This window comes from Podarcis filfolensis, assembly GCF_964270895.1.
Source record: "Podarcis filfolensis genome assembly, chromosome: 18".
In the NCBI taxonomy this organism is placed as follows: domain Eukaryota; kingdom Metazoa; phylum Chordata; class Lepidosauria; order Squamata; family Lacertidae; genus Podarcis; species Podarcis filfolensis.
Window position 1 is genome coordinate 9,927,652 of NC_139622.1, and position 69,258 is coordinate 9,996,909.

General features: G+C 48.9%; 4 protein-coding genes across 19 annotated transcripts in view; 3 read left to right on the top strand and 1 right to left on the bottom strand.

Moving 5' to 3' along the window:
- The first annotated feature begins 9,231 nt into the window (after positions 1–9,231).
- PWWP3A (PWWP domain containing 3A, DNA repair factor) lies at positions 9,232–33,007 on the top strand. Of its 2 annotated transcripts, none has more exons than XM_083594529.1 (14): positions 9,232–9,390; positions 11,836–11,966; positions 13,335–13,426; positions 13,880–13,974; positions 17,471–18,274; positions 20,947–21,057; positions 23,446–23,516; positions 23,630–23,706; positions 24,751–24,811; positions 24,970–25,045; positions 27,218–27,268; positions 28,325–28,755; positions 30,758–30,846; positions 32,055–33,007. In XM_083594529.1, exons 2-14 carry the CDS (start codon positions 11,910–11,912, stop codon positions 32,143–32,145), a joined length of 2,106 nt encoding a protein of 701 aa, XP_083450655.1. In that variant the 5' UTR covers positions 9,232–9,390; positions 11,836–11,909; the 3' UTR covers positions 32,146–33,007. The 2 variants fall into 2 exon arrangements, with proteins under 2 accessions (XP_083450655.1, XP_083450654.1); XM_083594528.1 differs by lacking the exon at positions 9,232–9,390 and adding an exon at positions 9,511–9,668.
- Positions 33,008–37,744: 4,737 nt separating this feature from the next.
- On the top strand, positions 37,745–48,638 carry NDUFS7 (NADH:ubiquinone oxidoreductase core subunit S7). 2 transcript variants are annotated; one of them, XM_083594931.1, is made up of 8 exons: positions 37,745–37,860; positions 40,528–40,564; positions 41,055–41,123; positions 42,711–42,831; positions 43,982–44,161; positions 45,200–45,246; positions 46,208–46,296; positions 48,421–48,638. In XM_083594931.1, the coding sequence occupies exons 1-8, from the start codon at positions 37,845–37,847 to the stop codon at positions 48,516–48,518; spliced, it is 657 nt and encodes a 218-aa protein (XP_083451057.1). In that variant the 5' UTR covers positions 37,745–37,844; the 3' UTR covers positions 48,519–48,638. The 2 variants fall into 2 exon arrangements, with proteins under 2 accessions (XP_083451057.1, XP_083451058.1); XM_083594932.1 differs by lacking the exon at positions 41,055–41,123.
- A 3,073-nt stretch (positions 48,639–51,711) lies between these two features.
- Positions 51,712–69,258, bottom strand: part of GAMT (guanidinoacetate N-methyltransferase) — a 215,843-nt gene continuing 198,296 nt past the window's right edge. For 3 of the 4 annotated variants that reach the window (XM_083594898.1, XM_083594899.1, XM_083594897.1), the window contains exons 2-7: positions 60,232–60,429; positions 56,324–56,469; positions 55,721–55,784; positions 54,230–54,297; positions 52,374–52,484; positions 51,712–52,061 (exon numbers count right to left, since the gene is read on the bottom strand). In XM_083594898.1, coding sequence (XP_083451024.1) covers positions 51,924–52,061; positions 52,374–52,484; positions 54,230–54,297; positions 55,721–55,784; positions 56,324–56,469; positions 60,232–60,429 — 725 coding nt within the window. In that variant the 3' untranslated portion in view covers positions 51,712–51,923. Of the gene's footprint in view, positions 52,062–52,373; positions 52,485–54,229; positions 54,298–55,720; positions 55,785–56,323; positions 56,470–60,231; positions 60,430–61,692; positions 61,898–69,258 lie in introns of those variants that run through there. The other variant, XM_083594896.1, reaches the window with a different exon arrangement.
- Positions 62,277–69,258, top strand: part of DAZAP1 (DAZ associated protein 1) — a 51,265-nt gene continuing 44,283 nt past the window's right edge. For 6 of the 11 annotated variants that reach the window (XR_014543350.1, XR_014543351.1, XM_083594756.1 and 3 more), the window contains exon 1: positions 62,316–62,747. Coding sequence is in view for 6 of the 11 variants with exons in the window: in XM_083594756.1 (XP_083450882.1) it covers positions 62,716–62,747 (32 nt within the window). In the remaining 5 variants the exon portion in view is untranslated. Of the gene's footprint in view, positions 62,748–69,258 lie in introns of all 11 variants that reach the window. The other 5 variants (XR_014543352.1, XM_083594757.1, XR_014543349.1 and 2 more) reach the window with 4 other exon arrangements.

Sequence of the window (69,258 nt, forward strand, 5' to 3'; positions counted from 1 at the left end):
AAACATCGCCTGGAATCCAAGGGCTAACACTCATGTCCATTGCTTATAATGACCTTGGTTTAACGTGGAGAACAGCCATCCCTAACCTGTACAAAAATATTGGTAAAAGTGGCTGCTGTGTTGGGTGAGAATGATGTTTTCCCTACATTTGTCTTTTAGGTGCTCTGGGACACTGAAAAAAAGCCATTTAAATTTGAGGGGCGGGGGCGGTGAGCGTGTTTGCTTACACTGTTAAGGCAATTTGGATTTCTGGCAGCTTTTACAGTACTTAGATTGTTAACAAGTTTGTGAATAAGAAATCGGCAAGGAGCTAGCAGTGGAGGGAAGGAACCCGACAAGGGTGTTGAATGCAAATGAATTGGAGGGACCTATGGGACCTAACACTACAACTAAACTACCCCACAAGGGTACTGTGAAGATAAAATCGAGAGGACAGAACCATGCATGTCGACTTGAGCTCGTTGGGAGAAAGGTGGTGGTGGGGAATACAAGAAAATGTTTAAACCTGCAAAAAACAGCAACATCTTTAACTTTAGCTACATGTACAAAAAGATGTAAGGAAAAGCCTTCTTCTGGTTAATATATGCACCCATCAGGACATACTTATCAAAGGGCTTGTGAAGACAAACGATGTTTTCCACTTTAACCGTGTGCGTTTTGGAGGCGCAGATTTTACGAAAACTAATTGCGCACAAAGTTTTTAAAAGTTGCGCAACCGATGTAAGGGAGGCAAGGGTTGGAAATTGCTGTGTGTGTGTGTGACAGAGGCAGTCCGCTGATGTCCTCCAGGTGTTGTCAGACTGCAGCCCCCAACTTACCTGACCATTGACCATGCTGGCTGCCCAACATCTGGCTGCTCCTGGCGCAGGCTTACCTTTACCTCTTGTTTTCCTGGTTTTTTAGAAACAGGCACCTTAAAAGCTGTGATTCTATGCATAGTTACTCAGTTGTTAAGCCCCACTGTGATCGGAGGTGCTTTCTCCTGGGAAAGTATGTATCTGATCGCAGGCTATACATTGCTCAGAAGCAAGTTCCATTTAATTCAATGAGGCTTGTTCAGCCCATGGTAAGTTTCTAAAGCCTGGGAACTGCAATTCATAGCTGTCAACTTACAGATTTGAAAATAAGGGACCAGCAGCCTCGAAAATAAGGGATCAGCAGCCAAAATAAGGGATTTTAGTCGGCCAGCAGCCAAACAAAGCCTCAAGCGGTGGTTCCCACAGCGCAGCAACCCAGCAAAGGGGACGCAGCAAGGGAAACCACCGTCACCTCTCCGCTGGGAAGCGCTGAGCAAAGGCGAGTCCCCAGGCAACGCGGCCGATTTGATCGGCACAAGGCATGCAAGCTCCACCCCCCAGTCATTCTTAGACTCCTTATTGGGTGAGCAATGCAGCCAAGCAACCCAGTTGGAGCCTCCCTCCTCCCTGGCCGGCAGGGAGGGAGGGAGAGGAGCTGCTTCCTTTGAAACCTAGGAAATTTAAGGGCCATCATCAGTAAGGGACAGCAGCGGGACATGGCCCTGGGATAAGGGACTGTCCCGCCAAATAAGGGATGGTTGACAGCTATGCTGCAATTTCCCATTCAGGAAGCTAGAGTTCTCAGCACTCTTAAACCATGATTCTGGGGTTCTTTGGGGGAAAGCTGTGTGCTTTATATTTATGGCGTGGCTCTGCTGACAGGCTGTGAGACTTGCTTCTGAGCAAACATAAACAGGACTGCACTGTAAATATATTTCCTTATGACCACTTGCTTGCTCTTTGATCCTCACATGAAGACATTTGGGAAAAATTTATTCCGGTTGGAAATTCAGGTGACTGTGTTCACATACCACCACCGATGGGAATAGGGTAGTATCAAACATCAGTAATACTCAAGATATGAGTCACTGAAATTAACTCTCATGACTCACAGAGGTTGGTCAGTTTGAATGGGTCTACTCAACCCATAGACGTTAAGACCTCCCCCCAAAACAATACAAATGTGCATTCCCCCCTTTGCAAATTTTAGATATAAACCTTCCAAGAAAAGTTTTATTAATGCAAAAATGGGGGGGAGGCGGAACTGACATTCTAGATCTTTGAGTTCAGTCTTTTCTTTTGGCTGAAATTTAGGATTCCAGAAGAAAAGGGCTAAAGGAAAATTTACAAAAACCGAAGAAGAAAAGACATTTACAAAGTCTTGGAGATCTTCATCTCTTGAAAGGGCTGACAGTGGGGCCATCTGTCACTAAAGACTTCATATGTTTTAAAATGTATAGAGAGAAAATAAGACTTTTTTTTATTTGGAAGTCAGAGAGCAGCTGCTGTCATCGCGCTTGTATTGTTCAACTCTCTGGTGGTTTGTTTCATTAGTGCGACACGGTTTACAATTTCGGAGCCCTCCAGACTGGTGTGCGTTATTTATTTATTGCAGGTGTACTTCCGTAACATGCAATTGACATAATGGCACACTATTAGTGCATTGATACCGGACCATCCACACATCATTCCACCGCTGTTCCGTGATGTTTCCCCAGTGTTACTGCATCAATGCCATCTGGAGGGGCAGGTTTTGTGGTACGAAAAGTTACAGGGTTACGGGACATGCCCCAATTGGAAGTGAATCCATTCCAAAAACTTTTTGTGGTATTGGAAGACGGATGGTGTAGAAACCGTCACAATACTATCACAAGCACAAATCATCATGAATATAAAAAAGGCCTAAAAAAACCACAGGACCCCGTTTTTAATCTGTCTGGCTGGGGTCAACCTGGCATGCAAATGCTATTCAGCATGCGCTAAACTAGAAGCGGAGAAAATGAATCCCATTTTCCCGGTTGATAAATTGTACATCCGTGTACAAGACTAGGAAAGAAAGATGTCAAGTTTGCTTGCAACCTGCCCCGGAAACCGCGGCACGAATGACAGCAAGCTGTTTCCTGAGAGCAAACCTGCAATCGAATGTAGAATCCTCCTGCTTACTTTCTCAGCCAGCCATGACCTCCTTCCGGACACTCCATTCCAATTCCTCTCCTACCTGATTTTATTTGTTTTTCATTTCCCCCTAGCAGTGAGCATTCTTTGGACACTGAGGAATGATCAGCGTTCACTCATCCTCATTAGAATGCTTTTGAGTTTTTCCCCACCCCAAGGTTTTCGGGGCTTTTTACCATATTTTTGTACTTCTGTAATGTAAACCCCTGGGGCTCAGTGAACCTGTCATTACCTCCCTCTTGCACACTGGCTGTGTCGTTTTGGTTACATAAGCATCAGCACTGACACACCAGAGCATCAGAAATAGAAGGAATGAGTGACTCTGTATTCATGGGGACTGGGAATGATAACATGTACATAAAAATATATAGAGTGTCGTAGATGTTCCTGATTTACCTTCAGAACTTCTTGACTCATGGAGACATGTAGTTCTGCATTATGCTGTTGAAATCACAGTGGTTCGGTGGGAGACAAAACAGCTCTGGAAAAAACAGTTGTGAGTTTTAGAAATGTGTGTGTTTCAGACTAGCCTCTTATAATAATAATTTAGCAATTCAACACATTTGTGACCCTTCTGGTGTTATAGGTACATACGGAAGCGTACAGCTGTCAATAAAATATATCTGTAATTATTGGGTATGAATCTTTGAGACTGGTTCTTTTCGAAAAGGCACCGCGTTGCTGATATTCTTGCACGTAAACATTGCATTAGAGCATTAAAAAACAGTATATAGGTCAGTCTAGAACTTTAGGGCCTTTCAGGTCTTTTGGACAGCAGCTTGCATTAGCTCCAGCCAGCGTGACTATAAATCAAGCTCCAGTTTCAGAACTCATTCTATAACTGTCTCCAGTGAAACCAGGAGCCAAAGGTTTGAGGCACAGAACAGAAATAATTCAGGAAAGGACAAAGGGAAACCCTCTCAGTCCCTACCTCGGATGCCCCCTCTTCCCAAGAGCTCAATAAATGGGAAAACCATATTGGGTTGACTTGAGGCCAGGCTCGAGCGCCAGACCTTCTGTCCTAAAACAAATAGCTGTAAGCTTGAACAGGCAGGATTTTTTATCTCTCCAAAGCTGCCTATCTGCTTTTGAATGTATTATGGAACACACACAACCCAATGCCTCCGCATCCTATGTGTCGGTTTTGTGATTGTGTTGCTTGTTGTTTGAAAGTAGCAGGTTTCCAAATGATTGTCTGCACTCAGGATTATCTGGGATGGGAGTGGTGTGTACATAATCGATATATGCCAACTTTCTCTAGATGTTTTGGACTGCAATTCCTGCCAGCCCCAGCTGGCATGTTAGGGATGTTAGAGAGAAATTCAGTACAGTCCTCATTTAAAAGTGAATCTGTTGGTTCAAGGGAAAAGAAAGTATAGAAAGGAGAATTCCCAGGATGCCAAGATCCAAATTTGGGGTAAGTACTCTTTGGTGACAGAGGGACGCGGGTAGCGCTGTGGGTTAAACCACAGAGCCTAGGACTTGCCGATCAGAAGGTCGGCGGTTCGAATCCCCGCGATGACGGGGTGAGCTCCCGTTGCTCGGTCCCTGCTCCTGCCCACCTAGCAGTTCGAAAGCACGTCAAAGTGCAAGTAGATAAATAGGTACCGTTCCAGCGGGAAGGTAAACAGCGTTTCCGTGCGCTGCTCTGGTTCGCCAGAAGCGGCTTAGTCCTGCTGGCCACATGACCTGGAAGCTGTACGCTGGCTCTCTTGGCCAGTAAAGCGAGATGAGCGCCGCAACCCCAGGGTCGGTCACGACTGGACCTAATGGTCAGGGGTCCCTTTACCTTTAAAGCCTGGAAATATAGGCTGTTAAGACCTTTAAAGCATGTCCTTCTGAGTTCCCAAACTTCTCCCTTCTTCTTCCAGCATAGGAAAGGACTGCATGTTTGGTTAAAACTTACAAACAGTTGATAAGAAGTAAATAAGGAAGCCATGTACAGGATAAAGGAAGTCTTTCATTTCTCTTTATGTTTTTTCTTTGTTGTAAGTGCACTGTTGTTAAGTTTGTTTCGTTTTAAATGTTATGGCGGTGGATTTGTTTGTTTTAGTTGTTGTTGTAGTAGATTTGTGTTGTAAGTAACTTCAATAAAAATTTAACAAGCAAAACAAAAAAATTGCAAACCCTTCACGGGTCAGGTTTGTGTGCTTTTGCATACATCAGTCAGAAAAGTTGCACTGGCAGGAAAAAACATGGCTGAGTTACAAAGTGGCAAAAGCTGCTCAGTTATTGGTACAGTGTAGGATCTCAAGCTGGCTGAGAGCCGTGCGGCTCGAACCAGCTCAACTCTTCATACGCTGAGCTCAGATAGACTGCGAGTAGGAACAAATGGGCTTGATAACTTATTTCTGGATTTTGCAATGCGGTTCTCCAGCCAAGGAATGTGTACTTAAAAAATGCATACCCTGGGAAAAAGTGTGGCTATAAATACATATATTAATGGGAATGACGTGCAAAAAAACCCCACATTCTATGAAAGCAAAATTGCTCTGCAAAAATGTGTACATTGGGCAACACATCATACAGAAGGGTGTCTCTTAGGAGAAACCCGCACCAAAATGATGATTAATCTTCAAGAGGACTTTGTGTTTGGGGGGAGAACGCAAACTGATAGAACGTAAGATTGGAAAAAATAAGAAACTGAAGAAAAACTTAAAACTGACAGGTTTGCCCATCCTATGCTGGCACTGATGGGAATTGTAGTCAAAAACATCTGGAGGGCACTAGGTTGGCCCAGGCTGCTCTACACTGTTTTGGTACCTTCCCCCTTTTGTTTTATTTCATGTTTCCTACTGGATTGCTATTTTAACTTCATTAGGTAAGATGCAGGGGTCAGCAAACTTTTTCAGCAGGGAGCCGGTCCACTGTCCCTCAGACCTTGTGGGGGGCCGGACTATATTTTGCGGGGGGGGGGGATGAACGAATTCCTATGCCCCACAAATAACCCAGAGGTGCATTTTAAATAAAAGCACACATTCTACTCATGTAAAAACACCAGGCAGGCTCCACAAATAACCCAGAGATGCGTTTTAAATAAAAGGACACATTCTATTCATGTAAAAACACGCCGATTCCCAGACCATCCGTGGGCCGGATTTAGAAGGCGATTGGGCCGGATCCAGCCCCCGGGCCTTAGTTTGCCTACCCATGGGTAAGAGTCTTCATTTAAATTTTAAAAACCCTGCAGTGATGCACACAGATGCCCGTTTTTAAGGCTTGGTGGCAGTTCTCATTTAGGTAGGGTTTCGTTAGGAAAGTGATTCCTCCTGGTGTTCCTTCCTCGGGTCAATTCATAAGACATCACACAGAGGAGAATTCTGTCCCACTATTGCACACCTTGGAAAGCGTGCCTATTTTCTCCGGGGGAAACGCCAGAGAATTTCAGAAGCCTGGTTTTCTTTCTTTCTTTTTTTAACTTGCGAGGGTGCATGGCCAGAGGGGGGAACATTTCCAGCTGAGCCGGCCATTCATGCATGAGTTGCTTGCCTGCCTGCACACCAGAATGCCCACATTTAGGAGGTGGGGGCAGGTGCATTGGGAGCTCAACGCCTGTGGCCAAGCCCTCTGTAAGATATGGACGGGATAAAATCTTTTCTATTTTGCAAGGGTATTCCGTGCGACTGCGTGCCCAGGATGGGGTAGCAAATAGTGAACACACACACACGCCATTCCAATCCTATATAATTCAAAGTTCTGGAAAGCCCTACACAGGCTATATGAAAAGCTGAATTCCCTCATACGAACCTGCCCAGGTTCTGAGATCTTCAGAAAAGGCCCTTTTCTCAGTCCCATCACCTTAACAATGTACGCTTCTTGGAGAAACTGGGGAGGGCCTTCTTGATGGTGACTGCTCCCCCCGGGCAGCTTTGGAACTCCCTGCCTGGAGAAGACAGACTACCTCCCTCCTTCTGCCGGCAGCTGAAGACCTTCTTTTTGCAACAGGCTTTGGGGACCTGAATGCTTTTACTGAAAGGGCTGATGCCACACTGTTTTAAATTGTAATTCTTTGTATCCATATACAGTATGTGTGTGTGTGTATACATATACATATACATATATATATATATATATATATATATATATATACACACACACACACCGTATTTTTCGCTCTATAAGACGCATCAGATCACAAGACGCACCTAGTTTTTGGAGGAGGAAAACAAGAAAAAAAATATTCTGAATCCCAGAAGCCAGAACAGCAAGAGGGATCGCTGCAAAGCAGCAATCCCCTCTTGCTGTTCTGGCTTCTGGGATAGCTGCGCAGCCTGCATTCTCTCCATAAGACGCACACACATTTCCCCTTACTTTTTAGGAGGGAAAAAGGGAGTCATAGAGCAAAAAATACGGTATATATTGGTTGTTGGTTGTTGTTGTTAAGTCGTTTAGTCATATCCGACTCTTCGTGACCCCCTGTACCAGAGCACGCCAGGCATTCCTGTCTTCCACTGCCTCCCCCAGTTTGGTCAAACTCATGCTTGTAGCTTCGAGAACACTGTCCCACCATCTCGTCCTCCGTCGTCCCCTTCTCCTTGCACCCTCCATCTTTCCCAACATCAGGGTCTTTTCCAGGGAGTCTTCTCTTCTCCTGAGGTGGCCAAAGTCTTGGAGCCTCAGCTTCAGGATCTGTCCTTCCGGTGAGCACTCAGGGCTGATTTCCTTCAGAATGGAGAGGTTTGATCTTCTTGCAGTCCATGGGACTCTCAAGAGTCTCCTCCAGCACCAGAACTCAAAAGCATCCGTTCTTCAGCCATCAGCCTTCTTGAGGGTCCAGCTCTCACTTCCGCAGGGCCTGTAAGACACAGTTGTTCCGCCTGGCCTTTGACTTGGGAGGCAATATGATTCCCTCCCCCTCTTTCTTTTTCCTTTCTCCTCCTGTGATGAGGTTGCATTTTAATCTTTTAATTGTTGTATTTTAATCTTGTTTTTAAGTTGCATTCATTCAATTTGTTTTTATTATTGCTTGTTAGCCATCCTGAGCCCAGCCTTGGCTGGGGAGGGCGGGGTATAAATAAAAATTATTATTATTATTATTACATCACTACTGGGAAAACCAGAGCTTGAACTATACGGACCTTTGTCGGCAAGGGGATGTCTCTGCTTTTTAAGATGCTGTCATTGCTTTTCTCCCAAGGAGCAGGCATCTTTTACTGTGTTTTCCACTTTGGGGCTATCAGTTTCTGGGTCACCTTCAAAGGCAGCATGGCAGTACAGTGGTACCTCGGGTTACATACGCTTCAGGTTACATAGCCTTCAGGTTACAGACTCCGCTAACCCAGAAATAGTGCTTCAGGTTAAGAACTTTGCTTCAGGATGAGAACAGAAATTGTGCTCTGGCGGCACGGCGGCAGCAGGAGGCCCCATTAGCTAAAGTGGTGCTTCAGGTTAATAAATAATAATAATAATAATAATAATAATAATAATAATAAAGAAATTAAGTGGTTTCTAGCTGTAATGGTACAAAAGAATATGAAAAAATGGTTCTTTTTTTCCCTTTGTATATAAGTAAAAGTTTAAGCTACAATAATTTAAGAAGTTGGATAGAAAATAAGGTGTTTTTTCACTGTAATGCTATGAGATAAGGATTTGCTGGATAAATAATTTGAACTGGAATACAAGAAGGGGAGGCATGAGGAGGTCAGGGAAATATGTCGTTGAAAATTAAGTTGTGAACTTTATGTGTCTTTATTATTTTTTCTTTTTACTCTTTTTCTTTGTTTGTATAAAATGGAAAATTCTAATAAATATCTTATGGGGGGAAAAAAAAGAACAGTTTCAGGTTAAGAACGGACCTCCGAACGAATTAAGTGCTTAACCCGAGGTACCACTGTAGTCCAAGCGAGAGATAACCAGAGCATGTATCACTGGTGAGACAGTCTGTGGGCAGGGAGGGTCTCATCCTGCGTACCCTATGGAGCTGAGAGACAGCTTCAAGCCGCCATGACAGCGTTAAAAAAAGGTAAAAGCTTTTCCCTCAGTTTCCCTCAGAGGGCGAAAAAGGCGGGAAAGTATAAGGATGACGGGGCGTAGCGGAGCGGCTGTGGCCAATCAGAAGCGGCGGCGCAGCCGAACGGCGCTCCGATTGGCTGGTGTTTCTCCACCCAATTTCAAAGCGCGCACGGACGACCGTTGGTCCAAAATAGCCTCCTCGCGCGAGGAAGGGGAAAGCGCAAGCGCAAAAGCCACAGACTTCGAGAGGCGGAGCTGGAAACGGGCACGCCAGCGAGTGACGTCACATTCTCCGTCCTGATTGGCCAGAGGGCTAAAAGAAACCCTCCCCGCCTTGCACGCAGCTCTTCTGGAGGCGGGTACGCAAACAAGCCGCCGCCATGGCGACCCCTAAACCCCTCCCCCTCTCTCCCGCGTTCTGATTGGTGGCTGGCGCATCTCGCGGGAGTCGAGGCGGTTTGGTGAGGTAAATTGGAAGTCCGTGGGAAGTGGGAGGGGGCGGATGAATCCCTCGCGCGGATTGGCTGGTTGGAGGTAGGGGAGGCGGGGCGAGGCAACGAAGTCTCCAATCAGCGGCGAGGAATGGAGTAAGTGGGAGGGGCGAGGGGCGTGGCCTGTCAACCTCGCGTCAACGACCAAAAGGGAAGAGGGAAGACGAAACCCCCCAAAATCTAGACGGTCCCGAGGCGTGGCAGGTTCGAATCCCGCCTCCCCACTTCCCCGCCTCGTTGTGAGGGGACTGAGGTAATTAATAACAGTAGTTTAAAAAGAATTTGCCAGGAGGGAGCCGTTGGCGAGGAAAACCTGTGACTGTATTATCATTATCGTTCCAGGAAATGAGAGTTCCCTATCCCATAATACGCCCCTCGACCCTCACGCAGCCCGCCAATCTCACCCCCATAATGTCATGGCTGAGATACCTGTGTCAAGAAAACGGGGTGAGGGGGGGCTCAAAGAAAATGGGGTGAGGGGGACTCAAATCCCCTCCCTGATTATTATTATTATTATTATTATTAATTAGATTTAGTATTGTTATTGTTTAGTCATTTCGTCGTGTCCGCTTTCTTTATGGTCCAGCTCTCACTTCCATCACTACTGGGAAAACCATGAACTACAGTGGTACCTCGGGTTACATACGCTTCGGGTTACAGACTCCGCTAACCCAGAAATAGTGCTTCAGGATAAGAACTTTGCTTCAGGATGAGAACAGAAATCGGGCTCCGGCGGCGCAGCAGCAGCAGGAGGCCCCATTAGCTAAAGTGGTGCTTCAGGTTAAGAACAGTTTCAGGTTAAGAACAGAACTCCAGAACAAATTAAGTTCTTAACCCAAGGTACCACTGTTTACGGACCTTTGTCGGCAAGGATTGTCCTAATACATATACTTTTGTTGTTTGTTGTTGAGTCGTTTAGTGGTGTCCGCCTCTTGGTGACCCCCTGGACCAGCGCACGCCAGGCCCTCCTGTCTTCCACTGCCTCCCGCAGTTTGGTCAAGCTCATGCTGGTCGCTTTGAGAACACTGTCCCACCATCTCGTCCTCCGTCGTCCCCTTCTCCTTCTTTCCATCTTTCCTAACATCAGGGTCTTTTCCAGGGAGTCTTCTCTTCTCAGGAGGTGGCCAAAGTCTTGGAGCTTCAGCTTCAGGATCTGTCCTTCCAGTGAGCACTCAGGGCTGATTTCCTTCAGAATGGAGAGGTTTGATCTTCTTGCAGTCCATGGGACTCTCAAGAGTCTCCTCCAGCGTCATAATTCAGAAGCATCAATTTTTCGGCGATCAGCCTTCTTGATGGTTCAGCTCTCACTTCCATACACCACTACTGGGAAAACAATAGCTTGAACTATACAGACCTTTGTCGGCAAGGATTGTCCTAATACGTATACTTTTGTTGTTGTTTAGTCATTTAGTCGTGCCCGCCTCTTCGTGACCCCCTGGACCAGAGCACGCCAGGCCCTCCTGTCTTCCACTGCCTCCCGCAGTTTGGTCAAACTCATGCTGGTAGCTTCGAGAACACTGTCCCACCATCTCGTCCTCCATCGTCCCCTTCTCCTTGTGCCCTCCATCTTTCCCAGCATCAGGGTCTTTTCCAGGGAGTCTTCTCTTCTGATGAGATGGCCAAAGTAATTTCGTGGCTGCTGTCACCATCTGCGATGATCATGGAGCCCAAGAAAGTAAAATCTCTCACTGCCGCCATTTTTTCCACTTCTATTTGCCAGAACGTGATGGGACCAGTGGCCATGATCTTTGTTTTTTTTTTTATGTTGAGCTTCAGACCATATTAAACTCCATGGACAATAACAACACAAAAATTTTTAAGGGGCGCAGGAGGTGCTGTGGTCTAAAGGACAGATCATGAAGCTGAGGCTCCAAGACTTTGGCCACCTCATGAGAAGAGAAGCCTCCCTGGAAAAGACCCTGATGTTGGGAAAGATGGAAGGCACAAGGAGAAGGGGATGACAGAGGACGAGATGGTGGGACAGTGTTCTCGAAGCTACAAACATGAGTCTGACCAAACTGCGGGAGGCAGTGGAAGACAGGAGGGCCTGGCATGCTCTGGTCCAGGGGGTCACAAAGAGGCAGACATGACTAAATGACTAAACAACAACAACAACATACCGCCCTTAATCGGTTCATAGGATAAAAAACCAGTCAAAGGAGCTTTCTTGCGCTGGTGGGAGATATCTAGGTTCATTTATTACTGATATTATTATGAGGTTTGATGAGAGTCTTGATGTGAGTACAGGACATTGGGCTGGCCTGATCCAGCTACAGTCTTCTTAGCTTTTCCATTGGACAACGCTGCTTTTCACAGAATCGGAGAGTCGGAAGGCACTCCAAGCGTCGCCTAGCCCCTGCAATGCAGGAATCGCCGTTTTACGAGCGAAGGTGCAGTAATGGGATATTTTGTCTTTTCAGATCCTTGAACCCTGGCGGTCACCAGCCCTCACCTCAAATCCTCGCTTGCCCGCTATCCTCCATGAACGGCAACCATGAAGAAGGCAAAGTACATCCTTTGCACGTGGAAGAAGCGGTGGTGGCCTGCAAAGGTGATACTCATTTGAACATCTCGGGACCTTTTTATCTCCTTTCTGTTTGCTTTGCTCCCCATCTCTACCAGTGGCTGCTATGGGAAGGCGAACAGTATATCAGTATATCTGAAGGAGCGTCTCCACCCCAATCGTTCAGCCCGGACGCTGAGGTCCAGCACTGAGGGCCTTCTGGCGGTTCCCTCACTGCGAGAAGCCAAGTTACAGGGAACCAGGCAGAGGGCCTTCTCGGTGGTGGCGCCCGCCCTGTGGAAAGCCCTCCCACCAGATGTCAAAGAGAACAACTACCAGACTTTTAGAAGACACCTGAAGGCAGCCCTGCTTAGGGAAGCTTTTAATGTTTGATGTATTATAGTATTTTAATATTTTTTTGGAAGCCGCCCAGAGTGGTTGGGGAAGCCCAGGCAGATGGGCGGGGTATAAATAATAAATTATTATTATTATTATTATTATTATTATTATTATTATTATTACTACTATTACTATTACTATGCCATACCAGCATGTTGGAGGAAGTTTAGGATACTCGTGGTATTTCCCCCCGAGGTATAGCAGGGGGTCTCTGGCAGCACTGATGGGTTGTCCCACCAGCAGGCCTCCCTCCCCACTTGGATCGGGACCCGAGCAGCTTCCTGCGGCCCCCCAGCCAATTTAGTTATTTGAAGGTGTTTCTTTCTTTATTTAAAGGTGAACCTGCTTTTGCCAACTGGGGCTCCTTAAGGAGAAAGGGCAGGTTATAATTCAATAAATAAAAAAAAATTGGATATGTCTCTTCTTCTTATCTATTATCTATTATTTATTGAATTTATATACCGCCCTATACCCAGAGGTCTCAGGGCGCTTCAAAGAAAAGGAAAGGAGTAAGAGAAAAATATCAAGACTGAAATCCTAAGCACGTTTATTTGGAAGTAAGTTCCACGCAAATAAATGTGGAATATCAGCATTAAATGCACTGTATCCTACAGGTCACTGCAGTGGAGTTGAAATTAGCTTGGGCGCAAATGGTAACAGCGATGACAGTAGCGCAAAGAAAAAGAACACAACTTATGTTTTCGCTTGCATGTTAGGCCGGGATCACTTTTTTAAAAAATCCACAATTTTCAAACAGACGCGTAGGCACCATTCTGTGACCCCCATCGCTATTCCAGAATTAAATGTCCACTTTACTATTTCAAGTGATAAGATTACTTAAAGTGAAGGAAATTATTTACCTTTATTATTATTATTATTATTATTATTATTATTATTATTAGTGCGACCTACATCTTTTTCTTGTCTTTACACCGTTCTGTTTTGTTGAGACCCGCCCTGTGGGATCTTAACGTTAAGAAATCTCACAAGTGTACGTTGCGTTCCTGCATCCTTCAGGTTTTGTCCGCCGGCCGGACTTCCAGAAGGCGACAAGATCCGAAGAGCACGCCGAGAACCCTTCTGGTTGAAATTCTCTGCCTGAATAAACAGTTAAGTTGCACGTCCAGCATCTCAAGCTCCCTTGTTGAAGTTGACGCTGCTGGACGGGACCACGGTATGGTGGGGGTAGGGACACTGAGCCTCTTGGGCTTGCCGATCGGAAGGTCGGCGATTCGAATCCCTGCGCTGGGGTGAGCTCCTGTTGCTCTGTCCCAGCTCCTGCCAACCTAGCAGTTTGAAAGCACACCAGCGGAAGTAGATAAATAGGTACTGCTATGGCATTTCCATGCGCTCTGGTTTCTGTCACGGTGTCCCATTGGTTTAGTCCTGCTGTCCACATGACGTGAAAAGCTGTCTGCAGACAAACACTGGCTCCCTCGGCCTGAAAGCGAGATGAGCGCCACAATCCCACAGTCGCCTTTGACTGGACTTAACCATCCAGGGGTACTTTACCTTTACCTTATGGTGGGGGTGTTTAACTGCTTTCTCTCACTTTTTAAAAGGATTGTTGTACGCCACGCAGACGTCAAACCTTTGCAGGAGGAGGACATCAACAGCATCGCCTCTCGGTTAGGTGGCCAACCTGACGCCTCAGAAGGTAATTCCCGGGGCACAATCTGAGCACAAGAGCCTTCTCTCCTCCCTTGTCTTCCAGCGACTGGGATCCAGAATTATTTGATAACGATGATGATGATTTATTAGATTTATATACAGTGGAACCATGGTTCTCGAACATGCTACATTCTGGAAGTTCCAAAACCAAAGTGTGGCTTCCGATTTGCGCAGGTGCCCCAGGAACAATAGCCGACAGCCGCATCGAGTGTTCGGCTTCCAAAAAAAGTTCACAAACCAAAGCATTTACTTCCGAGTTTGTGGCGTTCAGGTTCCAATTTGATCGTCAGCTAAGCCGTTTGAGAACCAAGGTTCCACTGTACCACCCTTCATAAAAAGATCTCGGGGCAGTTAACACAAGTGAGCAACACAAATAAATAGTTAAAGCAGAAAAAACAATAACCCTTCCTTCCCAAAAACACATTTAAAAGCCTGTATAATAGTAATCAGGGACGCGGGTGGTGCTGTGGGTTAAACCACAGAGCCTAGGACTTGCCAATCAGAAGGTCAGAGGTTCGAATCCCCGTGACGGGGTGAGCTCCTGTTGCTCAGTCCCTGCTCCTGCCAACCTAGCAGTTCGAAAGCACATCAAAGTGCAAGTGGATAAATAGGTACCGCTCCGGCGGGAAGGTAAACGGCGTTTCCGTGCGCTGCTCTGGTTCGCCAGAAGCGGCTTAGTCATGCTGGCCACTTGACCCGGAAGCTGTACGCCGGCTCCCTCGGCCAGTAAAGCGAGATGAGCGCCGCAACCCCAGTGTCGGCCACGACTGGACCTAATGGTCAGGGGTCCCTTTACCTTTTACCTTTATAATAGTAATCAGCCCAAGGCCTGGTTGAAGAGAAACTTTTCCGCCTGCTGTCTAAAAATATACGAGGGGATGGGCTTCAGAAGCCTGTATACAGTGGTACCTCAGTTGTCGAATGTAATCTGTTCCGGAAGACCGCTCGACTTCCAAAACGTCTTGACAACTGAGGCCCAAAGGGGGGTCGGCAAAGTCAGTGGAGAAAACTGAAAAAAACTGCAGCGGCAGCCGTTCGACTTCCGAGGCACGTTTGAAAACAGAAGCATTTACTTCCGGGTTTTCGGCGTTTAGAGAGTGAAACGTCCCGTTGTGCCAGAAGCGGTTTAGTCCTGCTGGCCACATGACCCGGAAAGCTGTCTGCGGACAAATGCCGGCTCCCTCGGCCTAAAAGCGAAATGAGCGCCACAATCCCAGAGTCGCCTTTGACTGGACTTAACCATCCAGGGGTCCTTTACCTTCTACCTTTAAAGCCCTATACGGCCTAGGACCCTCGTACCTACGGGACCGCCTCTCCTGGTATGCCCCACAGAGAAACCTACGGTCTGCAAATAAAAACATCCTGAAGGTCCCAGGCCTCAGAGAGGTTAGGCTGGCCTCAACTAGAGCCAGGGCCTTCTCGGCTGCGGCTCCAATCTGGTGGAACGCTCTGTCACAAGAGACTAGGGCCCTGCGGGACCTGACATCTTTCCGCAGGGCCTGCAAGACAGAGTTGTTCCACCAGGGCTTTGGTCAGGGCGCAGCCTGACTCCCTCCTCTGGCAACCTGCACAGAATTTTGCTTAATGGTTGCCATCAACTTGATTTTAATTAATTTTTATAATGAAATATTTTTAGAATGTTTGATTATTTGATTGTTTGATTATTTGATTGTTGTTAGCCGCCCTGAGCCCGGCTTCGGCTGGGGAGGGCTGGATATAAATAAAATTTATTATTATTATTACTGTCAGAGCTACCCTAGGTCCCAGCTCACAAAGGACCAACGCTTCTTCGTTGTTAAGTATAAAAGTCTTTATTGAAGTTCAGTTTCACTTCCAGAGCCGCAGCGCGCAGCTCTACGTCTCAACTGTCAGACCGCTGATGCTCCGTCTGAGTCTCCTCCCCCTTGACACCAATTTAAGATTCTAGCCTTTCTCCACCTTCTCCGCTGCTCCTTCCTCCTCTGGGTCCACCTGCCCGCCGGGGTTCCGCCCTTTCTAGCCTCTTCTCCCGCTGATTCCACTGAGCCTTCTCCCTCCCTCCGGCGGGCTTTAGGAGCTGGTTCCCCATCCGGGTCTCCTGCTGTCCCGCGTGCCTGCACATTTGAACTTGGCGCGCGCGCCCAGCCAGCAACTTTCCTCCTGACCGTTTCACTGCTGCTGTCACTGCTTCCCCCTTCGGGGGGGCTAGCTGCAACTGACCTCCCTTCCGTTCCCCCACTCTCCGATGGAGGCGTGGTCACCCCTGACTCCTTCTCTGGAGGAGACGCTGGCCCTGACACATGTGACTCTTCCCCCCCACTACGCTCTGGTGGGGAAACTGGTCCCGATCCTCCACTGCTGCTTTGTGGTTCCCCTCTGGCTCCTTGTTTCTGGTGCGTCCCCCTTGGGACCCCCCTTGCCCTAACCATCGGCGCCCCCTTCTGGGAATCTTCTGATTCGCTGGAGAAGCTCATGGAATCTCTCGGGCCACTGTCATACTCCCCTACGCTGCCCTCGGATTCTTCCCCTTCGCTCTCCAATTCCTCTCTCCCCAGTGCTCCTGCTCCTGATTCCCTGACAATTATTATTATTACCAAGGGTGGGGGCTATTGGCCTTTGGGCATAGCCAAGCTGGAGGTCTAATCCTCGTATTTATGCAGCAAGGAGGGGAGCCAAATAGCTGCAAATCTCTCCCCTAGTGTTTCCATCTGGTTACAATGGTCTCGTTTGTATGCCGCCCTTTCCCTCTGCAAGCAGATCAGAGAGGAATGACACAGGGCCGGCCGGGGTGGGGGTAGCGGAGGGCAAACTCAGCTCCTGAGTCATTTCGACGCATCTTTCGACTGGATTATTGTAACTCGCTCTACGTGGTGCTGCCCTTGAGACTGACCCAGAAACCCAAGCGGGTGCAGAATGCCGCGGCGAGACTCCTTACAGGGTCCTCACTGCGGGATCACATTCACCCAGTGCTATACCAGCTGCACCGGCTCCCGGTGGAGTACAGGATCAGGTTTAAGGTGCTGGTTTTAACCTTTAAAGCCCTATACGGCCTAGGACCCTCGTACCTACGGGACCGCCTCTCCTGGTATGTCCCACGGAGGACCTTACAGTCTTCAAACAAAAATATCTTGGAGGTCCCGGGCCACAGAGAGGTTAGGCTGGCCTCAACCAGAGCCAGGGCTTTTTCGGCTGTGGCTCTGATCTGGTGGAATGCTCTGTCACAAGAGACCAAGGCCCTGCGGGACTTGACATCTTTCCGCAGGGCCTGCAAGACGGAGCTGTTCCACCAGGACTTTAGCCAAGGCACAGCCTGACCCCCTCCTTTGGCAATCCTCACAGAACTCCAGCCCAATGGTTGCCATGAATCTGATTTGAACTGATTTTAGAATGAAATGATTTTAGAATGTCGTATCATTTTACTGTTGTTAGCCGCTCTGAGCCCGGCTTCGGCTGGGGAGAGCGGGATAGAAATAAAATTTTATTATTTATTATTATCTCAACAGGTCAGAGCAAGAAAAACCGCAAAGCCATAGATGAGCTGATCTACCGGCATGCTCTGCGGAAGGCCCTGGATATCTTGAGCGAAAACTCCGTCTCACCCAAGGGGCGGAAAGGAAAAGTGTCACCCCGGAATAACACCTCCGCCGGAGCATCGCTGGAGTGTTCAGCTAAATGTCGCCAGCTCCATTCTCCAAGGGACCCGTACGAGGGAGGAAGCAGGGAGAGTACCGTCGCGTGTTGCCTCGGCTCCAAGGCATCTCCCATCTCTAAACCACAACACTTTGGGGAGGCAGCTGGCCAGAACTGCTCCTTTTCTGAAGCAGCAATGACCATAACTCCCCAGAAACAGCAGGAACCGTCGCCCACATCTGATGCAGGCCGGAGGCAGCTGCGGTCCTTTAAGGAGAGGGGCGAGGGGCAATGCCCATCTCGGGGCAGGTCTGGCAAGGGCAGCGGCTTCCCCTCCCCAAACAGAACGAGCACCCCAGCGGCCGCCTCTCGAAAGCCCCGGGCCAGGTTCGCAAAGTCGGGTGCGGGGCCCGGGGTGCGGAACAAACTGCTGGGCTCCCCCGCCAGGTGCGCTTCAGCTGAACCAGCCAGGGGAGAGGAAGGAGGGAGATACAGCCGAGGCCCCAACGGCAGCAGGCGCCCGAAGGGAACGCGGCAGAAACGGAATCAAGGAAGGAGTCGTCCGGGGGACTTGAACTCCTCTGCAGAGTCTCTTTCGGGAGGCAAGGCGGGGCAAAGGCAGGATGCGTCCTTCAGCGTGAAACAGTTCCAGCTTCTGGATTCTGAAGAAGAAGAAGGTAGCTTGCATGCTTTGGCAGGGCGGAGGAAGGTGTTTGTGTCTTTGTAGTAATGCTCCGGCCACGCGCCCCTCCCTCACCTGTCCTTACCATCCAGCTGGATCAGGTTTAGAGAAACGGCGGCCGGCAGCATATACTTTTTTACAGGACAAAACGCATCAAAAAAGGTACCGCATTTTTTGCTCTATAAAACTCACTTTTTCCCTCCTAAAAAGTATGGGGAAATGTGTGTTCGTTTTATGGAGCGAATGCAGGCTGCGCAGCTATCCCAGAAGCCAGAACAGCAAGAGGGATTGCTGCTTTCACTGCACAGCGATCCCTCTTGCTGTTCTGGCTTCTGAGATTCAGAATATTTTTTTTCTTGTTTTCCTCCTCCAAAAACTAGGTGCGTCTTGTGGTCTGGTGCGTCTTATAGAGCGAAAAATACGGTGGTTGCTGCCACCACTCGCCTGTACCAGGGCACCAGAAGACATAACCCAAGGGAGAAGGTTATACTTCCTAGTTACCGGCTGCCCCACTCTGCAAATTGTTTCCACAAAATGCAGGCAGAAATTCAACAGAAGTAACGGAACTCAGACCCAATCACAATTCTTGATTATGTTTAAATTCACCAGTGGTCAGCTAGTTGGCTAATAATTATAACTTGTGACAGCTGAGCTCGTTAGTTCCCAGGACTTTGGATCAAAGAGTTCCTCCCTTCCTCAGACATTTACCAGCTACACATTCCCAGAGTGATTAGGGTGGATAACAACACTATCTGGGTGTGAATGAGTTACCGTATTTTTCGCTGCATAAGACGCACTAGACCACAATACGCACCTAGTTTTTGGAGGATGAAAACAAGAAAAAAAATATTCTGAATCTCAGAAGCCAGAACAGCAAGAGGGATCGCTGCGCAGTGAAAGCAGCAATCCCTCTTGCTGTTCTGGCTTCTGGGATAGCTGCGCAGCCTGCATTCGCTCCATAAGATGCACGCACATTTCCCCTTACTTTTTAGGAGGGAAAAAGTGAGTCTTATAGAGCAAAAAATACAGTAGGTACCAGGTGTCAGAAGACCACTAATCAACCTGGAGAAGTTCCTTCCTGAGATAAGCAACTTCACACATTTGGAGACTGTTAGTCTGCAGTGTTAAAGCAACAAGAACCCATTCCCCATAAATCTTATGGCTTTTGAACTTCCCATAATACTTTGCTGCTTGGTCTATTGAAATTTCCTAACTTCGCTACAGTGCTGGAATGGCGTTGATCCTAGAATCAAAGAATTGTAGAGTTGGGAAGGGACCACAGTCATCCTCTAGTCCAACCCTCTGCAATGCAGTAATCTTTCGCCCAGGGTGGGACTCGAACCCACGACCCTGTTGATTTAATAATAATAATAATTTTTATTTATACCCCGCCCTCCCCAGCCAAGGCCGGGCTCAGGGCGGCTAACAAGCAATAATAAAAACAAGTTGAGTGAATACAACTTAAAAACAAGACTAAATACAACAATTAAAATATTGAAATATTAAAATGCAGCCTCATCACAGGAGGAGAAAGGAAAAAGAAAGAGGGGGAGGGAATCAAATTGGCTCCAAGCCAAAGGCCAGGCAGAACAACTCTGTCTTACAGGCCCTGCGGAAAGAGGTCAGATCCTGCAGGGCCCTGGTCTCATGAGGCAGAGCGTTCTACCAGGCCGGAGCCACTGTTGAAAAGGCCCGGAGCTCTGGTTGAAGCTAATCTAACTTCCTTAGGGCCCGGGACCACTAGGGTGTTGCTATTTATGGACCTTGAGGCTCTCCGTGGGGCATACCGGGAGAGGAGGTCCCATAGAGTCTCATGCTCCACTAACTGAGCTATCTCTCAGGCCAGGAGAGAATTCACCAGAATTCAAAAGCATCCATTCTTCGGCGGCCAGCCTTCTTTATGGTCCAGCTCTCACTTCTATACATCACTACTGGGAAAACCATAGCTTGAACTATACGAACCTTTGTTGGCAAGGTGGTGAAGATCTCAGTACTCTGTACTCTGTACAGAGCTCTGTACTGCTCTGGTTATCTCCCGCTTGGACTACTGCCATGCGCTCTACGTGGGGCTACCTTTGAAGGTGACTCGGAAACTACAACTAATCCAGAATGCGGCAGCTAGACTGGTGACTGGGGGCGGCCGCCGAGACCACATAACACCGGTCTTGAAAGACCTACATTGGCTCCCAGTACGTTTCCGAGCACAATTCAAAGTGCTGGTGTTGACCTTGAAAGCCCTAAATGGCCCAGTATACCTGAAGGAGCGTCTCCACCCCCATCGTTCTGCCCGGATGCTAAGGTCCAGTGCCGAGGGCCTTCTGGCGGTTCCCTCATTGCGAGAAGCAAAGCTACAGGGAACCAGGCAGAGGGCCTTCTCGATGGTGGCGCCTGCCCTGTGGAACGCCCTCCCACCAGATGTCAAAGCGATAAATAACTACCTGACATTCAGAAGACATCTTAAGGCAGCCCTGTTCAGGGAAGTTTTTAACATGTGATATTTTAGTGTATTTTTGGTTTCTATGGAAGCCGCCCAGAGTGGCTGGGGAAACCCAGCCAGATGGGCGGGGTACAAATAATAAATTATTATTATTATTATTATTATTATTATTATTATTATTATTATCTGTAGTAAAAGCTGAAATGGATTAACGCCTTTTCCTTTGACAGGATTCGCACCTGCCTCTTCCCTGCGGCTTAGCCCCATCAGGAGGTACAGCCACAGCCCAGCTTCCAGGGATGATGAAGACGAGGAACTCCCCAGCATCCTCTTGCACCCAGGTGAGGCCCGTTCTCCGTCTTTCGGCACGGCCCAGCCGCACCGGCGTTTTCCCGAGCCCAATCTTAACCTTTTAAAGCAGGCGTGGGGAGCGTTTGGCCTTTGGCCGCCAACCCTGTGAGGTAGGCCAGGCTGCAAGATGGCGATTGGCCAGGGAGCTTAATGCAGCCGAGTGGAGATTTGAACCGTGGTCTTTCTCAGGTCCTAGCCCAGCAATCAATGAATGAATCTTTATTTGTGTCGGCCATAGCAATAAAACAACAATACGATATACAAAGAGTAGAAATAAAAAGTCAATTATATAAAATACATTTGGGGGTTTTGAATCAATAGTCAAATGGTGGGTCTGATTCTGATTGCCCCAGCTGAAAACCTCGAGTCTTTATAAAGAGGGCAAGGCAAAAGGGCATGCGCCACCAATTCGGGACTTCCATCTCCACGGGGACATAAGCGTTTTCTGTGTGGAATCTGTTGAAGGTCCTGGTCCAGCAATCTGTAGCCACTACCACACACATCCTGAGAACCAGTCGGAACCCTCTGTAAAATCTCCCCTGGCAGGATCACAGAATCTCTCTTTTTAACAAAACTTTTATTTATGCAATTTTAACCGCTTCTATACATACATTGTATAGGACGCGGGTGGCGCTGTGGGTTAAACCACAGAGCCTAGGACTTGCCGATCAGAAGGTCGGTGGTTCGAATCCCCGCAATGACGGGGTGAGCTCCCGTTGCTCGGTCCCTGCTCCTGCCAGCCTAGCAATTTGAAAGCACGCTAGTGCAAGTAGATAAATAGGTACCGCTCCAGCGGGAAGGTAAACGGCGTTTCCGTGCGCTGCTCTGGTTCGCCAGAAGCGGCTCAGTCCTGCTGGCCACATGACCCGGAAGCTGTAGGCCGGCTCCCTCGGCCAGTAAAGAGAGATGAGCGCCGCAACCCCAGAGTTGGCCACGACTGGACCTCATGGTCAGGGGTCCCTTTACCCTTTACCTTTATACATACATTGTACAGTATCCATCACTTATCTCTTTTGTTAAGACTTCCCCATCCACCTCTCTGTGGCATTGAGGGGAAATCTTCATCTGATATTTCAACCCATTGTCGTTTCAAGTCTTCCCTTTTTTGATAAAAGAGGCACACATGTAAAGGGGTGAGTGTGTTTCTTATCAGGGCACCCCAATCTGATTTAGGGCCCGTTTCAAATCCAACCTTGGTTTGGTCCAGATCGCAAAAACTAAAATGGAGCGGCTTGTCCCGTGGTGACGCAGCCCGCTAGCGGTCAGCCTTCTCCCTTTGATAGTTGTCTCCGCCTCGGCCCAGTATACCTGAAGGAGCGTCTCCACCCCGGACACCGGGGTCCAGCTCCAAGGGCCTTCTGGCGGTTCCCTCACTGTGAGAAGTGAAGCTACTGGGAACCAGGCAGAGGGCCTTCTCGGTGGTGGCACCCCCCCTGTGGAATGCCCTCCCATCAGATGTCAAGGAAATAAGCAACCACCTGACTTTTAGAAGACATCTGAAGGCAGCCCTGTTTAGGGAAGTTTTTAATATTTGATGTTTTATTTTTCATATCCTCTTGTGAGCTGCCCAGAGTGACTGGGGAAACCCAGCCAGATGAGTGGGGTATAAATAATAAATTACTATTACTATTACACCTTTCTCTCCACTGAGCACAAGGTGGTACACCTTGTTTAATCCTCACAACAACCCTGTGAGGTAGGCCAGCCTGAGAGGCATAGCTGTCAAGCGTCCCTTATTTGGAGGGACAGCCCCTTATCCCAGCGCCATGTCCCGCTGCTATCCCTTATTGATGATGTCCCTTCAATTTCCCGGGTTTCAAAGGAAGCAGCTCCAACTGTGTTGCTTGGCTGCATTGCTCACCCAATAAGGAGTCTGAAAACGACTGGGGGCTGGAGCTTGCATGCCTTGTGCCGATCAAATTGGCCGCGTTGCCTGGGGACTCGCCTTTGCTCAGCGCTTCCCAGCGGAGAGGTGACGGTGGTTTTCCTTGCTGCGTCCCTTTTGCCGGATTGCTGCACTGTGGGATCCACTGCTTGAGGCTTCGTTTGGCTGCTGGCTGGGCTTTCTGCCTTTGGCTTGGAGGGGCTCAGAAGTCGAACATACCTGTGCTCCGAAAATCCCTTATTTTGGCTGCTGATCCCTTATTTTCGAGGCTGCTGGTCCCTTATTTTCAAATCTGTAAGTTGACAGCTATGCTGAGAGGCTGTGGCTGATCCCCACGGTCACTCCCAGCAAGCTCCATGGCCCAGTGGAGTTCCGAACCCGTCTCCCAGGTCCTAGTCCGATACTCTAACCACTACACCACACTGCCTTAACCCGGAAGGGAAGGGAAATTCCCCGTTCCGGCCTCCAACCTCTGCTTCCGTTCTGCCTTTAGAGCCCTGTACCATCAAAGCCGGGATGCTGGTTTGGTGCAGAATGCCAAGACAACCTTTTTGGCCGGCAGTGGTAAGAATAAAAACGTTCTGTCTTGTTGCATCTTTGTGGAAGGGGGCTGTTCTCCCAGCCTTCCTGCAAGGGGATGGGGTAGGCATGAAACAGGGGTTTTCTCTTCCCGGCAGGTGAAAAGAGTGCAGCAGAAAGCCAGGAAGGCCAACGTCATCCTCATCCAGGACACTTTGAGCATGAAATCCAAAGGGTAAGTACAGCTTAAATGCAGTCCCGGTCTGGCTTCCGATCACCCATTGGCTGAGCTGCTCTGATGCCCGGCATGTTCACAGAGCTTTCTCTAAACTGCTCCTGCAGGCAACGGCAGAAAAAAACACAACTTATTTCTGCTCTGCTTTCTCAGCAAGGAGTGTTGGGTGCATGTTGGGTGTAGGTCTGAATTCGAAACCCTTCTCACCCATTGCTGAATAAATAATAATAATAATAATAATAATAATAATAATAATAATAATTTATTTATATCCCGCCCTCCCCAGCCGAAGCCGGGCTCAGAGTGGCTAACAACAGTAAAATGATACAACATTCTAAAATCATTTCATTATAAAATCAGTTCCAATCAGATTAATGGCAACCATTGGGCTAGAGTTCTGTGAGGATTGCCAAAGGAGGGGGTCAGACTGTGCCCTGGCCAAAGGCCTGGTGGAACAGCTCTGTCTTGCAGGCCCTGCAGAAAGATGTCAAGTCCCGCAGGGCCCTGGTCTCTTGTGACGGAGCGTTCCACCAGATCGGAGCCACAGCCGAAAAAGCCCTGGCTCTGGTTGAGGCCAGCCTAACCTCCAAGATGTTTTTGTTTGAAGACCGTAAGGTCCTCCATGGGACATACTAGGAGAGGCAGTCCCGTAGGTACGAGGGTCCTAGGCTGTATAGGGCTTTAAAGGTTAAAACCAGCACCTGAAACCTGATCCTGTACTCCACCAGAAGCCAATAATTTTTGGACTTGTTTAGTTGTGTCCGACTCTTCGTGACCCCATGGACCAGAGCACGCCAGGCTTCGGAAACACTGTCGAACCATCCTGTCCTCTGTCGTCCCCTTCTCCTTGTTCCCCTCCAAGGACTGGTGGGGGTGATTTTTAGAGAACCAAAGGGGGAGAGCCCCCCAAAAAGTTGGGGAACCACTGACTAAAACGCTTTGCTTCTCTCTGGTATCTAGCCATCTGTGTTCTTGCGGCCGTCAGTAAGATTTTTCCACTTGCTAATCCGTCGTATCCCTTTTCCCTCCACCTTCCCCCTGCAGCTTCTGCACCTCGTTCAGAAACCTGAAACACTACGAATGCAAGGAGAAGGGAAAACTGATAGTAAGTTTTAAACAGCAAAGGTGTGAGCTTCTTGGGGGGGGGGACTGATCCTTGGTTTCCGCTCTGCATTTGTGTCTTCCACAAAAAGCACGGCTTGTGTTCCCCAGGGGAGATAATATTCTGTTTCTTTTTCCGTTTTGCTATGATTTTGCCCCCAGGCCAGAGCCAAAGAGAGTCACCCCCACGATATCGACTGGTGCATCACGTTGATAACAGACTACCTAGTTCGAGTAGGTAAGCTTAGCCAGCGGAGTGGGGATGGGGGGGTGAGGAGTGTCCTCTCTTTCCAGCAGCAAAAGAACTTGTGATGGCCTGGCAATCCGATTCAGAGGCTGAACCGGAGGAATTCCAGCCTGCACTGGAGTCCCCGCCTCCAGGGCCGGCTGAACTGGGGCAGGGCCTTGATTCTGAAGCGCCTGCACCTGTGCCGGATCCTCAGGAGCAGGCACCAGGTGAATCCACTCTGGCTCCGGAGGTGGTTGAGGACACAGTGCCTACAGGTGAGTCTCCCCCTGGGTCCAGTAACCCTCCGGCCTCTCCTGAGCTGCAGAGGCTCAGGGCAGAGAGGCGGAGGGAACTGGTTTCTCCCAGGAGGAGTGCTCGCCTTAAGGCCAGGAGAGGCGGGTTACCTGGGGGCCGGAACCGCCCCTGGCCTCAGAGAAGATAAAGGCCAGTCAGCCCGGTCCCAGGTTGCGGGAGCAATGTTGTTGAAGATCTGTTTCGGCCAGCACCCAGTCCCGTTCCTCCAGAGTTCCTGTCCTTGCCCGGCTCCTCGCTTTGGACCCCGCTTCGCCCGTGGAGGACAGTCTACCGACCCTCGACCCAGTTCCTGGACCTTGCCCCATGGTAACCTCCCCCCGGGACCAGCACAGTATTCTGTTTCTTCCTGTGCCGGTCCCGTGGGTTACCCAAGAGGCGAGGTCCAAGTCCGGACCATGGTCAAAGGTGCAACTTGGAGGCAGTCCGTAGTAGCTGAAGCTGGGTGCAGGGCAGGGAGTCGGGTGAAGTCAGGAACAGGCTTGCAAGCAGGGAGCCAGGGCGGGTCAGGAGCTCAGGCAGAAGAGCAGGACAGGGTTCAGGCAGGAACTAGTAACCAACAATGTTGCTCCCGCAACTTGGGACTGGGGCTGGCTGGCTTTTACCTGCCCTGAGGCATAAGGTGGCCCCGATCCTCTGGTGACTCGCCTCTCCTGGCCTGGAGGCGAGCACTCCTCTTGCGGGAACTTAGTTCCCTCCGCCTCTCTGCCCTGAGCCTCTGCAGCTCAGGAGAGGCTGGAGCGTTAGCGGACCCAGAGGCAACCTCAGCTTCCTCTGATGGGGCTGAGAGTGGAGCACCTGCAGGCAATGGGTCCTCCATCACCTCAGGAGCCGGAGCAGACTCACCTGAGGACCCAGCACAGGTGAGGACCCTTCAGGCTCAAGCCCCAGCCCCGGCTCAGCTGGTTCTGGAGGCGGGGAATCCTGTGCAGGCTGGGATCCCTCAGGTTCAGCATCCGAGTCCGAACCCCAGGCCATCCCACTTTCTCTCTGCATTCCCATGTTTTTCTTTTTATTTCTTTTTATTTGTTTCATAAAGCCCCCTATACCTCTTGATTGTGTAAAATCAGCCGCAGAGGCGCCACACAAAAGGAAAGGGACGCTGGGAGGGAGGAGGAAGAAAGCAAGCTCTCGCACACTGCTTCTTGTAACGGCCAGGTTGGGGGAGTTCAAGGGGAGGAGGAGATGGAAGCGGATACTCTCTCAGCAGAGCCAGTGAAGCCACATGACAGACCCATCTCCCATCTCTCTTCCCTCCCCCCTCCCCCCACTGAATAGCCTCGTGGCTGTCAGTAAGTTAATAAGAGTTTATTGTACAGTGGTACCTCGGTTTTTAAGTGTCTCGGAAGCCAAACGTTTTGGTTTTCTAACGCCAAAAATCCCGAAGTAATTGCTTGCGTTTTCCAACGCACCTCGGAAGCCAAACAACTTCCGCTGCGCGTTTTTCAATTTTTCCAGTTGAACTTGCAGCCAGCCCTTTGCGCCTCGGTTTTCGAACGTTTCGGAAGTCGAACGGTCTTCCGGAACGGATTACGTTTGAGAACCGAGGTACCACTGTACTAGCCCAAAGGCCATGACGAAACCGTACAAACGCCATCAGAAGAAAATATACACTGTATGAATAAGCCATCAGAACCATATGTTACAAGGGAGACTTTAAAGGGAAACCTGGTGGCCTTTGGTAACTCTAGAGTGTGACAAAGAGACAGTGCAGAAGCTCATTTAATGTATGACCCCCTCAAGCCTTGCTTTTAAATCCATGGTTGGCTTCCACGGTGGGAACAAAGTTCTGCAACGGCATGACGTAACTTGAAATCTCCAAAAATGGGATTTAGTCGAGAAACCTTCCTCTTCTCTCCCCGTTCCCAGGCTGCGAATCTTTCACGGGGTCCTTCCTGGAGTATTACGCCCACGAGATGAGTGAGTAGTTCATTGCCTATTAAAACGCGCTGCTTTGATTAAGTTTCCTAAAGAAGGAACAAAATCAAAGAAGGTTCCCATCAACGGCACCTTTGCATGTACACACACACACACAGCCAAGACGTCACTATCTCCCAATTTTTGTTTTTTTTAAAGTTGCTTTGGGGGATTGAGGGTCTGTGGCTTCTTGGGACGTGATATACAGTAGGCGTTTCCCTTCTGTGGCAGTGAGACAAGTCCTAGCCATTGTCAGTTTCCTCTCCTGCAAAATGGGTATTGTGCACGTGTTTCTTCTCCATAGCGTGTCCTTTCCTGTCCAGATTCGATGTTTCACCGGAGGGATGGGGAGCAAGGAACATAATATTTGGCCCTCCTTCGTGTGCCTCCTCCTTGAGAGGTCCGGAGGGTCGCAACACGAGAACGGGGCCTTCTCTGCAGTGGCTCCCTGTCTTTGGCATGCTCTCCCCAGGGAAGTTCGCCTGGCACCTTCACTATACACCTTTAGGCACCAGGCTAAAACCTTCCTTTTTAACCTGGCCTTTGGTTGACCTGATCAACAGCCCATACCCTTTAGAGGGGTGGCGTTATTGTATTTTTATTTTATATATTGTGATTTATTTATTTTTTGAACCACCCTGAGACCTCCAGGTATAAGGCAGTTTATAAATTCAATAAATGAATGATTTTTTGTCCATGATACCTGAGAGAAAGGCAGGCTCTTTTCTGCGCCTTCCCGCAGAAACCGTGACATTGCCTTATGGAATTAAACATATTAATTCCATAAGGTGAAGATTTAAGGATGTTAATGTTTAAGTTATATTTCATAAGAATTGGGATTTGGAAAACTGTTAAAGGGACATGCAATGAAATTCAACCGAGGGGAAGCGAGGAAGTCACTTAACAAAGTTAATAAGTGTAATTTTCAATAAGGCTATGATTTATGTTTGTTTGTCTTGTGTGTTTGTTTGTCTGTTTATAATATTGTGAAAACCAATAAAAAAAATTTTTTGGGGAAAAAGAAACCGTGACATTGCCGTCTGCTTTCCTCCCCCCGAGGCTACTCCGTCCGAACAGGCGTCCTCCACGAACCGCCGCAGGATAACTTTCCGGAGGCGGAGGAAGCAGACCCGGGCGAGTCGCCGTCCGAGCCGTCGCCTGCTAAGCCCCCCAGGAAAGTTCTCCCGGATCGGGCCCGGGCCGCCCGGGACAAGGCCAACGAGCGCATCGTCGAGTTCATAGTGAAGTCCAAGGGGGCGGACGACCACCTCCGCTCCATCCTAAGGAAGAAGAAGCCGTCGCGCTGGCTCAGCGACTTTGTCGTCGCCCGGCCGTACCTGACCTGCATGGAGGTTTACCTGGAGGACGACCACCAACAGGAACTCGTTCTCAACTACCTGCGACGGGTTTACCAAGAGGCAGACCCCAAGGTGCTACCCGAAGTGAGCAGGGACAGTATCAAGTTCATCTTGGACGTCTTGTTCCCCGAGGTAAATCGCGGCCTTTTTTTAAGGAGTTGGGACACAGGGAGCTGCCTGAGCTGGTGCTGCCAGCACTGGCTGGCAGCAGCTCTCCAGGATTTCACAGATTCCCTGGAAATGCTGCCACAGATCGGACATAAGATCCTTTGTTGTTGTTGTTTAGTCGTGTCCGACTCTTCATGACCCCCTGGACCAGAGCACGCCAGGCCCTCCTGCCTTCCACTGCCTCCCGCAGTTTGGTCAGACTCATTCTGGTAGCTTCGAGAACACTGTCCCACCATCTCGTCCTCTGTCGTCCCCTTCTCCTTGCACCCTCCATCTTTCCCAGCATCAGGGTCTTTCCCAGGGAGTCTTCTCATGAGGCAGCCAAAGTCTTGGAGCCTCAGCTTCAGGATCTGTCCTTCCAGTGAGCACTCAGGGCTGATTTCCTTCAGAATGGAGAGGTTTGATCTTCTTGCAGTCCATGGGACTCTCAAGAGTCTCCTCCAGCACCAGAATTCAAAAGCATCAATATGGGATCCTTAGCGTCACGCCACTAAGCTGCGGCTCTCCCCCTAAAGACGAACTAAGATTCTAGCCCTGACGATTTTGAATAAGGTGCCGATTTTACACACGGCCAGTTAGACCCTCGGTCAATATTGCCTACACTGGTTGGCAGCGGCTCTCCAGGGTCTCAGCCCTACCTGGAGATCAAACTTTCGCATGCAAAGGAGGTCTCTAACCACTGAGCCACGGCCCTTCCTTTGCATTCCAGAACCCTTCCTCCTTGAATGTGTCAAGGTAAAGGTAAAGGGACCCCTGACCATTAGGTCCAGTCATGGCCGACTCTGGGGTTGCGGCGCTCATCTCGCTTTATTGGCCGAGGGAGCCGGCGTACAGCTTCCGGGTCATGTGGCCAGCAGGACTAAGCCGCTTCTGGTGAACCAGAGCAGCGCACGGAAACGCCGTTTACCTTCCCGCCGGAGTGGTACCTATTGATCTACTTGCACTTGGACGTGCTTTCGAACTGCTAGGTTGGCAGGAGCAGGGACCGAGCATCTGGAGCTCACCCCGTCATTGCGGGGATTGGAACCGCCGACCTTCTGATCGGCAAGTCCTCGGCTCTGTGGTTTAACCCACAGCGCCACCCGCGTCCCCCTGTGTCAAATGTAGAATCATAGAATCATAGAGTTGGAAGAGACCACAAGGGCCATCGAGTCCAACCCCCTGCCAAGCAGGAAACACCATCAGAGCACTCCTGACATATGGTTGTCAAGCCTCTACTTAAAGACCGCCAAAGAAGGAGACTCCACCACACTCCTTGGCAGCAAATTCCACTGTCGAACAGCTCTTACTGTCAGGAAGTTCTTCCTAATGTTTAGGTGGAATCTTCTTTCTTGTAGTTTGGATCCATTGCTCCGTGTCCGCTTCTCTGGAGCAGCAGAAAACAACCTTTCTCCCTCCTCTATGTGACATCCTTTTATATATTTGAACATGGCTATCATATCACCCCTTAACCTCCTCTTCTCCAGGCTAAACATGCCCAGCTCCCTTAGCCGTTCCTCATGAGGCATCGTTTCCAGGCCTTTGACCATTTTGGTTGCCCTCCTCTGGACACGTTCCAGTTTGTCAGTGTCCTTCTTGAACTGTGGTGCCCAGAACTGGACACAGTACTCCAGGTGAGGTCTGACCAGAGCAGAATACAGTGGCACTATTACTTCCCTTGATCTAGATGCTATACTCCTATTGATGCAGCCCAGAATTGCATTGGCTTTTTTAGCTGCCGCGTCACACTGTTGGCTCATGTCAAGTTTGTGGTCAACCAAGACTCCTAGATCCTTTTCACATGTACCGCTCTCAAGCCAGGTGTCACCCATCTTGTATTTGTGCCTCCCTTTTTTTTTGCCCAAGTGCAATACTTTACATTTCTCCCTGTTAAAATTCATCTTGTTTGTTTTGGCCCAGTTCTCTAATCTGTCAAGGTCGTTTTGAAGTGTGATCCTGTCCAAATTTTCTTTCTCTTCGCCCCCAGGCCATCATCTACGCCATTTCAGCCGTGGACCATATTGACTACAAGAAAGCGGAAGAGATATACTTGAGAGGGCCTCTGGTGAGCCAAAGGTATCTCCTTCCATCGCTTCTTATCCATAATAGCTTTTGGGAAACTTGCAAAAAAGGAAGAGAATGCCCTAGTATTGCTGGGTCCCCCCTCTAGTTGTGGTTGGCTTAAAAAAAAGGTAAAGGACCCCTAGATGGGTTGCGGCGCTCATCTCGCTTTCAGGCCGAGGGAGCCGGCGTTTGTCCGCAGACAGCTTTCCGGGTCATGTGGCCGGCAGGACTAAACCGCTTCTGGCGCAACGGGACACCGTGACGGAAACCAGAGCGCATGGAAACGCCGTTTGCCTTCCCACCGCAGCGGTACCTATTTATCTACTTGCACTGGCGTGCTTTCGAACTGCTAGGTTGGCAGGAGCAGGGACTGAGCAATGGGAGCTCACCCCATCACGGGGATTCGAACCGCCGACCTTCTGATCGGCAAGCCCAAGAGGCTCCGTGGTTTAGACCACAGCGCCACCCTGTGTCCCCAGTTGGCTTAATCATACACTCCATGAGTTTTCCACAAATGCATCTGTGGTAAATGCATTCAGGTAAAGAAACAGCAGCATTTCTGGCACTTTCCTCCCTGCGAGAAGTGAGGTTGCAGGGAACCAGGCAGAGGGCCTTCTCGGTGGTGGTGCCCGCCCTGCGGAACGCCCTCCCACCAGATGTCAAGGAAATAAACAACTATCTGACTTTTAGAAGACATCAGAAGGCAGCCCTGTTTAGGGAAGTTTTTGACGTCTTATTGTGTTTTTAATATTCTGTTGGGAGCCGCCCAGAGTGGCTGGGTATGCCCTGCCAGATGGGCAGGGTATAAATAATAAATTATTTAAAAATTTAATGTCCAGTAGCACCTTAGAGACCAACTAAGTTTGTTCCGGGTATAAGCTTTCGTCTGCATGGACACTTCTTCAAACGTCTTCATGCATGCACATGAAAGCTAATACCCAGAACAAACCAAGTTGGTCTCTAAGGTGCTACTGGACAATTTCTTATTTTTTTTATTTAGTTCGACTGCGTCAGACCAACACGGCTACCCACCTGAATCTAATAAATTATTATATCATTCCAAATGTCCACGTCTTTAGCAAAATTTAGTCCGCTGTTGCTGTGGTATTGAAGACGAGCCTCCGTTAACTTCTCCACACATTACTGTATTATTTTTTGAATCCACGAGCTTAGATTTTGTTGTGTGTGTGTCCCCCGCTTTCTGTCTCTTTATCCTTCAGGGAAAGAGAAATATTCGAGGAAGAAATCTTAGAAAAGAAGAGGAAGAGAAACCTGCAGAGCAAGAAGCCTCCTCCAGAAGCCAGCCTGTGAATTCTTTTCCCCTCGTCCCCGTCCGGGAGGACACACAACAAGTTCTGCATCAGACTTGTGACATGAAATAGGAAGTGCGTATTCTGTATAGGACAAAAGAGCCTTTATTTTTAAATATATATATGTGTGTGTGTATCAAATATACTGTAAGAAGTACATGTGATACCAGAACCACGACAATCCCGTCAGAGCAAACGGGACTTTTGCGGCAGTGAAACCCTCTCTTTTCTCTCTGCCTTGAGAGCAGCCCAGAAATAAATAATATATCGGTGTTTGTGACGCCCTGGGTGATGGGTTGTGCAGGAACCGGTGGCGGTTTGAGAGAGGACTTACTCCCCTGGTGTCAACAAACCAAATGTCTTGAACTACAGCCCCAGGCTGATGGGAGCTAACGCCCAAACCATTTTGAACGGATGCCTGGAAGCAAAAAATAAATTAAAAATGTGTGTGTTCGTTGTTCATAGGAAACGCTTTTACCCCTATCCCCTTTTAAATGGCCTCCAGAGGTTTTCTGGATCCCGAAGAGGAAAAACTTTGCTGTACATTCCGCTGTCGGTCGTCTAAAATCCCATTCGCCCTGCTTTTGGCAAAGGTTTCTAAAAGCTGGAGGTGCGTCAAATTAGGAGCTTTTGCTTCCCGACGCAGCCAGGAATCACCTCAGTTAGTTTCACAGTCTTCCATCCCCAATCCCGTTATGAATTTTAAAACCCAGCCGGCGCAGGTATTATTAATTTGATGAGAGTTAAAACAGCCTTATACCTTCTTCCACCCGTACCGAATCGTTCCATCCTTTCTCCATCTTCTACGCTTTTTGTGCAAAATCCTCTTTTTTTAAATCAAACAATAAAACTTCTCAAAACCATGACAGACTGGTTTCTTGTGTCCTTTGGAAGAATTGCAAAGTTGGACTGGGCAAACATTTTCTCAATAGTTCCTTTTTTATTTTTAATAGAGGGGTTCTTTCTCTGTTTTTTGCAAAAACAGCAGCGAGGGACACGGATAGTGTTGCATCCCGGATGTTTGCATCTTGGAAATGATCATAAATCACTTCTCCGGGGTTCTGAGAGGGGAGCTGGCAGCGAAAGCCAGCAAGGGGTGTAGCGATAACACAGAAAAGCAATTTAATTTCTGGCATCTAACCCTTGTCTCTCCCATCTTTCAACACTGGTTCAGGCCAGGGGTCCGTCTAGACCAGTTTCCCAAACTTGGGTCTCTCGATACCATATTTTTTGCTCTATAAGACTCACTTTTTCCCTCCTAGAAAGTAAGGGGAAATGTGTGTGCGTCTTAGGGAGCGAATGCAGGCTGCAGAGCTATCCCAGAAGCCAGAACAGCAAGAGGGATTGCTGCTTTCACTGCGCAGCAATCCCTCTTGCTGTTCTGGCTTCTGAGATTCAGAATTTTTTTCTCTTGTTTTCCTTCTCCAAAAACTAGGTGCGTCTTGTGGTCTGGTGCGTCTTATAGAGTGAAAAACACAGTAATTTCTGGCATCTAACCTTTGTCTTTCCCATCTTTCAGCTCTGGGTCAGGCCAGGGGTCCGTCTAAACCAGTTTCCCAAACTTGGGTCTCTAGATATTTCTACATAGCAGGAGATGACGGAAGCTGTAGTTCAAAAAATAGCTGGTTGTTATCCAGGGTTGTTATGAAGGTCAAACATGAAGGGGGAGAACTGTGTCCTTGCTGGAAAAAGCCGGGGTACTAATGTGATAACGAAATAATTAACGCGCTGGCCTAAATAAATTAACTGTAAGCTTCTTGGGGCGAAGACCTGCCTGTTCGTGGGTGCTGCGTTGAGATTGCAATCGTCGATTTATAGAGCGGTTTATTTCAATAATATTTATTATAAACAGCTTTTTCAGGAGCGGGGCAAAGTGGTGAACAGGGTGGGAGGGAGGGAGCGGAACAAGATCAAATTTTTCCCAAAAATTTATTAGTTTTCACAGCATTATAAACAAACAAACAAACATAAATCACAGCCTTATTGAAAATTACAGTTAATATGTTTAATTCCATACGGTGAAGATCTAAGGATGTTTAAGTTAAATTTCATAAAAATTGGGATTTGGAAAACCGTTGAAAGGACGTGCAATGAAATTCAACCAAGGGGAAGCGAGGAAGTCACTTAACAAAGTTAATAACTGGAACAAGATCAAACTTTTTGATGTGGGCAAAACATCCCAAAACCCATAAAATAGCAAGTTTAAGAATTGCATAAATCAAAGCAGACCAACCAGCTATCATCACTGCCCACATTAGCTCTATAAATCAGGCTAATTGGGCGATTCATACTCAATAGTAAATAATGAATGGCTTGCTGTAGCCTATGGGAATAATAATAATAATAATAATAATATAGGCCAGTTAGGCTCCTCTGATTCATGGGGAATAATGATAAATGACAGGCTCTTGTTTATGGGAATAAGAAGACCACGGGCTGATCAACTTGTGTGATTCGTGGCAATAAAAATAAGATGTTAAAGATAACAATATCAACAAAACGGACAATGAAATTAAGAGGCAGAGACGACAATGAATTTATGGAAGAACGGAAGATGTTTTTTGCTTACATACAGAAGGATTGCACACAAGTTAATCCATTAGCAGGGTTTTAAGAGCGCTTGCAATTTTACAATGAATGGATGATAGGTGATTTAAATATGTTATCAATTTAACAATTTAACAATGCAGTATGTTGACAAATAATGGAACCAGGGAAGTCAATTTGTTTTGTTTTTGTATTTTTATTTTTGATTATTTTTAGAAAATCAATTTATTTATTTTTTTTAAATATGATGATAATATCAAGAATGCAGAATTAGATAGACTAACAGGAAGGATTCGAAACCGGCGGGACCAGAAATTCACGGATGACTGGAGTAAATTTACGGACTATTTGAAAAGTATTTGTGAAGATCAGACGACGTTTGTAGGTTTGCAAGAAGTTTTGTGAGGAGTATTATTGGAAGTATTGCAAAAATGGAGAAGGGGGAGGATGATTTGGTAAGAGACGTAAAGGCAATATAAAGTTAAGAAATGCATAAGAAGTGGTTAAAACGGTGGATCATCAGAGGTGCTGACGGAAGTCTAAAAGGATGGTATAAGTGATAGGTTTTGTGGTATATTTTATATGTTATATAAAATATTTTATATATTTTATATAAATATATTATATATTTTATATATATATATTTATATATATATATATATATATATATATATATATATATATATGTATATGTATATATATATATTTATATTTATATATATATATATATATTTATATTTTATTTATTTTATATGTTTATTTTATTTTATATATGTTTATTTTATTTTATTTTATATGTTTATTTTATTTTACTTTATATGTTTATTTTATTTTATATGTTTATTTTATATATTTTATATGTTTATATGTTAAAATCAATAAAAATTATATTAAAAAAAAATCAAGAATGATTTAGGCCAGCTGGCCTCCTCTGGTTCGTAGGAACAAGAAAAAACCTCCTTTGACCTTGCACACAGAAGAAAAACTGGCAATTTTTGCATTTTGGGCTGTGCAATGCAGTTCCTCCTTCCTAAGTTTGGCGGTGGCAGCCAGGGAGGCAGCTGGGTCTCTGTGGCGCAATCGGCTAGCGCGTTCGGCTGTTAACCGAAAGGTTGGTGGTTCGAGCCCACCCAGGGACGCGGTGGGATGCTTGCCTTTTTTAAAAAATATATATATTCCTTTTAATTTTCTTTTTGCAAAAATAAAATAGCAATGCATGCTTCCGTTGCAAGCTGGGGCGCGCGAGATTGCATCAAGGGAGGTTGCTGGGAATATGGATTGGTGGATGGAAAACTAGGGAGGCTATAAAAAATATCTATATATCTGCAAGAAAGGGCAAGGGAGCCTCTGCCAGGAACCAAGATGGCCGCGCCGGCATCGAACCCGGAAGCAGTTATTCCAAGCACATTTTTAATTTTTATTTTGTCTGTTTCGTTTTTTATTCTTTATCATTTTCCTTTTCTCTCTCTTTTTTCTTTTTTTGTATTTTTCCTTCTGGACATTTGGATGCCCTGCTTAATTTTTGCTTTCTCTGTCATTTTTAAAAATGGAATGGATAAAAATAAAAATAAAAAACAACTTCCCCAAGCCAGTTTGTTACTATAGCTTGATTTCAAAGAGATGCTGTATTTCAAGCACATTTTTATTTTTATTTTGTCTTTTTCGTTTTTTTAATTATTTATCATTTTTCTTTTCTTTTTTGTATTTTTCCTTCTGGACATTTGGATGCCATGCTTAATTCTTGCTTAATTCTTGGAAGCGGTTGGAGGATGGATGGCGGCTAACAGATTGAGGTTGAATCCTGACAAGACAGAAGGGCTGTTTTGGGGGGACAGGGGGTGGGCAGGTGTGGAGGACTCCCTGGTCCTGAATGGGCTAACCGTGCCCCCGAAGGACCAGGTGTGCAGCCTGGGAGTCATTCTGGACTCACAGCTGTCCATGGAGGCGCAGGTCAAATTCGTGTCCAGGGCAGCTCCATCTGGTACGCAGGATGAGACCCTTCCTGCCCGCGGACTGTCTGGCCAGAGTGGTGCATGCTCTGGTTATCTCCCGCTTGGACTACTGCAATGCGCTCTCTGTGGGGCTGCCTTTGAAGGTGACCCGGAAACTGCAATTAATCCAGAATGCGACAGCTAGACTGGGGACTGGGAGCGGCCGCCGAGACCATATAACACCGGTTCTGAAAGACCTACATTGGCTCCCAGGACGTTTCCAAGCACAATTGAAAGTGTTGGGGCTGACCTTGAAAGCCCTAAATGGCCCAGTTTCCCTGAAGGAGCATCTCCACCCCCATCGTTCTGCCCGGACACTGAGGTCCAGCTCCGAGGGTCTTCTGGCGGTTCCCTCATTGCGAGAAGCAAAGCTACAGGGAACCAGGCAGAGGGCCTTCTCGGTAGTGGCGCCCGCCCTGTGGAACACCCTCCCACCAGATGTGAAGGAAATAAGCAGCTATCCTATCTTTAAAAGACATCTGAAGGCAGCCCTGTTCAGGGAAGTTTTTAATCTGTGATATTTTAGTGTATTTTTGGTTTCTATGGAAGCCGCCCAGAGTGGCTGGGGAAGCCCAGCCAGATGGGCGGGGTATAAACAATAAATTATTATTATTATTATTATTATTATTATTATTATTATTATTATTGCTTTCTCTGTCATTTTTAAAAATGCAACAGAAAATAAAAATAAAATAAAATAAAATAAAATAAACTTCCCTAAGCCAGTTACAGATAGGTAGCCGTGTTGGTCTGCCATAGTCAAAACAATTTTTTTTTCCCCCTTCCAGTAGCACCTTAAAGACCAACTAAGTTAGTTCTTGGTGTATCTGAAGAAGTGTGCATGCACACGAAAGCTCATACCAAGAACTAACTTAGTTGGTCTTTAAGGTGCTACTGGAAGGGGAAAAAAATTTTTTTTGTTTTCCCTAAGCCAGTTACTATACTGTATTTTGATTCCCAATAATGTATTTTTTGACCTTGAAAAGCCTGGAGCTATCCCTCCCCTTCGCCACTAGGTGGCAGCATCAGGAGCCGGAAGCGGAACCTTTGCAGGGCGGAACTGTGGCGCCGGCGGCGTCGGCTCCCCACCCGGAGCCCTTAGGGAGCAGCACCCGCCTGGCTCCGCCCAGGGAGGGAGAAGGTGGCTTGAAGGGCTGCAGAAATGGCGACTCTGGCAGGTGAGGGGGGGCTGGGCTGGGCTGGGGGGGTGGGGGTATATTTTGGGGGGGTGGGCTTCCCCTGCTGGCTGACCCCCCCCCAGGCCAGCAGGGGGGGCTTAAGGGACCAGGAACTCCCCCCTTCGAAGCTTTAAAGGTCAGCAGCCTCAGATATGCAGATGACACAACCTTGATGGCAAAAAGTGAGGAGGAATTAAAGAACCTCTTAATGAGGGTGAAAAAGGAGAGCGCAAAATATGGTCTGAAGCTCAACATCAAAAAAACAAAGATCATGGCCACTGGTCCCATCACCTCCTGGCAAATAGAAGGGGAAGAAATAGAGGCAGTGAGAGATTTCACTTTCTTGGGCTCCATGATCACTGCAGATGGTGACAGCAGTCACGAAATTAAAAGACGCTTGCTCCTTGGGTGAAAGGCGATGGCAAACCTAGACAGCATCTTAAAAAGCAGAGACATCACCTTGCCGACAAAGGTCCGTATAGTTCAAGCTATGGTTTTCCCAGTAGTGATGTACGGAAGTGAGAGCTGGACCATAAAGAAGGCTGATCGCCGGAGAATGGATGCTTTTGAATTCTGGTGCTGGAGGAGACTCTTGAGAATCCCATGGACTGCAAGAAGATCAAACCTCTCCATTCGGAAGGAAATCAGCCCTGAGTGCTCACTGGAAGGACAGATCCTGAAGCTGAGGCTCCAAGACTTTGGCCACCTCATGAGAAGAGAAGACTCCCTGGAAAAGACCCTGATGTTGGGAAAGATGGAGGGCACAAGGAGAAGGGGACGACGGAGGACGAGATGGTGGGACAGTGTTCTCGAAGCGGCGAGCATGAGTTTGACCAAACTGCGGGAGGCAGTGGAAGACAGGAGTGCCTGGCGTGCTCTGGTCCAGGGGGTCACGAAGAGTCGGACACGACTAAACGACTCAACAACAATGCGTCCGCCGTGTGGGGAGAACATGAATTCATTTATTTGACAGGTGGTGCACAACCCAGCTCTCAAAAGTGGACTGCAATTGAAATCAAAATATCCATTTCAATGCAAGAAATAGTATAAATCGCCAGTAAAAACCCACAGCAATTGCAGTTGAAGAATTAGGACCGGAAGATGTTTCTTTTTCTTTTTCGTCTTCTTCTTCTTCTTGTTGTTACATTTATTTCTCGTCGCTTATATCCTCCAAAAAGCTTGAGGTGGCGTAAATAGTTCCCCCCACCCCCTCCCGTTTCGTTCCTCACAACAACCTCGTGAGGTAGGCTAGGCTGAGAAACAGTGACTGCACCCCAAGTCGCCCAGTGAGTGGGAGGATTTGAACCCAGTTCCCGCAGGTTGAAGCAGCCGCTTAAGCCATGTAAAAGGGTTTTCTTGGAGGGAGGGGCGGAGAGAGGAAAAACTCCGGGGGCCTCATTTAAAGAAAACATGTCTCCCAGATGCTTTGCGCTGATTTTAGAGGGTAGGGGTCTGCACCCAGAAAAGACATCTGGGCTGTGGCCCCCAGATCTCAGAAGAGCAGGGAGGGAGGTTAACAAAGAGCATACTCTGTTATGAGTCTTGGTAATATGAGCCTTATGCTAGGAAGCTGAAGATGGTCCCTCGGGTGACTGGAAAGTGGCGGGGATGTTGTCGGGCAAAGGCAAGTGGAACAGGTGCTCAGGCACAGCGCCCGGGGGCTGGATCTGTCCCTTAATTGCCGCAGTTGGCCTGTTTGCAGCATTCGGAGTTCCAGCAAGCATAGGACGATGCCTTATGCTCCCTCCGAACAAAAATGGTAGAATTGTATTTATTATTATTGAATGAATGAATGAACTTTATTACGGTCACAGACCAGGATAAAAAAACAAAACAAAAACATATAAATATAATAGCAGTTAGGATTTATTTTTATTTTATTTTTTAACCGATAATTGTTAGAGCAAATAAGGGCAAAGAAACAAGCATAGGATAAAACATCTGAATAAAATACAAGATTAAACACGGATAATGGATGGGTAAAAACTGATAATTAAAACAGATAAGAACTAAAAACAAATAAAAACACACAGTTAAAACAACTGTAAGAGGCTGGAGAGTAGAGGCCTCTGAAATAGAGGACCCTCACAGCGTTAGAAACTGATGTGCAAATATGGTTAAAACAGACAATTAAAACAATGTACAGCAATAAATTTAGAAACAATGTACAACAACAAACTATCCCAGGGAGTTGACTCGGAGTCACCCATGGAACCGAGTTTGGGGATTTATTATTATTATTATTATTAAACTTTATTTGCACATTAAGTGTTACACATTATGAACCACATTATTCTATTATATAAATCTACACAAAAAGAAAAGAAAAGACAAAAACAAAAAAATGCAAACGAAAAAGTCTTATCAAAAACATACAGTTATTTAAGAAATACAAACCATCATCCATGATATTCTAAACACATATTTCCAGTGAGAGATCCTTTTATCTTGACCTTACCTTTTTCTCCTCGCAACTCTCACTTTCTAATCTGTACCTAATCTCTGGTTTTATTCCCTGATTTATTTGATGACTTCCTTCTACCTCTGTGCGGTTCCTAATTTCTCATCTGTTAAAGTCTCTGTGTCCATTTTTAGCTCTGCGAAAAGCCATTTGTATTATCTCTGTGGAATTTAATCTATGCTCAACCGCTGTGGTTTTATTTCCAGCTTCCCGTGTCGCCCTGCGTGGCCTGTCCCTTTGGAGGTAAGCATGCCTGGGGCAATTCTCACTCTCTTAGAGAACACTGAGCCCAATTGTTTGATTATTTTGGCTCTTTAAAGCTAAAGGGACCCCTGACCTTTAGGGGGTTGCGGAGCTCATCTCGCTTTACTGGCCGAGGGAGCCGGCATCCGGCTTCCGGGTCATGTGGTGAACCAGAGCAGCGCACGGAAACGCCATTTACCTTCCCGCCGGAGCGGTACCTATTTATCTACTTGCACTTTGACGTGCTTTCGAACTGCTAGGTTGGCAGGAGCAGGGACCGAGCAACGGGAGCTCACCCCATCATGGGGATTCGAACCTCCAACCTTCTGATCGGCAAGCCCTAGGCTCTGTGGTTTAACCCACAGCGCCACCTGTGTCCCTCTGCCCCACTAAAGGAGGATGGTATTGAAACTTTGGGTGGGGTGCTGATTTTGAATGCTGTGCACGATCCCCGCTTTGACACCCGTGACTTCTCGCTTTCCCCGAACAGGCCACTCGCGGCGTCCGCGGCACGCGCTCGCTCACTCCATCAGACGCCCGTGACGGACAGCACAGACAGGTAGGCCGAACCCCAAATACCCCCCTCTTTGCTGGGCAGCCAGGGGGGATTCCGTGGGGCAGGCGGAAAGGAGCTTTGAGAGCCGCCGTGGGGTAGCCATAAACCGGGGAGACCTCGCTTCCGATCGCCTCTCCTTGAGCCGGTTGCCCACCTCTCAGCTTAGCCTGCCTCATAGAATTGGAGCATTGGAAGGGGGACCCAGGGTCATCCAGCCAAACCCCCGGCAATACAGGGGTTGCGGCGAAAGAATCCCTGACTGATGGCCTTCCAACCTCTGCTTAAAAAGCTCTGAGGACCTTCCCAAGGGAGACTGGTCTGTTATCAAACAGCTCTTACAGTTTGATAGGGCCCTAAGGAAGTTAGATTGGCTTCAACCAGAGCCAGGGCCTTTTCAACACTGGCTCCAGCCTGGTGGAACGCTCTGCCTCATGAAACCAGGGCCCTGCAGGATCTGATTTCTTTCCGCAGGGCCTGTAAGACAGGGTTTTTCTGCCTGGCCTTTGGCTTGGAGCCAATTTGATTCCCTCCCTCTTTTTCTTTTTTTCTTTTCCTTCTCCTCCTGCGATGAGGCTACATTTCAATATTTTAATGTTTCAATATTTTAATGTTGTATTTTAATTTTGTTTTTAAGTTATAATCATTCAACTTGTTTTTATTATTGCTTGTAAGCCGCCCTGAGCCCGGCCTTGGCTGGGGAGGGCGGGATATAAATAAAAATTATTATTATTATTATTATTATTATTATTATTATTATTATTATTACCACTAGAAAGTTTGAATCCGTTGGTTCGGGTCCTTGCTGGCTCCATCTCCCATGCGACAACTGCCCTTCCAATATTTGATGATGGATCTCATATCTCATACGCTTCTCTAAGATTATTTACCGTATATTTTGCTGTATAAGACTCACTTTTTCCCTCCTAAAAAGTAAGGGGAAATGTGTGTGCGTCTTATGGAGCGAATGCAGGCTGCGCAGCTATCCCAGAAGCCGGAACAGCAAGAGGGATTGCTGCTTTCACTGTCCAGCGATCCCTCTTGCTGTCCTGGCTTCTGAGATTCAGAATATTTTTTTTCTTGTTTTCCTCCTCCCAAAACTAGGTGCGTCTTGTGGTCTGGTGCATCTTATAGAGCAAAAAATACGGTGTATCTGCTTTCCACACATGTAGGTCTCAAAACGACCCCCAGCAACGATAACATATAAGCAATTTAAAACTCACACATTTTTAACCACCAAGAATTTTATATCTCCACCCGAAAACATCTGAGATCCATCCAGGGCAAAGGCCACTGGGAATAAAACAGTTTGACCGGACATCTGAAACTCCAGTAGGGATGGGAGTCTCCTTGTTGGACTCTCTGCCTAACTTGTCCCTACCTAATTTCTTGTGGGAGGGAGTTCCATAGGCCTGTGCAGCCGATACCGGAATTTGCACCCAGCTCTTGTTCATGCGGGACTCCAGTCAGAAACCAGCAAGGTTGGAGCGATAACAAGAGCCATGAAACTGGGTTCTAAGGGGGTCGTCTAGCCCGAACCCCTGCGATTCCTCAGCAGGGAATGGTGCCCTGATGCTATCCTTTCCTCCGTAGTTCTGCTCAGCTTCAGCAGAAGAGCGCCAGCACCGTCGTTCAGAAGAAGTCGTACCTTCCTAGCAGCCGGGGGGAGTACGTCATCACCAAGCTAGACGACTTGGTCAATTGGGCTCGGAGGGTGAGTGGCACCTTTGCGAGAATTATTATTATTATTATTAAAGGTAAAGGGACCCCTGACCATTAGGTCCAGTCGTGGCCGACTCTGGGGTTGCGGCGCTCAACTTGCTTTATTGGCCGAGGGAGCCGGCGTACAGCTTCTGGGTCATGTGGCCAGCAGGACTGAGCCGCTTCTGGCGAACCAGAGCAGCGCACGGAAACGCCGTTTACCTTCCCGCCGGAGTGGTGCCTATTTATCTACTTGCGCTGGTGTGCTTTCGAACTGCTAGGTGGGCAGGAGCAGGGACCGAGCAACGGGAGCTCACCCCGTCATTGCGGGGATTCAAACTGCCAACCTTCTGATCTGCAAGCACTAGGCTCTGTGGTTTAACCCACGCCCCTATTATTATTATTTTGTTTAATTGCTGCTAGAGACTTAGTTCATCCTGCCCTTAACATCTCCTGCAGGCCCTCAAGCCTTATATACCTGTGTTTTACCCCGAGCCACACTTGACCTTTCACTTTCCCAAACGCGGAAGCCGCAAAAACAAAAACGCAAAATAAAATGGCAAAAACAGACAGACCTCAGCGTAACACTCAAAACGGAGCACGTTCGGCTTCCGAAAAATCTTCGCAAACACTTACTTCCGGGTTTGCTAGTGTTTGGGTTCCAAGTTGTTTGTGAACCAAGGTGTTTGAGAACCAAGGTACCACTGTATTAGCACCTACAATTCCTAATAGAAAAGCCTCAAGTTCTTAAAATAAAAGCTAGTGGCTCATAAGGACGCGGGTGGCGCTGTGGGTTAAACCACAGAGCCTAGGACTTGCCGATCAGAAGGTCGGCGGTTTGAATCCTGGCGACGGGGTGAGCTCCCGTTGCTCGGTCCCTGCTCCTGCCAACCTAGCAGTTCGAAAGCACACCAGTGCAAGTAGATAAATAGGTACCACTCCGGCGGGAAGGTAAACGGCGTTTCCATGCGCTGCTCTGGTTCGCCAGAAGCAGCATAGTCCTGCTGGCCACATGACCCGGAAGCTGTACGCCGGCTCCCTCGGCCAGTAAAGCGAGATGAGCGCCGCAACCCCAGAGTCGGCCACGACTGGACCTAACGGTCAGGGGTCCCTTTACCTAGTGGCTCATATCTCAGTGCTGAGCGTCTCCTCTCTGCCTGCAGAGCTCCTTGTGGCCGATGACCTTCGGCTTGGCTTGCTGCGCCGTCGAGATGATGCACATGGCCGCCCCCCGCTACGACATGGACCGCTTCGGGGTGGTCTTCCGAGCCAGTCCCCGCCAAGCTGACGTCATGATCGTGGCGGGAACACTCACCAATAAGATGGCGCCCGCCCTCCGGAAGGTAGGCTGGGTGTAATCCGAGAGGCGGCCCTTTCAGGGACGATGGGAGACGTTGGTTTGACCCGAGGGCCGTATTCGCTTCCGGGGGGCCGCCTGCCGGCAGAGGGCAGGGCCAAAGGCGAAATGTTTTAAACAATTTAAAATTTTGGTTCCTCTTGTTTTGCTTCTGTTGGGGTTGGTAAAATGTTTAGCTGGGGGTGGTGGTTATATTAACTTGGGCATAACTGTAAACATTATTATTATTATTATTATTAATATTATTATTACAGTGGTACCTCAGGTTAATTACTTAATTCGCTCTGGAGGTCCGTTCTTAACTTGAAACTGTTCTTAACCTGAAGCACCACTTTAGCTAATGGGGCCTCCTGCTGCTGCTGCCGGAGCACAATTTCTGTTCTCATTCTGAAGCAAAGTTCTTAACCTGAAGCAATATTTCTGGGTTAATGGAGTCTGTAACCTGAAGCGTATGTAACCTGAAGTGTATGTAACCCGAGTTACCACTGTATTATTATTATTTCTGTCGCCCGCCCATCTGGCTGGGTTTCCCCAGCCACTCTGGGCAGCTTACAGCATATATAAAAACATAATAAAGCAAACATTTAAAAAACTGATTATCTTATACAGATTGTAAATAAACCAAAAAAACAAAGAAACTGATAATAATGATGGCCCCCCGCAAGGGAACACAGCCCTCGGGCAGAGTACAAAGTTTTAAAGGGCAGAAGCAATTATTATTATTATTAGTTTCTATTGATTTATTGGTTTGTTTATAATCTGTACAGTCGTACCTTTGATATCCTGTGACATTTTTAATGTGTGTGTTTTTGGCGGCGGGGGGGGGGGGCGTTGTTGCTGTTTTAACAATTTATTTTGCGCTTCTATCTTGTGTTTCCACCCTGTGTGCCACCCTGAGATTGTAGGATGAAGGGCGGTGTACACATTCAATAAATAAAAATAAACTTACTGAGCTTTGCAGATCCAGGTCTCTGCAACTCATTTTGACTCCAGAATGCAAAACCCGTCATCTTTGTTTCGACAGGTGTATGACCAGATGCCCGAGCCACGCTACGTAGTCTCCATGGGGAGGTAAAGAAAAATGGAAATATTTCTTTCCTATTGTGGTCGGGGAAAGTGGGTGTACTTTGTAATCATTTTTCAAGCTTATAACCTCCATTCATCTCCCTGCCGCTGGTTGTCGCCCGTGATTTGAACTCTAGGCTCTGACGTGCTTTTGCTGCTGTCTCTACTGAATCTTTCCTCCTCCTGCAAACCGCACTCCCTGACGTTTCCGTGGAGGTGGAAACGTTTAAACTGACATATCCCAAAATCATGGGACGCGGGTGGCGCTGCAGATTAAACCACAGAGCCTAGGACTTGCTGATCAGAAGGTCAGCGGTTCGAATCCCTGCAACGGGGTGAGCTCCCGTTGCTCGGTCCCTGCTCCTGCCAACCTAGCAGTTCGAAAGCACGTCAAAGTGCAAGTAGATCAATAGGTACCGCTCTGGCGGGAAGGTAAACGGCATTTCCATGCGCTGCTCTGGTTCGCCAGAGGCGGCTTAGTCCTGCTGGCCACATGACCCGGAAGCTGTACGCCGGCTCCCTCGGCCAGTAAAGCGAGATGAGCGCCGCAACCCCAGAGTAGGTCACGACTGGACCTAATGGTCAGGGGTCCCTTTACCTTTACCTTTTATCCCAAAATCAGTAGTACCACCTCTTGGGGGGGGGGGGCGGCTAGGGGTGCAAATCAGATTTCGAAAAGCTGGCATCACGGGATAAAAGTTCATCCGTTTGGTTGAAATAATCAAATTTAAATAGTTTAAATTGGATTTTGAACATGTGCAATCAACCATTTCTGTCTGGAATTTCATCGCACTGTTATCGTCCTTTGTGGGCTGTGCAAACTGCTATTCCAAATAACGTTTTTTAATAGGGTCGGGAGCACTGAGGGCGAGTTTGCGACACCAAAAAGATGGCTTAAATAGTGAATAATAGGTTGGCTAAAACATTGGACTGCCCTCTATTGGTTTTTTGTCCTGTTATTTTTCAGCTGTGCTAACGGTGGCGGCTACTACCATTACTCTTACTCGGTGGTTCGTGGCTGTGACCGGATCGTGCCGGTGGACATCTATGTCCCAGGTAAACAAGACGACGTGCGTCACTGGGGGTTGGGCTAGATGACCGTTGAGGGACCTTTCCAACGCTACAGTTCTCCGATTTTGCTAGCTGCCTCTCCTTGGCTGCTCTTCCCCAGCCTGCGGCCGCTTCAGACTCCCGTCAGCCCAGGACACGGAGTCCAAAGTGGCTGGTGATGGCTTTGGACTTGAGATCTGGCCTCCTTGCAGAGTTGTTTTGGACTCACAGCGATCCATGGAGGCGCAGGTCCATTCTGGTGGATCGGGCCCATCCAGCATGGGTGGCCAACAAGATTCCCCCAAGGAAAGCCCACAAGCATGTTCCGAGCCCCAGAACAACTCTCTCCCTCTGTGGTTTGTAGCAACTGATGTTCAGAAGCATTCACAGCTGTCCATGGAGGGGCAAGTCCATTCTGTGTCCAGTGCAGCTGTCTACCAGCTCCGTCTGGTATGCAGGATGAGACCCTCCCTGCCTGTAGACTGTCTGGCCAGAGTGGTCCATGCTCTGGTTATCTCCTGCTTGGACTACTGCCATGCGCTCTACGTGGGGCTGCCTTTGAAGGTGACCCGGAAACTGCAACTAATCCAGAATGCAGCAGCTAGACTGGGGACTGGGAGCGGCCGCCGAGACCATATAACACCGGTCCTGAAAGACCTACATTGGCTCCCAGGACGTTTCCGAGCACAATTCAGAATGTTGGTGCTGACCATTAAAGCCCTAAACGGCCCAGTATCCCTGGAGGAGCATCTCCACCCCCCATCGTCCACCCCGGACACCGGGGTCCAGCTCCGAGGGCCTTCTGGCAGTTCCCTCCCTGCGAGTTGTGAGGTTTCAGTGGTACCTCGGGTGTTAACCTTAATTCGTTCCGGAGTTCCGTTCTTAACCTGAAACTGTTCTTAACCTGAAGCACCACTTTAGCTAATGGGGCCTCCTGCCGCCGCCGTGCAATTTCTCTTCTCATCCTGAAGCAAAGTTCTTAACCCGAGGTACTATTTCTGGGTTAGCGGAGTCTGTAACCTGAAGCGTCTGTAACCTGAAGCATATGTAACCCGAGGTACCACTGTACAGGGAACCTGACAGAGGGCCTTCTCGGTGGTGGTGCCCGCCCTGTGGAACGCCCTCCCATGAGATGTCAAGGAAATAAACAACTATCTGACTTTTAGAAGACATCTGAAGGCAGCCCTGTTTAGGGAGGTTTTTCATCATCATCAACCTTTTATTCGACCGTCAGTCAGAAAAAAGTACATTTGTCAATACACAGTTAAAACATCCAGGAAGATTTTAGAACTTAGCCAACACTAAAATGGGCTAAACAGATAGCCCCTTATCAGTACAGTCAATTATAGTCTTGCGACGCTTAAAAGCTAAAAAAAGAAATTTGGCCACCAAGGAAGGTATAGCTCTAGTGACATTATTCAGCAAGTGTAAAACCTGGTTTTCTCCGGGTAGGAAGCTAAATTGACATAGGTGTGGGTCTATAAAATTTTGTCTAAGCTCTGCATAAGAAGGGCAAGTCAAGAGAATGTGTTCGGTAGACTCAACCACACCCATGGCGCAATGACAGGTTCTCTGGGCGTATGGTACTCCCCTGTACCTTCCCCACAATATCGCAGAGTCAAGGACATTTAATCTAGCCGCTGTAAGAAGTCTGCGGTATTCAACATAGTGAATTTCTGCAAGGTAGGGGGCTGGTATGGTCCGATAAATCTGGTCCCCTAGGAACATCCCTGGTTTTACCAGGGCTATGTCCTCTTGTCTGGCAATGTCACTCAGTCTCCGGGAGATCACAGCTCTAGCTTGATTGTATGTCATCGACTCAAAGTAAAGGTGAGACAATCCGCAGGATTGAACCTCGTTAATGACCAGGGAGGTTTTTATTGTTTGATGTTTCATAATTTGCTGGGAGCCACCCAGAGTGGCCGGGGCAACCCAGTCCGATGTGCTGCGTATACAAAACAGATCATTATTGCTCTTGTTATCCCTTAGGGGCTTGGGCTCCGGATACTTTCCAACTTTACGATTCTATTATCATTATGCCATACAAGGGGTGGGAAAGGAGGTTCCGGCCTGGACAACTGCCTTGCCTCTGCCCTGTGATGGTCTGACTGCGAACCCCCTTCTTCGCAGGTTGCCCCCCAACAGCCGAAGCTCTCCTCTACGGGATCCTGCAACTTCAGCGCAAGATCAAGCGGGAAAAACGACTCCAGATTTGGTACCGGAAGTAGCAACGGCACGTCGGCTGGCGGGCCCGAAAACGACAGTGGCGCACGTGGTTTAGCGCATTTTGCACACGGCTTTCTCTACAAATTTGCAATTATATAGAGAGATAAACAGAGTACATTGGTTTGGTGGCCTGTCTCTTTTAACAGAATAATCAAGGGTTTCTCGCAGGGAGGGAACCGCCAGAAGGCCCTCGGAGCTGGACCTCAGTGTCCGGGCTGGACGATGGGGGTGGAGACGCTCCTTCAGGGATACTGGGCCGTTTAGGGCTTTAAAGGTCAGCACCAACACTTTGAATTGTGCTTGGAAACGTACTGGGAGCCAATGTAGGTCTTTCAGGACTGCTGTTATATGTACTGCAAAAGCACCCAGGTTTTGAGATTCAAAAGGATCAGGAAAGACATCTCGCTTCCCGCCCCCCTTCTCCTCCCTCAACCAATAAATAAATAAATTGATATGGGCATTTGTGCCTTATATTTCCCTGCCAAAATGCAGAATTTGGAATTAAATTTGTGGCTGGGGAGGAGATCGAGTGAACATTTATTCTTTATAGCCTGCCCATCTGGCTGGGTTTACCTAACCACTCTGGGCGGCTCCCAACAGAATAATAATAATAAGAAAGCGATAAAACATCAGGCATTAAAAACATTAAAAACACAATAAAGCATCAAACATTAAAAGCTTCCTTAAACAGGGCTGCCTTCAGATGTCTTCTTAAAGTCAGATAGTTGATTATTTCCTTGACATCTGATGGGAGGGAGTTCCACAGGGCGGGCGCCACCACCGAGAAGGCCCTCTGCCTGGTTCCCTGTAACCTCACTTCTCACAGGGAGGGAACCGCCAGAAGGCCCTCGGAGCTGGACCTCAGTGGGGGGTGGATACACTCCTTCGGATATACTGGGCTATTTAGGGCTTTAAAGATCAGCACTAACACTTTGAATTGTGCTCGGAAATGTACTGGGAGCCAATGTAGGTCTTTCAGGACCGGTGTTATGTGGTCTCGGCAGCCATTCCCAGTCCCCAGTCTAGCTGCCACATTCTGGATTAGTTGTAGTTTCTGGGTCACCTTCCAAGGTTTGAGGCATACAGTGGTACCTCGGGTTAAGTACTTAATTCGTTCCGGAGGTCCGTTCTTAGCCTGAAACTGTTCTTAACCTGAAGCACCACTTTAGCTAATGGGGCCTCCTGCTGCTGCCACGCCGCCGGAGCACGATTTCTGTTCTCATCCTGAAGCAAAGTTCTTAACCTGAAGCACTATTTCTGGGTTAGCAGAGTCTGTAACCTGAAGCGTATGTAACCTGAGGTACCACTGTATTACCATCATGAGGGCTACCAGCATGAGGCAGTGGAAGACAGGAGTGCCTGGCGTGCTCTGGTCCAGGGGGTCACGAAGTGTCGGACATGACTAAATAACACCATCATGGGGACTAGAAGCTTTTCTTTTTAAAAGCAGAAGTTGAGGTTCTAGGAACGCTAACGCACACACAGACACACAAGCGCACCCCATTCACACATTTTGCAACTGGTGGCTTTGGGCCAGTCGCTAGCTCTCTGCCTAACCCAATTCTCAGGGTTGTTGTGAAGAATCAATGAGGGAGAAAAGAACTAAGCACACCGACTCGAGCTCCTTTGGTGGGATATAAATGTGAAACTGATAGCAAGAGCAGGATGTGACCCAGCATTGTGCGGGTCGACTTTCGGAAGGCAGCCTGTTTGCTCAGGGGATAAACGTTTGTGCTTTGGAGGCAGGAACCCCCGGTTCAAACTCTGGTTAAAAAAGGTAAAGGGACCCCTGACCGTTAGGTCCAGTCGTGACCGACTCTGGGGTTGTGGCGCTCATCTCGCTTTATTGGCTGAGGGAGCCGGCGTACAGCTTCTGGGTCATGTGGCCAGCAGGACTAAGCCGCTTCTGGCGAACCAGAGCAGCGCACGGAAACGCCGTTTACCTTCCTGCCGGAGTGGTACCTATTTATCTACTTGCACTCTGAGGTGCTTTCGAACTGCTAGGTTGGCAGGAGCAGGGACTGAGCAACGGGAGCTCACCCCGTCGGGATTCGAACCGCCGACCTTCTGATCGGCAAGTCCTAGGCTCTGTGCTTTAAGGCAGGTGTAAAAAAGACCTCTGTTTGGAGAGCTGCTGCCAGACAGAGTGGTCATCAGCAGGCTGCATGGACCAATCGCCTGCCTTTAGAGCAGGGGTCGGCAAGGTTTATCTTGCGTGGGCCAGATCGGTCCCAGCCGCAATTTCCGGCGTCTGCGCAGACGCAATTTCCAGCACCGCAGAAGCGAGTCCCCGCACCGCGCTGTGCTGGTTTAGCGCAGCGCACAAGCGGGCAGCTCAGTTCGGGGGCCGGTCAAACAACACCCGCGGGCCGCTCCCGGCCAGTGGGCCTTAGGTTGCTGACCCCTGCTTTAGAGCCTTGTTACAGCGGGTGGCGCTGTGGGTTAAACCACAGAGCCTAGGACTTGCCGATCAGAAGGTCGGCGGTTCGAATCCCCGCGACGGATTGAGCTCCCGTTGCTCGGTCCCTGCTCCTGCCCACCTAGCAGTTCGAAAGCACATCAAAGCGCAAGGAGATAAATAGGTACCACTCCGGCAGGAAGGTAAACGGCGTTTCCGTGCGCTGCTCTGGTTCGCCAGAAGCGGCTTAGTCCTGCTGGCCACGTGACCCGGAAGCTGTACGCCGGCTCCCTCGGCCAGTAAAGCGAGATGAGCGCCGCAACCCCAGAGTCGGCCACGACTGGACCTAATGGTCAGGGGTCCCTTTACCTTTACTACAGCAGCAGAAGATAGGCTGGTGACTTATACGTAGCCAGACTACTGATCCATCCGGCTTAGTACGGTCTACACTGGCTGGCAGCCGTTCTCCCGCATGGAGATGTCAGGGATGGAACTCGGCGCCTTCCGCAGGCCGCGCAGGTGCTGAGCTGAAAAGCCATGTGCCTAGTCCTCATGGTTCTGAATTGAGAGGCAAATTTGAACAGGAGTCGGCCTTGCGCCGAATCAGACCAGGACCCCATCTATCTACAAGGACCGGCAGAGGTTGTGTGGGGTTTGCAGGCAGAGAAGGGTCTACCGCAACCCTGCTTACGGAGACGCCACTGGAGGGATCGATCCACGGACCTTCTGCATGCGTTGTCTGCAACCGAGTTACACCCAGTTTGCCGTTCGGCAGAGATGAAAGGAGACAAGGCAACGTGGAAAAGAATTCTCTTGATCGACAGAACAGATTGCAATTTTTTTGGCTAAAGGGCTCGTGTCCATGTGCCCGGAGGCTCGAAAAACGAGAGGCCATCTCCCTCCCCGATTTCTGTTTGGCCAAAAAAGAGGGGGCCATCTCGGCTGCTCCTGCTGCGGTCAGCATGGCCTTCCTCAGAGAGCTGGCCGGTCGGGGAACGGGCTGGCAGCTCTACTTGATGAGGGCGGGAGTGATCATTTTGGGGAAGGAGTAGTATCTGCAGTCGGACGGAGGGACGAGGTCCATGACAGCCGTGTGTATGTTTTCCTTCTTGAAACCAGCCTCCACCAGGTGCTCAACCTGCGTTTCCTAAAATGCGGGAGGAAAGAGCCTTGAGGAGACTTTAAACCCACCACACAAGACACGCAGCTGTAAAGAACCAGCAATTTGAATGCACTATGAACATCCGACACCAGAGGGTGCCAGAGAGCAGGGGATTTTAAAACGCAGTTTTCCAGAGATTTTTTTTTCTTATAACGAACCAAGGAAGAGGAATGGCTATGAGAGCCATTTAAATCTATGGGGTGGGTCTACTTGCGGGAGCCAGACTAGAATTCGCACGGACACAGAGCTCTTGTTCCCTGGCCTCCGCCCGCCTGCAAAGCCCTCCCTCGCCCTCACCTGAAACATCTTCTCGATGTCCGAATACTTGTTCTTGAGGAGGTCTCCCCAAGAGGTCAGGTTGCAGTAGGTGAGGACCCCTCCGGGCTTCAGGAGGCGGTAAGCATGGCCCTGCAGTAGAGAGGGGAGGGATGGGAGTTATGGCAGACTTTGTGGGGCTCTTTTCCCCCAGGACACCTTGCTGGGGATTTTTGTCCTGGAAAGGTTGGGGGTCCCTGCTGGTTGCATCCCCGTATCTGAAGTTAGGAATGTTATAAGAAAAAAAGCCCTGCTCCTTTTCCCTTATGGGGTACCCAAGAGCCCATACAGAGTCCTTTTGTGGGTTCTCTGTTGGTAAAAGGACCCCTGACCATTAGGTCCAGTCGTGACCGACTCTGGGGTTGCGGTGCTCATCTCGCTTTACTGGCCGAGGGAGCCGGCGTACAGCTTCCGGGTCATGTGGCCAGCATGACTAAGCCGCTTCTGGCGAACCAGAGCAGCACATGGAAATGCCGTTTACCTTCCCACCGGAGTGGTACCTATTTATCTATTTGCACTTTGACGTGCTTTCGAACTGCTAGGTTGGCAGGAGCAGGGACCGAGCAATGGGAGCTACCCCGTCGCGGGAATTCAAACCGCCGACCTTCTGATCGGCAAGTCCTAGGCTCTGTGGTTTAACCCACAGCACCACCCGCGTCCCTTAACCGCGTCTTTTGGTAGGAGAAAATAAAAGAGGCAAACCAGAGCATATTGAGAAGCAAAGCAGCTAGTAAGCCTGATCTTTTATTAAAGCTGTTGCAACAGGGAGAGAGATGGAGGACCCAGGACAAAGGTGTGCAAGCCCTTATATGGACTTTTGCACTGCCCACCCTGGAACCCAAGACCGCCCCTCCATACATCATACATACATCACAGAAGGGGTGTAGCCCAAGACCAATGCTCAGTACATCAGAGAAGATGCGGACTACAACAGAAATCCGAGTGCGTTGTTTTTATCCTGTCTGCCAGGTTACCTGATTGAATTACCTGGGCATGCTGGCCATTCTTTTGTTATGATGACTACTCAATTCCTGAATCCAGGTCACAGGCTCACCCTATTCATACCTTAAATGTGCCCTTGAGACAGGATTTGTGAGCAAAGAGACAGGGGGGAGACTCCCCATTTCCTTTGACCTTGCAGAGAAATATCTGAGGTCATTTGGGAGAGACAAAAGGGTTTCAGATCTTTTTTCTGTACTGTATTAAATTTAGAAGAACTGGCAGCCGTGATTTAAGACTTTCGAAAAGAAAGAAGGACAATAAACGAAAAACAGATTAAAACTCGCATCACATGATTTCAGCCAGTGCCGGATTTATGTATAAGCTAAACAAGCTATAGCTTAGGGCCCCACTCTCTTGGAGACCCCCCCAAAATATGCTTCTTCCTAATTGTATTTCAGTTCAACAATTACTTGGATAAAATACATATTTTGTTATGTGCAAATGGCTTTAGATACCTATGAGGTCCATAAATTACCATATGGCATGTATTCAACACAAAAAAAGAGCGACAATTTGTTGTTGACAAAGGACAGCTGGGCGTATAAAGGGCCCCATTACCTTCAGGAGCTTGGGGCCTCGTCAAACCTAAATCCGGCCCTGATTTCAGCCTATATTCGCGGCTGCCGTGCTGAACTCCTGGATTTCAAAAGTGACCGCCCTGCAATCATCGGCGACAAAGGGAAAGCCACAATCCCTGTTGCTACCTTCCCAGAAATTGCCAGGGAGCTCTCAAAAAATACTCTTGATCATTCCTGCCCTGAAGGGCTTGCTTTTGGGTTTGCGATATTTCTTTAGGAAGAAATACCTTGCTTTTTGCAACTGCCGTCATTCCTTACCTTGATGAAGCTGAACTGGTGAGTGTGCCAGGTTTCGGCTGAGAGAGGGTAGGTGTCGTAGAGGATTCCTGGAGGTTGCACAAAAGAAACAGGAAAACAGAAGAGGTTACTTTGCCAACTTAGGAGTCTCCCGCACCTCCTAAAGCAAAAGGTGGACTTCTTTATTCCAGAGGTGGGAAACATCTGGCCCCCGAACGATTCTGAGCTACAGCTCCCGTCAGCCAGAACAAGCATGGCCAATGGCAAGGGAGGATGGGAGTTCATAAAAATCATTGGAGGGAAGGGATGATTTTTAAAAATTGGGATAATGTTGTTGTTGTTGTTTACACCCCACTCACCTGGCTGGGTTTCCCCAGCCACTTTGGGTGGCTCCCAACAGAATATTAAAAAGATGATAAAACGTCAAACATTAAAAACTTCCCTAAGCAGGGCTGCCTTCTAAAAGTCAGATGTTTATTTCCTTGACATCTGATGGGAGGGCATTCCACACGACAGGCGCCACCACCGAGAAGGCCCTCTGCCTCGTTCCCTGTAACCTCACATTCTCGCGGTGAGGGAACCGCCAGAAGGCCCTCAGAGCTGGATCTCAGTGTCTGGGCAGGACAATGGGGTTTGAGATGCTCCTTCAGGGATACAGGGCCGTTTAGGGCTTTCAAGGTCAACACCAACACTTTGAATTGTGCTCGGAAATGTCCTGGGAGCCAATGTAGGTCTTTCAAGACCGGTGTCATGTGGTCTCGGCGGCCTCTCCCAGTCCCCAGTCTAGCTGCCGCATTTTGGATTAGTTGTAGTTTCTGGGTCACCTTCAAAGGTAGCCCCACGGAGAGAGCATGGCAGTAGTTGAAGTGGGAGATAACCAGAGCATGCACCACTCTGGCCAGACAGTCTGTGGGCAGGGAGGGTCTCAGATGGACCTGGTAGACAGCTGCCCTGGACTCAGAATTGACCTGCGCCTCCATGGACAGCTGTGAGTCCAAAATGACTCCCAGGCTGCGCACCTGGTCCTTCAGGGGCACAGTCACCCCATTCAGGACCAGGGAGTCCTCCAAACCTACCTGCCCCCTGCCCCCCAAAAACTGTACAGCAAATACAACAGGAACTGGGTGCAAAGTAATGGATACACAGCAAGAAAAGAATTGTGGGGGTTTTATTTTAATATATGATCACAGCAGAGAGACTCTTGTTCGGAAGACAGGAAGACTTAGTATTGCCTTATTCTGGAATTCAAAAGCATTTCTGCTTCCAACTAGGAGGCAGAGCATAGCTTCCATTGATTGCCTTTCCCCTCTATTAATTTGTCTAATCCCCTTTTAAAGCCATCCAAGTTGGCCGTGATTGCCTACTGTGGCAGGGAGTTCCACAGTTTGCGCGGGGCGAAGAAGGGTTTTAATTGACCCATCCTGAATCTCCCAGCTTCTTCAGCTTAATTGGACACCCACCAGTTGTGGGGTCATGAGAGAAAGGGGGAAAACCTTTTTATCTCTTGCTTACCGTTGAAATGTTCTTCGGGCAAGGTGGGGACGACGTCCTCCCACAGCCCCTTCAAGGGAACGACCTTGGGAGCAGAGCAGAGGAGAGGAGGTTAATGACTGACCACTCAACTGACTCAGCAGCTGGGAATCGGCTCAAAAACATTTGCTCAAATCCTCTCGGTTTGCAGTTTAACCTGGTTTGGTTCTTTGGGCCAGAGAGGGGCTGTTGGAGAGCAAAGACGACTCAAAAGAAGAAATAAAATTGAATCAGGAAAACATTCTTAAAATTTGTACCTTGGTTTTCGAACAGCTTACCATATTTTTTGCTCTATAACACTCACTTTTCCCCTCCTAAAAAGTAAGGGGAAATGTGTGTGCGTCTTACGGAGCGAATGCAGGCTGTGCAGCTATCCCAGAAGCCAGAACAGCAAGAGGGATTGCTGCTTTCGCTGCGCAGCGATCCCTCTTGCTGTTCTGGCTTCTGAGATTCAGAAGATTTTTTTTTTCTTGTTTTCCTCCTCCAAAAACTAGGTGCGTCTTGTGGTCTGGTGTGTCTTATAGAGCGAAAAATACAGTATATCCCTCTATGACCTGATTCAGCCTTAGGGCTCTTCTGACATACCTTGTGAGGCTGTGTTTTCGCCCACTCCTTCAGCCGCTGGAATACGCCCTCGTTGCACTCAATGATCCAGTGCTCTTCAATATTGAACTCCTCGATTTTGGTGGCTGCGATCGCCATGCCAAAACCCACCTCCAGCACCCGGCCCCCTGAGTGCGACACACAAGAGCAAGGAGGTCCGATTAGCGGCCGTGACTCTTTGAGCGGAAATCTGCAGAGGGACATTTAAACCTCCTATCCCACCTATGTGTGGGAGAAATAGGAAAAGTGAATGGGCTGTGAAGCCTTTTCAGCAGAGTCAAAGGCTCTTACATATTTTGCAGCCTGCTAAAGCACAGGAAGGGACGTGGGTGGCGCTGTGGGTTAAACTACAGAGCCTAGGGCTTGCCGATCAGAAGGTCGGCAGTTCGAATCCCCACGACGGCGTGAGCTCCCATTGCTCGGTCCCTCCTCCTGCCAACCTAGCAGTTCAAAAGCACGTCAAAGTGCAAGTAGATAAATAGGTACCGCTCCGGCGGGAAGGTAAACTGTTTCCATGCGCTGCTCTGGTTCGCCAGAAGCGGCTTAGTCCTGCTGGCCACATGACAAGGAAGCTGTACGCCGGCTCCCTCGGCCAATAAAGCGAGATGAGCGCCGCAACCCCAGAGTCGGCCACGACTGGACCTAATGCTCAGGGGTCCCTTTACCTTTACTAAAGTGCAGGAATAAGGCAATTGCAGCTTTCAGTGCCTTTTCTTTTGGGGTCTGCTCACCCCCTTCCACCTCTTCACCCTCATTGCACATATTTTTTAAGTAAGATAAACAAACCCAGCCAGATGGGTGGGGTATAAATAATAAAATTGTTGTTGTTGTTGTTGTTGAACAATAAGTTTACTTACAATTCAATGCAGGCAGCAAGTGCAGTACGAGCAAGAAAAGGTCTCGGGTCCGAAATTCAAAGGTTGGCTTCTAAATTGGCTGTCCCCCCCAAACACATGCCTGATCAGTCTGGAAGCAGGGGTGCCAATTTGTATAAAATATTGGGGAGGCCCAGGTAAGACCCGTCCCGCATAATCAATCACAAGATGCGGAGCACGGACACCATTTGAATGGCATTGCCTATCAACAGGGGAGGGGGCATGCCCGCCTTAAATATTGCCAGAGGCCTTGTGTGTTGGCCTTCTGGCTAAATACGAAAAGGCCAGAGTTCACTGTTGACATATAAAGATGCTGTAAGAAAAATCTGGATTTTTTTTTGCTCTGTCCAAGAGAATCGTTCTTCCCCTAGGCTTATATCCTGCGTCTCAGCCTGCAGCTGTTGGGGAAAGCCCGACCCCTGAATCGAACCTGCAGACAAGCATTTATTTAAAAAGGGGAGATAGTTTGCAGTGTGGCTATTCTTAACTCTGCTGCAACACAAGGATGTCTCAGGAAGGAAGGCTTGGGGTGAGGGGCGGAAAAGGTTAAAGCACATTCCTTCACTGCTGCGCCCGCGTCCAATAATCCCTGGAATGTTATCTAAAGGGTGCTGGGAGTTTAGCTCCAAACCACTAGAATGCCTATATTACACAAATCCACTTGAAAAAACACACGTAAAGGTAAAAGGCTGTATATTAACAACTGTAACATCATTTACTAGAAGCTACTTCTCAAAATTATAGGGACGTGGGTGGCGCTGTGGGTTAAACCACAGAGCCTAGGACTTGCCGATCAGAAGGTCGGCAGTTCGAATCCCCGCAATGATGGGGTGAGCTCCCGTCGCTCGGTCCCAGCTCCTGTCAACCTAGCAGTTCGAAAGCACGTCAAAGTGCAAGTAGATAAATAGGTACTGCTCCGGCGGGAAGGTAAACGGCGTTTCCGTGCGCTGCTCTGGTTCGCCAGAAGCGGCTTAGTCCTGCTGGCCACATGACCCGGAAGCTGTACGCCGGCTCCCTCGGCCAGTAAAGCGAGATGAGCGCCGCAACCCCAGAGTCGGCCACGACTGGACCTAATGGTCAGGGGTCCCTTTACCTTTACTTCTCAAAATTAGATGCAGCTTCTCATAACGTCAAAGTCAGCATCGTGACATAACATATTAAAATGTGGCTTGTTCAGTTACCTACCAAGTCCAGTATGCACAAAATGTGATTCCTATTTTGTCAGTCTAATTTCTTCATCTTCTCTTGTATTTTTCTATCTGACGTATCCCTTAAAAGAGTACCATGAAATAGTCTTGTAAGTGTCTAATGAAAATGATAAGGTTGGTAGATTTAAGAAACTGGCACTGGAGGCACAGGTAGACAAGAGAAGGATTCCTGGATATTCCCCTGTTTCGCCCCAAGGGGCTTCATCAGCTGTGTGTGGTTCTAAATCATATAAACACAGACACCATTTATGTTTCTTTGGGAGTTGTAGCGCTGCAGGGCAAACTATATTTTCTGAGAATCCTCCAGAAAAACAATCTCTCAAAGGACCTGTTGGTGGCATTTTACCATTGCACTGTGGAGAGTGTATTAACTTATGGTCTGTGTGTGTGGTTTGGGAGCTGCACGGCCAGGGAAAAAACAATGCTATCCAGGGTTGTAAAGACTGCAGAGAGAATAATTGGGTGCACTCTTCCCACCTTAGATTAAATCTATGTTTCCAGGTGCCAGAAGAAAGTTGCAGAGATAGCGCAGGATAGTATGCACCCTGGAAATGATCTCTTTCAGCTTCTGCCTTCTGGAAGAAGGTATAGGGTTATAAAGACCAGGACTAGCCGCCTGAGAAACAGTTTCTACCCAAATGCAATTGTGGTTCTAAACGCAGCATAAGGGGTCTCTATAGTATAGTGTATTTTAAAATGGGGTTTCAGAGTTTTGAGGGGTTTTTGAATGTTTTATGTAGTTTTTCAATTTCATTGTTCTGCATGGGACAATGACAATAAAGATATCGTATATTGTATATATTGTATAGTTCCCGGGGTTTTTCTTTTCCCCTTGGGTGGGAGCGGAATGTGCTTTAGGGTGTCGGTGCAGACAGAGAGGGAACGTGTTGCCGCCAACGCTAGCCCTACTCGGAGGAGACCCACTGAAATTAATGGGCCTGACTAACTTCGGAGCATTCTTTCCAACGGGTCTACACTGGAGCAGATGTTATAGCTGGGTACAACCCAGAGTCTTTCAGACAAGGAGTATCTTAGGATAGGCTGGCAACATTGAACCAGAAAGGGAATGTCAGGAGAGCCTGGTTGCAGGATCAAGCCAAAGGGAGCCCCCTGGGCCAGCACGGGGAGGCCCACAAGCACAAGAACATCTCTCCCTTCGTGTGGCAACTGGTATTCGGACTCATTACCACCTCCTTACTGTGGCAGGGAGTTCCGTAGTTTAACCCCGAGTCATCTTTTCTTCCGCCGTTCCCGAACCTCGCAATATTCAGCTCTTTGGGATGTCCACCAGTTCTGGCCGCTACCGCAAAAGCGGGGAATTTGGAGCGCTGATGCACTACGGCAGCAACACCCCTTGAAGGTAGGCTTGCCCACAAACCTCCAATGACCACAACATTGTGATTTAGCGTGTCAGGCTGGCACCAGGGAGAGACCGGGTTCCTTTCTCCCAACACTTGGCCCTGAAGCGAACTGGGCTACCTTGCGGGCCAGCTACTGGCCTCTCAGTGGAATGCAGCGAAACAAAACATACCGTATTTTTTGCTCTATAAGACTCACTTTTTCCCCTCCTAAAAAGTAAGGGGAAATGTGTGTGCGTCTTAGGGAGCGAATGCAGGCTGCGCAGCTATCCCAGAAGCCAGAACAGCAAGAGGGATTGCTGCTTTCGCTGCGCAGCGATCCCTCTTGCTGTTCTGGCTTCTGAGATTCAGAATATTTTTTTCCTTGTTTTCCTCCTCCAAAAGCTAGGTGCGTCTTGCGGTCTGGTGCGTCTTATAGAGCGAAAAATACGGTAAATGCAGCGTCCTACCTTTCGAAGCGGCCACAGAAGCGAGGGAATGCATGTATGGGGTCTCCCAGCGTTCCATAACAGGCTTCCCCATGATTTCTAAGTGGGTGTCCGTCGTGTTGTACCCCGCGGCAGCTTCTTTCCAGGAGGACTTGCAATTCTCCCCTTCCAGAAAAATTGGCTGGGCGGTTTCGGAGGAGGAAGTCATGTTGGCTGGAGCTGGAGAGGCAGAGAGAGAAAGAGAGAGCTGGAGATTTAACAGATCCCAGCAGGAACCCCTTTGGACTTTAAATAAAGTTGGCTTTAAATAGATGAAGCTGGGGGGCAAAGGGGAGGGGGAAACAGCTGACTCTGCATCTCAGGAGTGCTGAGTTGAAAAAGGGAAGGGTGATTCCATGCCTCCCCCCTCCCCTTTTGCAACGCCCGTTTCCAAATGGGAAAGGAACAAGGGGACACCTGCTGGATAACTCTTGCATGCACTCACCCAGTTACAGATAGGTAGCCGTGTTGGTCTGCCATAGTCAAAACAAAACAAAAAATTTTTTTCCTTCCAGTAGCACCTTAAAGACCAACTAAGTTAGTTCTTGGTATGAGCTTTCGTGTGCATGCATATCTGAAGAAGTGTGCATGCACACGAAAGCTCATACCAAGAACTAACTTAGTTGGTCTTTAAGGTGCTACTGGAAGGAAAAAATTTTGTTTTGTTTTGTATGCACTCACCCAGTGCTGGATTTACGTATAAGCTAAACGAGCCGTAGCTTAGGGCCCCACTCTCTTGGGGGCTCCCCCAAAAAATTTAAAAGAAAAAAAACTTGGGTGTTCATTTCCAAAATATACAATAAAAAACAAATAAAATAAAACCTATATCCAGCAACAGTGTTTTGTGTTGTGTAGGCTCCTAGGATGTAAACCATGGGCCCTGCCTGCTCCCTAAAATATCACTGCTTTGCTCCTTTCTATATATAGGGTGCCTACATTCCGCATGGACTGGTTGCAGGGCAACATGTGCAAATGGCTTAAGATACCTATTAGGTCCATCAATTACCATATAGCATATATTCAACACACACAAAAACGGCGACAATTTGTTGTTGACAAAGTGGCTGGGGAAACTCAGCCAGATGGGCGGGGTATAAATAAATTATTATTATTATTATTATTATTATTATTATTATTATTATTACTACTATCCCTGGCATGGGATTTGCCTTTGTCATGGCTGCTGCACGCTTGGGTCGACGTTTCCATCAAGACCCCGCAAGGTTTTATTCGTGGTCCACGTGAAATATATTTGCTTATTTATTTATTTGCCCCAATATGCACTAGATCATTTATACTGGCCCTGAGAAGCGGGCTGAGGGCCACATTCCACTCTGAGCAACTTTATGAGGGCCACCAGAGGCCAAATGAGCCAGGCAATAAATGCATTTTTTTTTTTTTACTTTTTCCCCAGTAGGTTAGTTTCCACGCACATTCACGTACATGTGAGTTCAGGAGAAAAGGTGCCTCTGAGCATGGACAGAGTGCCTCCTTTCCTCTTAAAAGGCTTTTGTGAGGGGCTGGCACCAAAAGCTTCCTTTCCTTCCCCCTTATAATCTATTTAATCCTCTTAAAACAGGCAAAAATGGCCTGAAAACTTTTCCTATAATAATTCCATTCTCATCCCCTCAGCCCAACGGACTACAACCCCCATGAAGCCTTGCGGCGGCAAAAATACGCTATGTTTCCTCAGCGCATGCGCACCTTTCTCCTCTAACCCTTTCTCTTCCTGACCCTCAGGCGGGCGCAAAGACGTGCTCTGCGTGCCAGCGGCTACAAACTACACTTCCCATCATCCTTTGGGAAGGCCAGACGTTTTCTCCGCCTACATTAACGAATTCTTTTTTTAAAAAAACTACACCTCCCATAATGCCTTTCGCGGGGAAAAAAACCACCTTGTCGAGCAACGCGCACGCGCGCTGTCTCTTCCTCCCTTCGGCTCCCCGCGTCGCCCTCCCGCCCCTGCGGTAAACCCCGTTTAGAACCAGCCAATGGCGAACAGCGGGCGGAGCGTAGAAAGGGAAAGAAAGCGAGCCGTCGCCTCCTCGCGCTTTTGGCGCAAGCGCAGTGCGGCGCTGTCCGGCCGGGAGCGGCGGTTGGCGGCCGCGGGGAAACGGGAGGCGGAGGGGGGGCGAGGGCGCGCGCGTGTGCGTGCGTGCGTGCCGCTTGCGCATGCGCGCGACGCCCGCTGGCTGCTGCTTGGTCGCCGGGGCCCTCTTGTGTGAGGTAAAATAGGAAAAGCCCCGAGAGGAGAGGCGGCGGCGGAGGAGCCGGAGAGGAAGGAAGGGAAGAAGGAGAGAAAGCCGCCTCAGCAGCAGCCACAACCGCCGCCGCCTCCTCTCTCCCCCCCCCCCTCACACCCCGCTCGGATTCACCTCAGCGCCGGAGGAGGAAGCAGAAAGAGGCAGCGGCGAGAGAGGAGGCGGAGGGGCAGCCGAGCGGGCCCAGGGCCTTCGCGCCCCCGCCATGAACAGCGTGGGGAGCGCCGACGAGATCGGGTGAGGGGGGAGAAAAGGAGGGGGGAAGGCCCTGTCACGTGTGGGGGGGGGCAGGGCGAGGGGGGGAAGTGGGGGTCACGGGGAGGACACCCCCCTCTTCCTCATAGCCCTGTTGTAAGGGAAGGGGAGGAAAGGGGAGCCCCCCAATAAGACCACACTTACTATTTAGGGGAGCCCCCACCCCCAAAAAGACCACACTTGGGGGGAAGGCCCTGTCACGTGTGGGGGGGACAGGGCGAGGGGGGAGGGGGGTCACGGGGAGGACACCCCCCTCTTCCTCATAGCCCTGTTGTAAGGGGAGGGGAAAAGAGGGAGCCCCCCCCCAATAAGACCACACTTACTATTTAGGGGAACCCCCACCCCAAAAAACACCACACTTGGGGGGGAAGGCCCTGTCACATGTGGGGGGGGCAGGGCGAGGGGGGGAAGTGGGGGTCACGGGGAGGACACCCCCTCTGTTTCCACATAGAAGCCCTGCTGTAAAGGGAGGGAAGAAAGAGGGAGCCCCCACCCCCCAAAAAGACCACACTTGGGGAGAAGTGGGGGTCGCGGGGAGGAAACCCCCCTCTTCCTCTGTTTCCACATAGTAGCCTTGTTTTAAGGGAAGGGGGGTAAAGAGGGAGCCCCCCAAAAGACCACACTTGGGGAGAAGTGGGGGTCGCAGGGAGGACACCCCCCTTTGTTTCCACATAGTAGCCCTGCTGTATGGCAAGGGAAGAAAGAGGGAGCCCCCCCAATAAGACCACGCTTAGGGGGAAGTGGGAAGGCCCTGTCACGTGGGGGAAAGTGGGGGTCACGGGGAAGACACCCCCCATTTCCTCTGTTTCCCCTAGTAGCCTTGTTGGAAGAGAAGAAAGAGGGAGCCCCCCACCCCCCAAAAAGACCACACTTGGGGGGAAGTGGGGGTCACGGCAATGACACCCCCCTCTTTATGTTTCCACGTAGTAGCCCTGTTGTAAGGGGAGGGGGGGAAGAAGGAGCCCCCCCAAAAAAGAGCACACTTACTATTTACGGGGAAGGCCCTGTCACGTGGGGGGAAAGTGGGGGTCACGGGGAGGACACCCCCCTCTTCCTCTGTTTCCACATAGCCCTGTTGTAAAGGAAGGGGGGAAAGAGGGAGCCCCCCAATAAGACCACACTTACTATTTAGGGGAGCCCCCACCCCCAAAAAGACCACACTTGGGGGGGAAGGCCCTGTCACGTGTGGGGGGGACAGGGCGAGGGGGGAAAGGGGGGTCACGGGGAGGACACCCCCCTCTTCCTCTGTTTCCACATAGTAGCCCTGTTGTAAGGGAAGGGGGGAAAGAGGGAGCCCCCCAAAAAGACTACACTTACTATTTAGGGGGAAGGCCCTGTCACGTGGGGGGGCAGGGCGAGGGGTAAAGTGGGGGTCATGGGGAGAACACCCCCCTCTTCCTCTGTTTCCACATAGCCCTGTTGTAAAGGAAGGGGGGAAAGAGGGAGCCCCCCAATAAGACCACACTTACTATTTAGGGGAGCCCCCACCCCCAAAAAGACCACACTTGGGGGGAAGGCCCTGTCACGTGTGGGGGGCAGGGCGAGGGGGGGAGTGGGGGTCACGGGGAGGACACCCCCTCTTCCTCTGTTTCCACATAGTAGCCTTGTGGTAAGGGAAGGGGAGGAAAGAGGGAGCCCCCCCCCAATAAGACCACACTTACTATTTAGGGGGAAGGCCCTGTCACATGGGGGGAAAGTGGGGGTCACGGGGAGGACACCCCCTCTTCCTCTGTTTCCACATAGTAGCCCTGTTGTAAGGGGAGGGGAGGAAAGAGGGAGCCCCCCAATAAGACCACACTTACTATTTAGGGGAGCCCCCACCCCCAAAAAGACCACACTTGGGGGGAAGTGGGAAGACCCTGTCACGTGTGGGAGGGCAGGTCGAGGGGGGAAGTGGGGGTCACGGGGAGGACACCCCCCTCTTCCTCATAGCCCTGTTGTAAGGGAAGGGGAGGAAAGAGGGAGCCCCCCCAATAAGACCACACTTACTATTTAGGGGAGCCCCCACCCCCAAAAACACCACACTTGGGGTGGGGAAGGCCCTGTCACGTGGGGGGGGGACAGGGCGAGGGGGGGAAGTGGGGGTCACGGGGAGGACACCCCCCTCTTCCTCTGTTTCCACATAGCCCTGTTGTAAGGGAAGGGGAGGAAAGAGGGAGCCCCCCCCAATAAGACCACACTTACTATTTAGGGGAGCCCCCACCCCCAAAAACACCACACTTGGGGGGGAAGGCCCTGTCACGTGTGGGGGGGACAGGGCGAGGGGGGGAAGTGGGGGTCACGGGGAGGACACCCCCCTCTTCCTCTGTTTCCACATAGTAGCCCTGTTGTAAGGGAAGGGGAGGAAAGAGGGAGCCCCCCCCAAAAGACCACACTTACTATTTAGGGGGAAGGCCCTGTCACGTGGGGGGAAGTGGGGGTCACGGGGAGAACACCCCCATTTCCTGTTTCCCCTAGTAGCCTTGTTGGAAGGGAAGAAAGAGGGAGCCCCCCACCCCCCAAAAAGACCACACTTGGGGGGAAGTGGGAAGACCCTGTCACGTGGGGTGGCAGGGGGGAAGTGGGGGTCACGGGGAGGACACCCCCCTCTTCCTCTGTTTCCACATAGCTTTGTTGTAAGGGAAGGAAAAAAGCAGACACCCCCCCCAAAAAAGACCACACTCTCACACCTTCTTACTGTTTGGGTGAGACAGGTCTCAGCCCTTCTTTACCTGTCTTTCTCTTTTTTTATCCTGGATGTTGAGGGATTTCTTGGATTTGGCTGGAGAAGAGAGTGACCTCTCTACCCCCCCCCCCAACAGAGGACCCTGCAGTGAAAGGGAAGGGCCTTTCTCCCCCTTCGCAACCACCCTCCTTGCCGCTTTCCCCCTTCCATCTCTCTCTGCGACAAGAGCCATAAATTTTGGGGAGGGGGCCGATGATCAGCAAGGAGGGCTGCTGAAAGTCAACCACCTAATAATGTTCATTTTTTCCCCTTATTTTGGATCTTTCTCTTGAGTTTCAGATCTTTCTCTCCCCCAGAGCTCAGGAAAAGGTGGGGAGGGAGGAAGCTGAGTTAACCTTCCTACTTTTTCAGCTATGAGGCAGGAGTTTCTCCAAAGGAAACCCCCCCCCCGTGCCCCCACACGCTTCTCTGTACCCTCTATCCCTTGTCTCTCTTACCCCCTCTGCACTGCAGGGCAAGGTGGGTCAAGGGGTCTTAACTCTTCTCTATTTTGGGGGTGGGGTTGAAGTTGAGGGCTTGGGAGAGGGCCAGTTTTGGGGGGGGTTGTGAGAGGAGCTGCGAGAAACTCTAACGAAAGGCATCCTCCCTCCGTCTATCTCCAACCTTTCTCTGTGCCAAAAGGATGAGCTATTAATTAGGGTGGGTTGGATTCAAAATAATAATGGGTGGGCACTGTGGGGGTTAAGGCCACAGAAGGTGAAAGAGAGCATGGGGTGGGAGTTGTTATATCAGCAGAGCCATGGGGTGAGGAGCTAAGTGCACAAATGGATTTCAGAAAAACGAGAACCTTGCTTGGTCTGTTGCACCCAAAGCCCCGCTTTCCACATTACTGAACCAGGTGCTTCCAGAAAGCCCATATGGCACCGTCCTAACTTTAAACATGGAGGAGGGTTCTCTCTAGGGGACTCTTGGTCTGTGATTGCTACTTTGCAGATAGGCGAATGGGGATTTGGAGCACAACCTCCAATGGAGAGGTGGCTGCTGTTGGGCCTTGAGACCCCAGTGGGTGGGTTGTATTAGACCAGAGGGCTCACAGCAGAAATGCAAAGATCTGTCTCCTGGATTATTAGATGCTGGAGCAGACATGGCAGCGAAAGGTTCTTTCAGCATACTGTATGCTTTTATATGGTTGAGGTACTGGACTTGTTCCTTTCCTGGGCTCCATTCCTTCCAAAACACACAGGGAGGTGATTCAACTGTTGAGGACGTACTTCTCAGGTGCTCTTAAATTACTCCTTAGGTAACATGTGGATATAGATCAAGATTGTAGTGAGATTGTGGGCTCATATCCAGCTCCCTAATCAGTTCAGAGGCCCAGGCCATTTGTCGTCCTCTGACACGGGTTTTGGGGTTCCTCTCAAAACACCCCCCTCAAACCCCCACATCCTCTGACATCCTGCTTGCTGCCTTTTGGGTGATGGATTTCTAGCTTGGCAGTACAAGTCTAAGGCTGTGGAGCAGCTGGCAGCTTGCACCTGACTCTGCAGCTGGGGCACAAGGTCATCAGGTTGGGATCTGCGGCAGCTCCTTGCTGTGTATATCCCTTGTGAAGAGCTCCAATTATTATCTAAGGTCCCTCTGCACACTTTGTGAGGGGAGGGGGGCATTGGTTGCTGAACCATGCTCCTCCTCGTCCCTTTGTGACCCTATACAAGCCATCATATTCGGACCTTTGCTCTCTTTTGTGCCTCTTAAGTCCCCTTCCTGCAGTTGAAGGAGGTTGAGAACCTGTGTAGGACAAGAGCACTGGTGATTCATCAATGCTGCCCCATGATGCATGGAGCTTTCCCCTCTTGTGTTGAGCACGGCTGGCAAAGGCATGGCTTTGCTTTCAGCCTCTGAGGCCGAGGCAGCCCACACTGGAGGGATAAAGGCTTAAAAAGAAGATTCTCTTTTGTATCTCGTTTTTTACTTCTCTGCCACATGCAGATAAGACCTCCTGGGGTGCCCAATGTGCCTTTATATTTCTTGTTCCTGGGCAGATTTCCACAGATCAATTTCCATCCTGGGAATGGCTGAATTTGAAGGGGGGTGAGAAAGGGGGGGGTTTATTTTTGTAAAGCCTTCTAAGGGATTTCATGCTTTTAATCTATAACCTCAAAATAGCTCACTGGTTGAGTCTTTGTATATGTCGTCCTTAGTCACCGTGCTCCAAATGTTGAACAGGATGTCTGCAGTACAGTATGTAGGAAAAGAGCTGGGGGAATATTTCTAAGCCCTAGCTCACTAAGCTTCCATTCTATAGGAAATACGCATACATAGCCTGAAATCTAAGAAACTTTACTATGCTGAAAATGGAAAAGATGCTTAAAACCAGCAACTATAATATTTAGATTACGCCTCCATACATTGCTTCACATTTAGTTTAATATCAAGCAGTTTGATCATAAAGTTTCTTCTACTATCAGGCCCATGCTTAAGAGTACAGCATGCAGAATGAGCATGGTGGCAAAAGTATAAACATTATGCCAGGGTTGCAAGTAGACAGTCATCTGAATACTTTTTGGGATGTGACAAGAAGAATGGCTCGTCCTTTGGGTTCTACTCATTGGGAAGATTTCTGCTCTGTGAGTTGTGAAGCATTTTCTCTGATAAGTCTACCTTTTCCTTGAGTCTTACACCATCCCTCATAAAACTAATTCATATTCCCAGCTGAAATGCACTTAAAGACATTCATTCCTTGCAAGCTCTTTCCTTGTAGTGTGTTGCTAAGCCGCTGTTGACATTTCTGCTTTAAGTGTCTTGGGGTTGGGCCCTGTCTTTGTTACTTGGTAAAGCATCAAGTACGTTGTTGTTGCTGCTGCAGTAATTTTTAAAAGAAAAATACTGATAAGATATACTGCCTTACCGTTGTCAGAGTAGCACTCAAGGTGGCAGGAAACAAGCTGCTTCTATCAGCCTTGTTCATATGAGCTGAATTTTAAATTTTTAAACGTGAGCTGCGAAACCTCAGGTGAAAAATTATAACTGAATTGCCCAAAGGTTCTTAGCAGTCACCTATGACCAGTGCAGGGACGCGGGTGGCGCTGTGGGTTAAACCACAGAGCCTAGGACTTGCTGATCAGAAGGTCGGCGGTTCAAATCCCCACGACGGGGTGAGCTCCCGTTGCTCGGTCCCTGCTCCTGCCAACCTAGCAGTTCGAAAGCACCTCAAAGTGCAAGTAGATAAATAGGTACCGCTCCAGCGGGAAGGTAAACGGCGTTTCCGTGCGCTGCTCTGGTTCGCAAGAAGCGGCTTAGTCATGCTGGCCACATGACCCAGAAGCTGTACGCCGGCTCCCTCGGCCAATAAAGCCAGATGAGCGCCGCAACCCCAGAGTCGGTCACGACTGGACCTAATGGTCAGGGGTACCATGACCAGTGCAAATCCACTTCAGGCAACAATGCAGTAAATACTTTTATTTTTAAAAGGCCACGATGACTAAAATAGCTAAGTGTAGACCACCTATGTCAGTGGTAAGGAACCTGTGGTCCTCCAGATGTTAGACTACAATCTCAGTCTGCCTCAGCCAACATGGCCAATGGTCAGGGATGATGGGAATTCATCAACATCTGGAGAATGATAGGTTCCCCGTTATTGGTCTAGGTCAAGGTATATGCGACTGGACAAGCAACCTGTAGACCCATTGCAAGTGGGACTGGATTTCCTCTAGACTTCCTTCATAAAGATTCAATGAATGCTCTTTGCTTGTTGGCCTAACAAGTGCTAGATCCTGATGCCAGTTAGCAATAGCAAAATTCTCAGCGTTATGGGTGCTGTCGATTCTG

What these genes read in the sequence shown, in the direction of transcription:
- PWWP3A (XM_083594529.1), top strand. Translation starts at nt 11,910, where the DNA reads ATGAAGAAGGCAAAGTACATCCTTTGCACGTGGAAGAAGCGGTGGTGG. An exon ending in AACCTTTTTGGCCGGCAGTG is followed by an intron (nt 23,517 to 23,629) that starts GTAAGAATAAAA and finishes TCTTCCCGGCAG; the next exon opens with GTGAAAAGAGTGCAGCAGAA. An exon ending in GTATTACGCCCACGAGATGA is followed by an intron (nt 27,269 to 28,324) that starts GTGAGTAGTTCA and finishes CCTCCCCCCGAG; the next exon opens with GCTACTCCGTCCGAACAGGC.
- NDUFS7 (XM_083594931.1), top strand. An exon ending in TGGCGCCCGCCCTCCGGAAG is followed by an intron (nt 44,162 to 45,199) that starts GTAGGCTGGGTG and finishes TTGTTTCGACAG; the next exon opens with GTGTATGACCAGATGCCCGA. An exon ending in GGTGGACATCTATGTCCCAG is followed by an intron (nt 46,297 to 48,420) that starts GTAAACAAGACG and finishes CCTTCTTCGCAG; the next exon opens with GTTGCCCCCCAACAGCCGAA.